Source organism: Helianthus annuus, chromosome 4 (assembly GCF_002127325.2).
Source record: "Helianthus annuus cultivar XRQ/B chromosome 4, HanXRQr2.0-SUNRISE, whole genome shotgun sequence".
NCBI classification, from domain to species: Eukaryota; Viridiplantae; Streptophyta; class Magnoliopsida; order Asterales; family Asteraceae; genus Helianthus; species Helianthus annuus.
In genome coordinates this window covers 179,908,613-179,980,701 of record NC_035436.2, presented here as the reverse complement: position 1 = coordinate 179,980,701, position 72,089 = coordinate 179,908,613, and the positions used below count along the sequence as shown (strand labels likewise).

At 37.4% G+C, this 72,089-nt stretch overlaps 4 protein-coding genes across 8 annotated transcripts; 1 reads left to right on the top strand and 3 right to left on the bottom strand.

Moving 5' to 3' along the window:
* The first annotated feature begins 25,961 nt into the window (after positions 1–25,961).
* LOC110937481 lies at positions 25,962–37,860 on the top strand. Of its 2 annotated transcripts, none has more exons than XM_022179908.2 (10): positions 25,962–26,228; positions 26,614–26,753; positions 27,407–27,541; positions 27,760–27,870; positions 33,660–33,929; positions 34,013–34,212; positions 35,691–35,928; positions 36,454–36,564; positions 36,644–36,835; positions 37,328–37,860. In XM_022179908.2, the coding sequence occupies exons 1-10, from the start codon at positions 26,057–26,059 to the stop codon at positions 37,670–37,672; spliced, it is 1,914 nt and encodes a 637-aa protein (XP_022035600.1). In that variant the 5' UTR covers positions 25,962–26,056; the 3' UTR covers positions 37,673–37,860. The 2 variants fall into 2 exon arrangements, with proteins under 2 accessions (XP_022035600.1, XP_022035599.1); XM_022179907.2 differs by having other exon boundaries at positions 25,971–26,228; positions 26,608–26,753.
* Positions 37,861–41,688: 3,828 nt separating this feature from the next.
* Positions 41,689–47,600, bottom strand: LOC110937479 (probable ADP-ribosylation factor GTPase-activating protein AGD11). Of its 4 annotated transcripts, none has more exons than XM_022179906.2 (10): positions 47,342–47,600; positions 47,176–47,272; positions 46,649–46,732; positions 45,953–46,037; positions 45,778–45,853; positions 44,732–44,895; positions 43,722–43,926; positions 42,937–43,053; positions 42,738–42,833; positions 41,689–42,163 (listed from the first exon to the last, which is right to left on the bottom strand). In XM_022179906.2, the coding sequence occupies exons 2-10, from the start codon at positions 47,216–47,218 to the stop codon at positions 42,062–42,064; spliced, it is 972 nt and encodes a 323-aa protein (XP_022035598.1). In that variant the 5' UTR covers positions 47,219–47,272; positions 47,342–47,600; the 3' UTR covers positions 41,689–42,061. The 4 variants fall into 4 exon arrangements, with proteins under 4 accessions (XP_022035598.1, XP_022035595.1, XP_022035596.1 ...); XM_022179903.2 differs by having other exon boundaries at positions 41,689–42,155; XM_022179904.2 differs by having other exon boundaries at positions 41,689–42,155; positions 47,176–47,258; positions 47,342–47,543.
* A 2,180-nt stretch (positions 47,601–49,780) lies between these two features.
* LOC110937478 (protein unc-13 homolog) lies at positions 49,781–59,410 on the bottom strand. The gene is made up of 26 exons (XM_022179901.2): positions 59,138–59,410; positions 58,870–59,045; positions 58,419–58,483; positions 57,435–57,780; positions 56,959–57,025; positions 56,607–56,754; positions 56,215–56,382; positions 55,965–56,075; positions 55,144–55,353; positions 54,868–54,969; positions 54,479–54,709; positions 54,195–54,269; positions 53,576–53,650; positions 53,231–53,416; positions 53,010–53,159; positions 52,817–52,909; positions 52,613–52,684; positions 52,364–52,481; positions 52,099–52,277; positions 51,766–51,847; positions 51,578–51,658; positions 51,395–51,501; positions 51,216–51,293; positions 51,031–51,126; positions 50,604–50,699; positions 49,781–50,157 (listed from the first exon to the last, which is right to left on the bottom strand). Exons 1-26 carry the CDS (start codon positions 59,143–59,145, stop codon positions 49,996–49,998), a joined length of 3,282 nt encoding a protein of 1,093 aa, XP_022035593.1. The 5' UTR covers positions 59,146–59,410; the 3' UTR covers positions 49,781–49,995.
* A 1,382-nt stretch (positions 59,411–60,792) lies between these two features.
* On the bottom strand, positions 60,793–64,861 carry LOC110937477 (gamma-soluble NSF attachment protein). The gene is made up of 9 exons (XM_022179900.2): positions 64,709–64,861; positions 63,506–63,573; positions 63,285–63,369; positions 63,046–63,204; positions 62,625–62,762; positions 62,366–62,444; positions 62,163–62,242; positions 61,398–61,527; positions 60,793–61,141 (listed from the first exon to the last, which is right to left on the bottom strand). Exons 1-9 carry the CDS (start codon positions 64,753–64,755, stop codon positions 61,040–61,042), a joined length of 888 nt encoding a protein of 295 aa, XP_022035592.1. The 5' UTR covers positions 64,756–64,861; the 3' UTR covers positions 60,793–61,039.
* Positions 64,862–72,089: the final 7,228 nt, after the last annotated feature.

Below are 72,089 nucleotides of genomic sequence, written 5' to 3'. Positions count from 1 at the left end.
AAAAACATTATAATGAGTAATTTTGTTAATTAAGTTGTGTAATAATATGCAACAATGTTTCCCCTAACTTGTAACAAGGTGAAATATGAAATAAAACATGATTTAACTAGGTAAAAAGTGTAATGTACAAGTATGTAACATGTTTGTAAGTGACAAGTATATGTCACATATTAGATGATTAACCGTTGTATAAATAAGCATATTATTAGGGGTTTTTAGGTATCAACAATATAAGGACAAGCATGGACATGCATCGTGAATAAGTATAAGTATGAATTACAAATAAGGATTCGATGTACAATGAATTCGAACGTATGAACATGTATGAATATGTAGATGGTGAATTTAAAGAAATACGAATTTTATTTATGATCCAAGTATCGGATTTTACAACGAAAAGACGACTACAATAATACAAGATTTCCAAAAATAGCATTACAAGGCGAGCTTTCTAATTATGGAAAGTATGAAAAAGCAGGGCGTTACAGTCTCCCCTCCTTTAGGAAATTTCGTCCCGAAATTTATTCAAGAGGAAGACCTTGGAGAAAAAGCATTATGGCTAAAAGAATCGAGACTTGGAAGTTTTGAAACGTTTAGAAAAGTACGAAATTTTGAAGAACGATAGGATAGGAATTTGTTTGACTAAAATGGGTTGAGGCGTTTAAGCATAGGTAAAACAGGTATGCGTGCGCATAGGCAAAGGAGTTTAAATAAGTTTGAATGTGAACGGGGTTCATATGAAAGAAAGGATAATGGAGAATAATAGGAGTATGGGGTGAACAATTGACACTAAATGAATGCAAGTATATGAATGATATAAGTATTAGATAGACGAAAGTAGCGTGTTAAAGATGAAGTCTCGGCATGGATAATCGGATATGATGCGTTTGTGAGTTGTTTAAAGCTTGTATTAGGTCCAAAAGGTCTGTAAAACACTGAATTTCTCATGGCACGTTTTACGAAAGTTTGGTAACATGGTGAAAACACTTATATATAGGAAGTACCAGCGGCGTATCCACCATGTTTTGACCATGTTACGTCCGTTTCGTCTTCGGTGTCATGTTACGTTCCGTGTATTACCATACGCAGTAGCACACTCTATGGTTCTCATACGCCTATCACTATAATCCCGTGTGCACCCGTGATTATTTTGATCGTCGCATGATCCGCATAGCTTGTACTAGTTGTGTATGAATCGGGGTATACATAAAAAAAATTTAGAATGTGTACGTACAAGAATGTAGTATATAAGCAAGTCCATGTTTAAGTATGTGTGGGACCCACGCAAGCGAATCCCTCGGGTTGCGCTCGCGTATAGGTACGAATGTATGAATCATGAGTAAGGATGAAAGTATGAGCATAAGTTTAAGTATGAATACGCATGTATGTATGAGCATTGATATTCGCTAATTTACACATATTTTAGTCCCCCGTTTTACCCCCATTTTATGCGTTTTCGGCCGTAAAACCGTCATTCGGATACTTAATTATCTACATTTTTGTTTACAGGCCTAAAACAGCATACCAGACAAGATGATAGCGAAAACGAGGACTTTCCGGACAAAACGACAAGGCTGCGAAGATTCTGTGAAGAAAACTGACCTGGGCGTTTGGCACGGTCATGCGGCCATATGCACGACCGTGCATATCCGATGACCCATGAAGACCAGCGGTGAACGAGGGTGCAACTCCGAGATAAAGGCCAAACCCGAAACGGCACGGTCGTTCCAGTGAAGAACGGTCGTGCGGTTCTGAGATCATACATAACATCGGAACTGAACGACCAAGGAACCAAGCGTGCAACTCAGACCTTGGTAAGGAACGCCCGTGCCAAATGTGGAACGCCCGTGCGTGACCGAAGACCAGTCAACGATCTGTGACGTCATGCAGCATGGTGGCCCACCACCAATAATGCTAAAAGTGCACGATCGTGCGATCGGGAGAACGGCCGTGCAACTTCGAAAAAGCATTTAAACAGAACAGAACCATTTTAGTAGTAACTCTGGACATTTTGGGAGCTCTGCAGGCGATTTTGAGGCTCCGAAGGCTGCTGCTTTCACTCGGATTCAAGCCACATTGCCCGGTTTTGCTCATTTACTATCCAGATTCTCATTCTTATGCTTGTTTATGGTTTGGTTTCTCAAATCTTTCCATTATTTTGTTATGTTTCAAGCATTTAGACTGATTACTATGTATTAATGTAAGCCTTTTGGGCAAAAACACAACAATCCCTTGCTTGATTATAACCATTAGTATGTTAATCTATGTTTGTAATGAAATTTGGAAGTGTTTTCTATGATTATCTTTGATGATTAGTTTGCAACCTTGTTATTGATATTGATTTCTTGATTATAAGTAATTGTGTTGGATGATTGGTGCTTGGTTAGGTAAGATAGTTGAAAAATGAAGCTTATTTAATCATGTATTAGTAAACTTTTAATTTGGTTAACTAGCTTAACTTGGTTAAAATGTGGGCACCATGATACTCTAACGGGTTAGTGGTTTAATAAAATGTAATTATTGTTAATCAAGAAAGCTTGCCCTCACGGAAGGACTCTAACGGGTTAGATGGTGTTGTTACGAATTCTTGCCATGATTTGTTAGCTTAGTTAGTAGTTTCGGCCAAAATTGCTATCTTGGTGAATTTATGTGCAAGATTTGTAAAATGAACTCGGTTGTGATTTAATCTAGTTTATGCTTGTCTCGGTGGTTGCATTGTGTTTATCGGTGTTGCTTTCCTTGATTAAGTGAGGTTAGAAAACTCCTAACGGATGACTAACTTATTTTTAGGAGATTTTTGTAGACATTAATCAATTGCACGTTAAAGAACAATTTTAGGTGGTTAAAGTGTGTTTATCGTTTTAACTTTCCGAATGATTGTCATGTTAGGATTCCCGAAAGGGATACTAATTGTCTCGAACTGGAAAATTGACCGAATGCTTCTAGTGCCAAAACTGACTTAGTTGACATGCTGTGGTTGTGTATTAAGCAAGGCTATTTATATATATTTTACTATGTTTTATAAGTTTTTATTTATGCTTACTTTAGTTTAATTAAAACCAATACCATTTATGTTTTTACCGGTAATTTAGTGACAAAGGTCTAGTATTATTTCTCCGCCCATTTCCGTGGATCGATACTTGGTTCTTACCGATACTTTACTACATATATGACGGGGTACACTTGCCTCTTTCGTGTGTGTTTTGATGTAAAAGTAATAATCACTTTTATAAATTTAAAACCAATTCGTGTGTAATTTCATTGCAAAAAATATGTATAGTCGCGCACGTACCAAGTTTTTGGCGCCGTTGCCGGGGAATGGCGAGTTTTAGGAACGACCCGAGTCATTGTGTTATCGGTGTATATACTTGTTAATATTTGTGTATATTTTCATGATTATTTATTTGTTGATTTATTTGTTAATATTTCTTGCTTTTAATTCAATTAATTTATTTTCGTGATTCTTTTGTACATTGTAAATTTTTATTCCATTTATTTGTTCAAATCCTGATTTATTTATTCATTTATTCGTTGGGTTTTCGGCTCTTAAAAATCATTTTTGTACTAGCCGATTCGATTATTTTCGTTGCTTTAATTTTTATAAAAATTTCGGCCCATTTTCGGATTTTTATAAATTTTACAGCCCATATTTATACATGTTCTGCTTCTATTTAAAAAAAAACAGCATTATTTTATTAATAAAATATTCATTGTGTCAGTTTTTCGTTTGCAGGTTGATGTCCTCAACTCCCGCGCCCGCTATTGCTGAGCCGACTGACGAACCAGCGCATAATCTTAGAAGAAGTAAGAGGCTGCGCGAAAGGTCGCTTGTCGTTGCACAACGCATAGCAAATGTAATCGACGAGCCGGTGATTATCTCTGAAGACGAAAGCTCAGGGGACGAGGAGAGAGTCGTCATGGCGGACGACGACCGACCGCTGAATGAAACAAACCAGCCCGGAAGGGCAGGCCTGGAGCCGAGTATCCTTCAGCCTACTATAGATACTCCTACATTTGAAATTAGACCTAGTATTATTAATATGGTATAAAATTCTGTACAGTTTGACGGACGTGAGCATGAGGATCCTGGGAGACATATCGCTGCTTTTCTCGCTGTCTGTTCGACATTTAGGATTATAGGTGTTTCGGAGGATGCGATTCGGTTGAGGTTGTTTCTGTTTTCGTTACGTGACAAAGCTAGAGCTTGGCTTATGTCACTTCCTGCCGGGTCCATCGGGATCTGGAATCAGTTGGCGGAGCAGTTTATGCAGAAATATTTTCCACCTGAGAAAACGAACAAACTACGGAACCGGATTGTTTCCTTTCGCCAGGACGAGGGCGAGTCGTTGCATGCAGCTTGGGAGAGATTCAAAGATTTGTTGATTGATGTGCCACATCATGGCTTCTCCAAGCGACAGCTGTTTTTGACGTTCTATCAGGGGCTCAGCTATAATACGCAAGAGCGATTAGACGTGAACGCGGGAGGCGATCTTGGAACTAAGACGCCGACTGAAGCGTATGATATTATAGAAAAAGCTGCGTTGAAATCCAGCTCGCGTCGGGAAGGAGATAGAGGTCGATCATCATCATCTCGCTCAGGAGTTCATGCTGTAGACGACTACACGGCCATTATTGCACAACTCTCGGCTCTTACATCGAGATTCGACAAGTCCCAGATGATTGCGCATGCTGGCTCGGGGTGTGACCAGTGCGGAGTGTCACACGAGCCTGGGGCATGTTTTCAGGGAGTCGTATATGAGGGCCACGAAGAAGTAGATTTTGTGAGTAATCAAGTGAGGCCGCAGAACAACCCGTACAGCAACACCTATAATCCCGGTTGGAGAAATCACCCAAATTTTGGGTGGCGAGCGAACGTAGGAAATCAGAACCCATTGGGGTTCACTTAGCGTGCTCCAGCGCCTCAGCAGGGTCAGCAGTACCAGCAGTACAACCAACCCTACCAGCAGCGTCCGTATTCGTACCAGAATCAGGGCACTGGGAGTAGCTCCCAGCAGCAGGCCCCTCAGTCTAGTTCCAAGCTGGAGGATATGATGGCTCAGCTTCTCTCTAGCTCTGAAAAACGATACCAACAAAGCGAAGATCGTTTTCTGGCTAACGAGGGAGAAATGAGGAGTCAGAAGGCCTCGATTCAGAATATCGAGAATCAGGTTGGTCAGCTGGCACAGATGATGTCCAAAAGACCCCCAGGCGGTCTTCCGGGTAATACAGAACCAAACCCGGGTGGACACAGGGATGTGAATGCTGTCATGACCAGGAGTGGAAAAACTACCGGACCCGCCATATCGGACTCAGTACCGATCACTGAAGCGGTCCCGACTGACACACCGGACGAGGTGCAAGCCAGGCTACGCCCAGCAAGTATAGCACAAGTCCAGGAGCCGGTCAAAGATTACACTCCTCCAGTACCTTATCCAGGCAGGCTGAAGAAGCAGAAGAATGAAGAACAATACGGTAAGTTCCTAGAGTTGTTTAAGCAACTACACATCAATATACCGTTTGTTGAAGTCTTGGCCCAGATGCCAAAGTATGCGAAATTCCTTAAGGATATCCTCTCGAATAAACAGAAGCTCGAGGATATATCATGTGTGGTGATGAATGAGACTTGTTCCGCCGTTCTGCAAAACCGTCTGCCCACGAAAATGGGAGATCCTGGTAGTTTCACGCTCCCGTGTTTGATTGGAAACATGTCTGTTAGCCATGCATTGGCTGACTTGGGAGCGAGTATTAACCTTATGCCGTATAAGGTTTTTACTAAACTGGATCTGGGTGAGCCGTCACCCACTAGGATGAGCATTCGGTTGGCAGATCGCTCAATAAAGTATCCGCGCGGATTTGTGGAAAACATGCTTGTAAAAATCGATAAATTTGTTTTCACCGTGGACTTTGTTATCCTTGACATGGATGAAGATTCAAGGGTACCTTTGATACTTGGACGTCCTTTCCTCAATACAGCGAGGACGATTGTTGATGTGGCAGCTGGCCAAATCACGCTCCAAGTAAATGATGAGCATGTGACATTCGATATCAAAAGATCGATGCAGCATCCGCAATGTCACGATGACAAGCTTTATTACGTCGACATTGTCGATGCATGTGTGTGCTCTCATTTTCAAGGTACTATTGACGAGATTGATTCGGAGACACGTCTGTCGTGTGGGGACCTGATTGGCATTACGCAGGAGGGCCACGATTTCGAGCAGCCAGTCTATCAGATTGGTGACGATGGTTCCCAGAGTCCGGAGAAATTTCTTGAAATCGACCATGTGAAAAAGGGGGAAGCAGAGCCTTCGGTTGAAGATCCGACGCCTTTGGAGTTGAAAGAACTCCCGCCACATCTCGAGTACGCATTTCTGGACGAGGAGCGTCGCCTACCGGTCATAATTTCAGCATCATTGGAAAAGGATGAGAAAAATCGGCTTCTTGAGGTTCTGAGACTTCATAAGAGAGCCATTGCATGGAAAATCATGGATATCAAGGGCATCAATCCTTCTTTTTGTACTCACAAGATTCTGATGCAAGACGAGTACAAACCATGTGCACAGCATCAGAGACGTTTAAATCCAAATATGCAGGACGTGGTGAAGAAGGAGGTGATTAAATTGTTGGATGCCGGCATGATTTATCCTATTTCTGACTCTGTGTGGGTGAGTCCGGTGCAGGTTGTACCTAAGAAAGGTGGTATGACTGTAGTCTCGAATGATAGGAATGAACTAATTCCTACCCGTACCGTCACTGGGTGGCGAGTTTGCATTGACTACCGCAAGCTCAATGATGCTACTCGCAAGGATCACTTCCCGCTTCCATTCATCGACCAGATGTTGGAACGTCTGTCGGGGAAGTTGTATTATTGTTTCCTTGACGGATTCTCTGGGTACTTTCAGATTCCTATCGCTCCTGAGGATCAGGAGAAGACTACCTTTACATGCCCCTTCGGCACATTCGCCTACCGGCGGATGCCTTTTGGGTTGTGTAATGCACCAGCGACCTTCCAGAGATGCATGGTTGCAATTTTCCATGACATGATCGAGGATTCCATGGAGGTTTTCATGGATGATTTTTCGGTATTTGGGGATTCCTTCGATCACTGCTTGGAAAATTTGAGAAAGATGTTGAAGAGGTGTGAGGAGACGAATCTGGTCCTGAACTGGGAGAAATGCCACTTCATGGTGAAGGAGGGCATAGTTCTGGGACACAAGATTTCGCATGCTGGTATGGAGGTCGATCCAGCCAAAGTGGATATCATTTCACGACTTCCGCCTCCCACCTCTGTTAGAGAGATACGGAGCTTTCTCGGTCATGCCGGGTTCTATCGGCGATTCATTAAAGATTTTTCAAAAATCGCCAGACCCATGACCCGTCTGTTGGAGAAAGACGCTCCGTTCATATTCGGAGATGATTGCTTGAGAGCCTTTGACCTTCTCAAGCAAAAGTTGATTGAGGCCCCTATTTTAGTTGCACCGGACTGGAGTTTGTCGTTTGAGATTATGTGTGACGCGAGTGATTACGCCATAGGGGCCGTTCTTGGTCAAAAGAGAGAAAAGCACTTTCACCCGATCTATTATGTGAGCAAAACTCTCCACGACGCTCAAGAGCATTATACCACGACTGAAAAAGAGCTCTTGGCGGTCGTTGTCGCATTTGACAAATTTAGATCGTACTTGGTTCTTTCGAAAACCGTTGTATATACTGATCACGCGGCCATCCGATATCTCTTCAGCAAACAGGACGCCAAACCACGTCTGATCAGGTGGATCTTGTTGCTGCATGAGTTTGATATTGAGATTCAAGATAAAAAGGGTGCGTTGAATGTAGCGGCTGACCATCTATCTCGGTTAGAGCATGGAGACATCGTGGACGCGCGTTGGGATTCCATAAATGACAACTTCCCACACGAGTCTTTGATGAGTGTTGAGATATGCGATGAGTCGCCATGGTTCGCTGACCTTGCGAACTACCTTGCTTGCGGGATTCTGATTAAAGGGTTGACTCACCAGCAAAAGAGGAAATTCTTTTCGGATGTCAAGCACTACATTTGGGATGACCCTTACTTGTTTCGGGTTGGTGCTGATCAGGTGATTAGGAGATGTGTTTCAGGGAAGGAGGCGACCGATATCCTGCGCCACTGTCACGAGGGACCTACCGGAGGCCACCATGGAGCCAACTTTACCGCCAAGAAAGTGTTGGACTCCGGGTTTTATTGGCCTACTATATTTCGTGATGCGCAAAGTTGGGTTAGAGCGTGCGATGCTTGCCAGAGAGCGACAAATATATCGGCACGTGATGAAATGCCTCAGACCTGGATTCAGGTTTGTGAAGTCTTTGATATCTGGGGGATAGACTTCATGGGACCATTTCCCCCCTCACGAGGTAATAAGTACATCCTGGTCGCGGTTGACTATGTATCGAAGTGGGCGGAGGCACAGGCCTTGCCCACCAATGATGCCAGGGTGGTCGTGAGATTTTTGAAAAGCTTATTTGCCCGGTTCGGTGCTCCGAAAGCGCTTATAAGTGACAGAAGGACGCATTTTTGCAATACTCAGCTCGAGAGAGCCTTGTCCCGTTACGGTGTGCATCACCGTCTATCCACGCCCTATCATCCACAGACAAGCGGGCAGGTGGAAGTCACGAACCGGGGGCTGAAAAGAATCCTTGAGCGGTCAGTAGGTGCAAACCGCAAGGATTGGTCAGATAAGCTTGATGAAGCGTTGTGGGCCTTCCGTACGGCTTACAAGACGCCTATTGGGACTACTCCCTTTAGGCTTGTTTACGTAAAGGCATGCCATTTACCGGTTGAGCTGGAACATAAAGCGATGTGGGCGCTAAAGACCGTAAATCTGGACCTAAAAGCCGGAGGTGAAGCCCGGTTCCTCCAGATTCACGAGTTAGAAGAGTTGCGACAGCGCGCTTATGAGAACTCCGTGTTGTACAAGGAGCGCACGAAGAGATTGCATGATAAACGCTTGAAGGACCACAAAGAATTCCAAGCGGGCGATCTTGTCCTTCTTTACAACTCGCGGTTGCGCTTATTTCCCGGAAAGCTTCATTCACGTTGGACAGGCCAATACACGGTTAAAGAGATATCTCCGTATGGGACTGTTGCAATAGAGAACGCGGACGGCGTTATTTTCAAAGTAAATGGGCATCGCTTGAAGTTATACGTTGCCGGGCCGACAGAGTCGGTGATGGAGGTCATTGAGCTCCAAACCCCGCACACATCATAAGTGTGGGGAGGAGAGAGTCTACGCTGCTGACTCGTGGATCAAAAATGCAGCAAGAGCGTATTTTACGCTTTAGGGGTAGTTTAGTCATTTAGGATTTATTTTCTAGTTTTAGCTTGGAGTCTTGCTATCGACTCGTCGACAAAAATTTAGCATGAGTCTACGCTACTGACTCGCCGACAAAAATGTAGCAGGAGCGTCTTTGGCGCTATAGGGGCAAAATTGTCCATTTTTATGTTTTTATAGTTTTAGCGTAATTTAGGTTAGTTAGGTAGTTTCCGTTAGTTTGTACAGTTTCTATTCGTGCCGGGCGAAGGTTCTATGTTGCAATATTGTTAGAACAGTTGGTGTGTCGAAAAAATGGCGAAAAACGGCCAAAACAGTTGCTGGAAATAGCTTCTGCAGAAAATTCTGATCTGCAGCTGATGCACGCCCGTGCCAGGATCCGCACGACCGTGCGTTTTCGAGGTTCCGGCACGGTGGGTCGCACCCTCGGTGCATCACCGAGGAAAATGAGAGTCGTCGGATTCGCACGACCGTGCCAAACGGCGAACGACCGTGCGGCAGGCTGAGGGCATTTTTGTCATTTTGAACATTATATATACCTTCATCTGCTGCAAAACCCCTCATTCGCGAACCCTAGCAACTGCAGCCGTTCCAGAGCGGTTTTTACACGAAATCGCATGATTTTTCGCACGATCTCGCACCCAACTTCGCACGGTACGTCTCTAGTGTTAGATTTCTTGTTTTCTTGCTTTCTAGGTAGATTTCCTCCGATTCAACAAGGGATTTATTAGGGTTCTCTTCATAAACAAATCGAAACCCTAACCCTTGTTGAATCGAAGTATCGTGAACACCCGATTGTGATTCCGACCCCTGTTAGCCCAATACTTGTTGAAATTTGCGAAAAAATCAGGCTGTTATTAGATCAGGGGTTCGAAATACTGCAGAATCGGCGTTGCACGGTCGTTCGTGTATGGAACGGTCGTGCCTTTCCGGGTGTTCACTGCTTCTGATGTTGGTTCGGAGTTGCACGGTCGTTCCGATGTTCGCACGCCGTGCGTTTCCGAGTTTGCTGGGCAGGTGGTGCATATCGTCGGTGATGCACGACCGTGCATATCGCCGCCCGCCCGTGCCGGATGCCCAGATCAGTTGGACAGAAGCTTCATAACTTGCTGCTCGGCTGTTTTCAATTCCATTTTCTCCTGTTTCTATCTTTCTAACAATGTTCCCCATTACAAATGAATCATCCCTTCCTACAGTTTGACCCCAACAACGAGCGTGAAGCTTTATGCATTCCAAAAAGAGATGAATTATGGGCCCGTAGGGGGCAATTCGGAGTCCCTAGATGGCTGGATTGGGAAGTAATGCAAGAACTAAATCAGTATGACCGTTTGGAAAACATGATGAGTCGTCCACTTATAAATCTGGTCGGTTGCAACCGACCCATTTACTTGGAGCTTACCATAGAGTTCTTTGCATCATATGCTTACGAAAAGCCAGTTGCTGCTCGACGACCCAAATTCCGCCACAAGGAGCGGATAGCTTTCAGATTGTGTGGAAGATGGCACAGGTGGTCGGTTGGTCGTTTGGGAAGGAGACTTGGGATTTACACTAGGGAAGACATGGATGATCCCGAGGTCTTCACAGATCAATTCACCTTCCCGTCTGATGCAGCAAGGGATGAGTTTTGGGCTGCAAATGCTGTTGGGGACCCATACAACCCAAGGATGTCAAAGGCCTCACGACTTAAAGACCCTCTGGTGCGAGTGATGCACCATGTGTTTAGCCACACCATATGCGGGCGCATGGACAGTCTTGGTAACTGTCCAACACCTGATTTGATTTTTTTGTATGCATTGGTGGAGAAGGCGCCCATCAACTTAGCGACGCGAATGGCTGAATACTTTGTGAAGTGCTCAGGGAGGACTCCTAGCAGTCAAATACATGGCGGTCAGTATGTGACCGAAATTGCGTATAACGAACACCTTATGACTGATGAGGTACTTCAGGGTCTCATTCTGATCACCGAGGGGGTCCATATTGACATCAGATCACTGAAGGCAATGGGTTTGATTGTAGAGACTGATCAGGGGGATAGGTTGAGGGGGCTGAATAACGAGGTCTGGGACCCGTTACCCCCACTCCCAGCAGAAGAAGAGGAAGAAGATGTAGAGATGCAGGAGCAGCACCAGCCACACACACCGCCACACCAGACACCGCCACACCAGCCGCAGCACCATGAGTTCTACCAGCACCAGGACTGGCCTGAGTTTTATCAGCAGTTCCAGCAGATGCGTGTCACGCAGGAACAGCATGGTGCGTACATCGATCAGATTAGGACCAGCCAGGACCAGATCCGGGCTAGTCAGGATCAGCTCAGGGCCACGCAGGATCAGTTGAGGCAGAGCCAGGAGAGCTTATACCAGGGGGTGAGTGCCGGGTTTTCGTACTTATTCGGGGAGATGCACCATGCATATCCCGACTACTTCCAGCACCCTCCACAGTTCCCACCGTGGAACCCACCTGGTTATGGTGGTGCGGGCCCATCCTTCACGAGAGACGATGACGGCGATGATGAGTAGGAGTTGTTGGTGATTTTCGTTGGTGGTTTTTATGGTTATTATTAGTACTTGTTATTTCGTGTGTTCTTTTTGCATACTATTTCGAACACCCTCGGATTGTACTGTATTTTAAAACTCTTTACTTTATGTTGTGTCTTTGTTTGGACTAGTAGTATTTATGTACATTATGGTTTATTTGTGTTTATTCTGTTACTGTTCTGTTATGCTGTACCATATGACATATTTGCAGATTGTGGCTATCAAGTCTTTGACCGGAGCATATGACAGACGCAGCTTTGGAAGCCTCGATTCATCAGATATCATCTTGAGGGGAGTATTATTATCCTTTTTCTCTATATTTTGGGTTTCGCATTGGGGACAATGCGAAGTTCAAGTGTGGGGAGGGGGTTAACTTTGTTAACTTTGTTTGTCCTCACATAATAAAAAAAAAAATCAGCAAATCAGAAAAATCATTCAAAAATACCTGTATTTTGTATATATTTTAGTAAATAAACCGGTTGATTGTGTTTTAGAAAGCATCGGACTTGATAAAACTCGACAAGCAAAATATTTTTGAAAAAGGAAACCGGAAAGCGTGACAAACAAAGAAAGACTTACATGATAGTTTTCACACTTTTACCCATTCCATCCGTTACGTGAGCATATTTGAGCCTATTGTTATATATTTGTTCATTTCGGATATAGGAGTGAGCCGGATGTTATGTGTAATATAGAACTTGTCACTAGTATGCTTGTTAAAACCATGAACTTGTGAATTTGTGTAAAAGTGATAGAGGCACTTAGATTACCCCTTTGTTGTAAGCCTTGTTCTTTGTGTTGTGCTTCCCGTTCACCTTATATTACCCTTTAGGATTAACCATGTCGAGCCTTCCCGTTCACCTTTGTTTACCCACATTATCGCCCACTTAGCCAAATTTAGCCTTTGTATGTTTTAAACCCTTTTTAGTGTTGAAACTCGGACAAAATAATCGTTTAACTAGCATTTGTTTCGGTTTATTGTATAGTTATTTATATATAAAAAAAACCCAGAAAATAAAACACCCTAAAATAGGGTGAAGTTGATAGAAATCGAGCAATTTTGAATGCTTAAATGTTAAAATTTCGTTGATAAGCTCGATTGCGCTTTAGTCGCCTTTTTAAGGCGTTTGTATGTATAGTTGTATTATGTTCTTGCTAGTTAAACGCTAAAACCGAGTTTTAACCATTTTCGCCACTTTAAATGTCTACTTCCATACCCTTCGCCCAAGCCTAACGTTACAACCCGTAAAGACCTCTTGATTTACACTTATTTGCATGTTAGCTGGTGGAGACGAGATCTTATGACAAGCTTATGATATTGCATGTTTCATTGACTAGGCGTTGAGTGTTTACACATACACATTTTATGTATGTTTCATAAATAAAACCGAGTGTGTGAACATTGTGAGTCGTGTGAAGATTAGCATGTGAGTCAATTAAATGTGAAGTCACGGCTTTTTGGTTGTCGCTTTTTAATTGCATATGCTTGTGGGGTTTGAGTCTTTTGATGACGTCTTTCGACAAACCGGCTAACCGTTTATGGTAGTTTTCAATAAAATAGTGTGTAAATTATCGTTCTTGTTTATTTCCGTCTTTTATTGCTTTTTAGTTCAGCTTGCTTGAGGACAAGCAAGGTTCAAGTGTGGGGAGATTTGATATTCGCTAATTTACACATATTTTAGTCCCCCGTTTTACCCCCATTTTATGCGTTTTCGGCCGTAAAACCGTCATTCGGATACTTAATTATCTACATTTTTGTTTACAGGCCTAAAACAGCATACCAAACAAGATGATAGCGAAAACGAGGACTTTCCGGACAAAACGACAAGGCTGCGAAGATTCTGTGAAGAAAACTGACATGGGCGTTTGGCACGGTCATGCGGCCATATGCACGACCGTGCATATCCGATGACCCATGAAGACCAGCGGTGAACGAGGGTGCAACTCCGAGATAAAGGCCAAACCCGAAACGGCACGGTCGTTCCAGTGAAGAACGGTCGTGCGGTTCTGAGATCATACATAACATCGGAACTGAACGACCAAGGAACCAAGCGTGCAACTCAGACCTCGGTAAGGAACGCCCGTGCCAAATGTGGAACGCCCGTGCGTGACCGAAGACCAGTCAACGATCTGTGACGTCATGCAGCATTGTGGCCCACCACCAATAATGCTAAAAGTGCACGGTCGTGCGATCGGGAGAACGGCCGTGCAACTTCGAAAAAGCATTTAAACAGAACAGAACCATTTTAGTAGTAACTCTGGACATTTTGGGAGCTCTGCAGGCGATTTTGAGGCTCCGAAGGCTGCTGCTTTCACTCGGATTCAAGCCACATTGCCCGGTTTTGCTCATTTACTATCCAGATTCTCATTCTTATGCTTGTTTATGTTTTGGTTTCTCAAATCTTTCCATTATTTTGTTATGTTTCAAGCATTTAGACTGATTACTATGTATTAAAGTAAGCCTTTTGGGCAAAAACACAACAATCCCTTGCTTGATTATAACCATTAGTATGTTAATCTATGTTTGTAATGAAATTTGGAAGTGTTTTCTATGATTATCTTTGATGATTAGTTTGCAACCTTGTTATTGATATTGATTTCTTGATTATAAGTAATTGTGTTGGATGATTGGTGCTTGGTTAGGTAAGATAGTTGAAAAATGAAGCTTATTTAATCATGTATTAGTAAACTTTTAATTTGGTTAACTAGCTTAACTTGGTTAAAATGTGGGCACCATGATACTCTAACGGGTTAGTGGTTTAATAAAATGTAATTATTGTTAATCAAGAAAGCTTGCCCTCACGGAAGGACTCTAACGGGTTAGATGGTGTTGTTACGAATTCTTGCCATGATTTGTTAGCTTAGTTAGTAGTTTCGGCCAAAATTGCTATCTTGGTGAATTTATGTGCAAGATTTGTAAAATGAACTCGGTTGTGATTTAATCTAGTTTATGCTTGTCTCGGTGGTTGCATTGTGTTTATCGGTGTTGCTTTCCTTGATTAAGTGAGGTTAGAAAACTCCTAACGGATGACTAACTTATTTTTAGGAGATTTTTGTAGACATTAATCAATTGCACGTTAAAGAACAATTTTAGGTGGTTAAAGTGTGTTTATCGTTTTAACTTTCCGAATGATTGTCATGTTAGGATTCCCGAAAGGGATACTAATTGTCTCGAACTGGAAAATTGACCGAATGCTTCTAGTGCCAAAACTGACTTAGTTGACATGCTGTGGTTGTGTATAAAGCAAGGCTATTTATATATATTTTACTATGTTTTATAAGTTTTTATTTATGCTTACTTTAGTTTGATTAAAACCAATACCATTTATGTTTTTACCGGTAATTTAGTGACAAAGGTCTAGTATTATTTCTCCGCCCATTTCCGTGGATCGATACTTGGTTCTTACCGATACTTTACTACATATATGACGGGGTACACTTGCCTCTTTCGTGTGTGTTTTGATGTAAAAGTAATAATCACTTTTATAAATTTAAAACCAATTCGTGTGTAATTTCATTGCAAAAAAATATGTATAGTCGCGCACGTACCAAGCATAAACATAAAACGTGTAAGTAGTATGTGTACAAGTAGAAGCGTAAAACGTATAAGTAGTATGCGTATAAGTACAAGCATAAGACATATGAACATAGGTGTAGGTATGAAAAATAAATATGGCGTAAATAGTGTTTGTTGGGACACCACGGATCTAAGTGTATAAAACATTCAAAAGGTCGAGTATGTAAATACGAATGATATAAAGGATGTTATCGCGAGGTATCGACCAAAATGTGTACGATGATATGCATGTATAGTTGTTTAAATGAAACATTGAGTTTATCGAATCAAAATTAGGTTGACCTTGGTTGAAAGGGTAGAATATAGTTGTGTATGTAAGAGGATATAAAGTACTAATTGGTTAAGCATAATGTATTTTTGTAATGATTGAAATGCTACTTTTGTTAAAAAAAAAAATTTCATGTAAGTCAAAGATTGTCGGTTCCCATGAAGACTTCTTGCCCGCGTGTTTTGTAAATTGGTGTAGGAAAAAGGTTTTCGTTAAAAAGTAAGTTCGTTTCATCAAATAAGAAATTATGAATTTAGGAGGTCCTTGTGAAAACTAGGATCTTTAGAAGGGAAATTTAGCAAAAGGACTTAGAAATAAAAATAAAATAACAATTGATTTGTTGGTGTTAGAAAGGGTATTTGGTAAAACAATCATATAACTTCTATAAGATCTTATAAGTATTCGGGAAAGGTGGGTTGGATTTTGATTAAAAGTAGAAGGTGGGCGTGTTTTAGTGATTAAGTCGAATATGAAGTTCATGGGCAAGAGTTTCATTGAACCGATTAAATTGATAGGTAGCATTTCGTAAGGTTTTGAAGCTCGAGCAATAAAACGTTTTAAGACATGATTATGAATTTCGCGTATATGAGTTGAGTGAAAATAGATTGTAGAATAAAAAGTACGTTTGATAAAACAATGTATTTCGAAATCTGTATGAGTGGGTATTTTTAAATAACATTAAACAATTTGGGTATAAAGTATGATCGAGTTTGCATAATAAGATGTTTCGAAAGAGAAGTTTTGGTAACGGTCATCTAAGTTAGGGAATCACCCCTAACTCGTTGGTGAGGTCGTTTTAAGGAAAAGGGAGTGGAGCTAATCGTCAAGGTAAGGAAGTCACTCCCATCTCGATGATATTTCTCCACTTGTCGTTACAAGGAAAACGAATTTAAATTATATGAAATCATGCATATGTATAAATGTATGGAAAAGGTTCAATATGTTGTGTGTGTGAAAAGAGAAATCGAAAGTAAGCTCGAGTTTGAAAGATTGCATCGTATAAATAAATAATAGAAACACATGTTTGGCCAAAGTTTGGAGTGTTCCAAACGGAACTTTGACTAACCAAAGTGGTCGAAAAGTCTTTTGAATTTGAGGAGCATGCTTTGGCCTAATAGGTAAAATACTCTCGCCGACAAGTCGGTTAACGGTATTTACCCTTCCGGTTACTACATGTCCCAAATCAATCGAAATTTCGAGACTTGGCGGGATTTATGAAAAAAATCAAGGAGTGGAACTAGTCGCCAAGGTGCGGGTTTCACCCCTAACTGGACGGTTTCGTATCCTAAGTGTGGTTGGTACTCGTCGGGTCAAAATTTAATTTCAACACTTTGACGAGGGTCCACTAGAATTTGAAATTTGAACTTCTCCATCAAGGTGAGGATTTCACTCCTAACTTGATGGTGAATTTCGTGTAAAAAGAAAAGGAAAGTGGATGGATTGAGAGTTGTTCACCAAATTATGGGTTTCACGCCTATTTTGGTGAACTCGTCTCGTTTGTGTAATATGTGTGTTGTCGGATTTAGAATAATCGAGTAAAACGCGTGAGGAAAAGTGTATATTAAAGATTAAACAAACAAGTATAACATGTCAAGAACATCACAATAAAAGTGAAATGATGAAACGAATATTAACGCATAAAAAGTATGTCAAGAACACACATAAAGGATAAAATGAAGAAACAAGTATTAACACATAATAAAATCAAGTATAGCATGTTAAGTGTTAACCCACAAGTGAAACATATGCTTACAAGATCAAAAGAGAATAAATAAAAGCAAATAAGATAGCATGCTAGTAATTTCAAGTAAAACATACGAATAAAGCTCTAGAACTATAGACTAGGTTAAAGCATTCCTACTTTTCCTAATTCCCTATAGTTATGGCTCTGATACCAATCTGTCACACCCCAACCAATGGCGGAAACATCGGGATGAGACGAAGTGTGAAGATTGCTAGAGTCATCATAACGCTATTTGTGACAATATTTAATAGACCGATTTCATTTCATAATACTTTTGTCAACATTACAAAGAAATCAAATAACATCAAGTTCAAAGGAAATACAATACAACATAATCAACATTGATACAACGATTAAACCTAGACGTCTATATGTGTATCTAGGCATCAACGCTACTTCATTTCATAGCATCATCGTCCTCAACCTGTAACATGTTTAAAATAAAGTTCAATGCAAAAGCAAAGGCGAGTATACAAGTTTGATACGTACATAGCAAAAGATAAGTTTGAACAATTCCTCATAGCAAGCATGTGATTCAAGATAAACATTTAAACATGGCATGTGTCTAACATATCAAACCAAGAAAACGCAATATGCTCATGACATAACCGATGATAAAGGGCGGGTCGTTAATCCTATAGCGCTACATATGTCACGGTTTGGCTCGTACGAAGTTAATGATAAGTTCAACACATAAGAATCACCCAAGTTTAAAGTATCAAGCCATCACGTATACAAGCATGTTATAGGAATGTTCATGTGTTTAAGCAAAATGTTCATGTGTAAGTTTGTTGATAGATAAAACATGTTACACCCCAAAAGTGATAAAAGTAAAAGGGGAATACGAGTATACTCACAAAGTTTGCATATGTTTTCCGATTATCAAATGTGACAAAGTTGCCGAGGTTGGAAGGTTGAATGCGTAAGGGTTTAAGTTCAAGCATGTTTAGAGTCGAGATTTGGAATGAAAGTGACATGAAAATATTATATCAAAATATTCATCTTCACACATAACACTTGTATGACACTTGGTAACCTCATGGGTTATAATGATTTTATGAGTTGAACACCCATAAGAATCATAACAAGGTTTAGGTCCTTAGATGATAACCTACTACTTTGACAAATGAATATGATTTCAACATCAAAGATTCGAGTGTACATAGATAGTATGTAGGTCGTATATTATACACATATTATTAAGTCCAAATGTTCAAGTATTCAAGTAAGAGGTAGAAGATTACATCTTCATTTAGGTACCTCAAGTTGAGTCATGGGTGTCATGGATGGGGTAGGAAGACAAGGCTTCCATTTAGGTACCCCTTTGATGTTCACCACTACACTTGATGTAAAAACAACCAAGGAGGGTCATGAACTAAGGTCTTTACATGTATGTAAAGTAAACTAACTAATAGAAATCATCAAATCATGTGAGGATTGTATGTTTGGACAACCCAAGTTGTTCCATAATCACTCATGTATCAAAGACTATGTTTGACATGATTTGTGGGTTGAAACCCTAGACAAAACACCAAGTTTATGAGGTTTAATCCTCTGATTTCAAATGTCTCAACCTTGTTTTTAAGCTTAACCAACCATGGGATAAGTTGTAAGCATTAGGACACAGGCATGAGATGTGTTAGACACAAGTTGCATAGGTTTAAACAAGTTTTGAAGAACATAAAAATCAAACAGAAAGTTTATGGACTATTTCGGGGCATTTCCAGGTCTGATTTCTCCAAGGAGAAGTCTAGGAATCGAACCCCATGATTATCGAAGCAAGTAGGAAAAAGAATCAAGTGAATCGGATAAGAATTGAGTGAGTTATGCTCATTTTCGTGAAGGGGTGTCAATCTGCTCGAACCTTTGCTTTCAGCTACGGTTTGGAGGATGTTTTGAGAGTTTTTAGTGTTGAAAAAGTGGTAGGGAGGCTGGTTATAAGTGGTATTTATAGGGGGAAGGATTAGGGTTTCAATGGGTTGGGCTTTGGAAGTGTTTAGAAGGGGTTACACCTTGAAACTAGCCCACAAAACCCAACTATATGGGGCTGAATTTTGCTGAATTGGGGCTGCCATATTTCTTTATTTTTTTTTATTTTTTAAAAACATTATAATGAGTAATTTTGTTAATTAAGTTGTGTAATAATATGCAACAATGTTTCCCCTAACTTGTAACAAGGTGAAATATGAAATAAAACATGATTTAACTAGGTAAAAAGTGTAATGTACAAGTATGTAACATGTTTGTAAGTGACAAGTATATGTCACATATTAGATGATTAACCGTTGTATAAATAAGCATATTATTAGGGATTTTTAGGTATCAACAATATAAGGACAAGCATGGACATGCATCGTGAATAAGTATAAGTATGAATTACAAATAAGGATTCGATGTACAATGAATTCGAACGTATGAACATGTATGAATATGTAGATGGTGAATTTAAAGAAATACGAATTTTATTTATGATCCAAGTCTCGGATTTTACAACGAAAAGACGACTACAATAATACAAGATTTCCAAAAATAGCATTACAAGATGAGCTTTCTAATTATGGAAAGTATGAAAAAGCAGGGCATTACACTTGAGATTTGGACTAAAATGACAAAACTGCCCAAACCACAGAGATCAAAATGACAGTTTACTCAAAAACAAATTTAAACAAACACTGCTATGATAAGAAATGAAAATAAGAAAAAAGAACCAACTTATAGTTTTTTTTTTAATATTTACAAATCAAACAATAATTTTATTATTATCAAGTAATATACTCCAAGTTTAAGAGCAAATTACCAAGAAAGCTAATGTAAATATCTATAAATTATAATAAATCATAATAAGCAACTTCGTGTTAAATAGCAGGGGATGTTAAAATATGTTAATAATCGTAACACGGGAACCAATTATAAGTATAGTAGCATCTACATTTATGTGTAATTTACCAAATCAATAGATTTAAAAGAATAATATTCTCTATACAGTTCGTGTAACACACACGATCTTAAACTAGTAAGGCAAAATACCAAAAAAGCCAACGTAAAATATAAAATTTAACAGCAATGGATATGTGTTTTTTATACAATCGAACAATTTATTATGCATGTCGGTAATCAATTTAACACGTTTGATCAATTTAATTAACATTAAAAGATATTTTACATTTATAAATATAAATAACTGTTATACCTAAGATAATATGATTTAGGATTGTTAAAAAAAACTCGTGGCTCGCTTGAAAAACTTGCTTGAAATCGACTTGTACATAAATGAGAGTGGTTCGATTTATAAATGAGCCAAAGTAAGCTTGCTCATTAGCTCATTTATGCTAAGCCTAATTTCTAATGTTAGTTATAACCCAGTTCCATTTATAAATAATCTCATAGATGTAACATAATGAACGATCTCACTACAAACCACCATAATATTAATTTTTTACTTGAATTAAATTACATTTTATATATTAACTTTTAATTCAAGTAAGTTGGCCCGAAATTTTACGAGCGCTTTTGAGTTCAAATTACATTTTATATATTAACCTTTTAATTTAAGTAAATTGGCCCGAAATTTTACGAGCCAACCTCAAGCTCAAATTTAAACTATTTAAAAAAAGAATGAGTCAAGCCAGATTAATCATTAAACTTTGAGCTCGAATCTGTGCCAAATCCTTCTCGGCTTGGGTTGCTCGTAAGCAACCCTAGTATGAGCAACTTTAAAATAGATTCGTGTTGATAACATGTTGTGAAACTAGAATAATAACAAAGTGTAAGAATAATGTAAAAGAATGGGGGAATTTGATTAATTCCTTGATCAAAACAACATAATCAATACGCGCGTCTCCAACACTCATTAGGATAATAAAATAAACTTCGAATTAAGGATATCTTTAATATGCTAAAATCTACCTATATATCGTTATAAAGATGTTGATAACCACAATCACTTATATTTATAACAATATATGATGTTCATGTATTATTGATTATAATGGTGCGTGATTATATATACAACACACATATATATATATATATTGTGGCATGTAAGTATATACGTATACAACTCTTGCCTAATAAACACATGACACACCCTTACGACATCATCACCTTTGCACGAAAGAAACTTTGCACACAAACCAACCTCTCTCTATAATGATGCTGAATGTATTAATTATGAATATGAATTCATTAAAAAACACAATATATCCAATAATTAATATATGTAATTACCAGTATAATAACACTAGATTATAGTCCTGTATACTACACAGGTTAAATAATAAAAATTAGAGTAAATTGTAATTTTACCCCCTGGGGTTTAGGGTGATTGGCACCCTTACCCCCCCCCCTAACGAAATAATTGCAATTTTACCCCCCAACGTTTGTTGTTATGTCGCAACCTTACCCCCCGGCTTCAAATTAGTGGACCAGTCAACAAAACCATGGGTGGGTCAAAGGGTAAATATGTAAATTCAAGTTAATAGTACCTTATATATTATAATAACCCCTTAACTCAACATTATATCTCAAACTTACCCCCTAAGTTTCACCTCCACTCCTCCATTCCCTCTTCTTCACTTCCGTCTTCTCCAGCGATCCTCCCCACCGACGACCACCATTCCGTGTTCTTCATCACCTACCGGCGACCTCCACTCCGTCTTCTTCACCACTCCTTCTTCTTCACCACACGAGCAGAGAATGAGCGAACAGAATGCAATGATGCGTCCACCTCCACCGGCAGAGCCAGGGCCGACGACCACACCACCGGCCACCGTCGATCCAGCTGTGGTCCAACGATCCCTTTTCTCGCAGTTTTCAGGTAAAATCAAACAAGTACTTTGATTATGGGGTAAAATCAGTTCAGAACTAGTAATGTCAGGTCAGAACTAGTAATGGATGTTTCTGTGTTTGCAGTGGACATGAGGATTCATGTTTCACTACGATCGATTGTGGTCTCATTGGTTGTCAAGATGTGAGGCCGCCCTTTCCTGCATTTCCAGTTTCCCCCTCAGCAGGAAATAGTTGTGTAGTTTACTTAAACTCTAATCTTCTAGGATCTTTTGGGTTAATATGTAGTGTAGTTGAACTCTAATTATATATTAGGATCTTTTGGTATGTGGGTTATATTTGCATCTATGATTGTACATGTTATATTTGGTTATATCAAGATTGACTGTTAATGTGGGTTATATTTGCATCTAAGATTGACTGTTAAAAGCTTGTACAAGTTATATTTGCATCTATGATTAGTGGGTTAATGTGTCTGTTAATGTGTTTGTTAATGTGTCTGTTAAGTTGCTGCTGTTAACTTGCATTACAGGTTACTGGAATTGTGTGTTTGTTCTTGAACATGTGTGTTTGGTTACTCTGGTAAATGCAAACGAACTAATGCTTCTGATACAGAGTAGTGCTTCTGATACAGAGTAGCCAAATACTGGAATTGTGTGTAATATGAGATTAAGCTGTGTAACATGCTTCTGATACAGAGTAGCCAAACAGTTTTGAGTAACATGCCATTGAATTCCTTTAGTTAAGCTGTGTGTTTGGCTGTGGCTGTGGTTTTAAATTGTGGCTGAAGGTTCTTCATGGTTGAGGCCTTGAGGGTATATATACACAAAACTCCAATCAATTCATGTTTGGTTCAAAGTAAGAATTCTGTTACAACTTTTAAATGAATTTGAATTGAATCAATATGTGAGTTATCCCAAGTCAACAGATCAGTCAACATATTTGATGCCAGGGGGTTTATATGGCTGGTGGAATCGAATATGGGTGGTGGCGGGAAAGGTTTTGGAAGTTGCAGGGGGTAATGTTACTTCGTAACACAAAGTATAGGGGGTAATAAGAAAGGGCATTTTAGTAATTTACCCCAAGTCAACAGATCAGTCAACATATTTGATGCCAGGGGGTAAACTTGCGACATAACAGCAAACGTTGGGGGGTAAAATAAAAGGGTAAAATAGTCGTTTCACCCCCAAGTCAACAGACCAGTCAACAAATTTGAAGCCGGGGGGGTAAGGTTGCGACATAACAGCAAACGTTGGGGGGTAAAATTGCAATTATTTCGTTAGGGGGGTAAGGGTACCAATTACCCTAAACTCCAGGGGGTAAAATTGCAGTTTACTCTAAAAATTATTTATATGTAGAGCACAATAAGATAAGTAGGTGTATCTGATAATCATCACACAATCTTGCAATCTCTTGCTCATAGTAATCAATACTCAAACCGTTTCTAAAGTGCTTAACAACTCTCGTTGTAGTAATCTATTCTTTAGAAAGATCCTTAATTATTTTTACATCATTAGTCAATGAAGTAATGAAATAATTTTCATCAAATATATCATAACATTTACTGCATATTTGCATTAAGTAAAAAGTTTTAAGTATGCAAAAACCAAGAACTAAACACAAATCATATTTGAACAAATGTAGTTTAAAAATCATCTGTTTCGCAAATAATATAAAACGATTCACGACTGTATGAACAATTTATTTTGCAAATCAAATCTGAATTAAAATACATCTCACGCATTTGTTATCAATCTTTATAATATGTGACATTCTTTGGAGTCGTTTATTAAAAGCAGGATTTAATAATTTTCATTTCAAACCAAGTATATATTTATATTTTGTTCAATATCATTCTTAGAGATTAGTAACTTTAGCATCAATAATTTATTAACTAAAACCATACTTACATCAATATATAGAATATAACATTTTCTTATGCTTTCAATTAGACCCGAAAAAATGCAAATTAATCGAATTTACAATTTTCACGCACATAAATAACCCATATCCATATTTATAGGGCAACCATGGTACATAGTCTAAACTCACTAGGGGAACATGCTTTACTTGTCAATTTTAGACAAAAGTGAACAAAAATTTCTGAGTTTATCTAATGGTGTTATTGAGCCTTTAATACCTAGGTACCATGCATGTTTAATATTTAATTAGGTTTTAGTAGAGTGTTTATTTTTTTTGAACGGCAAGGAACGATGTGCCAACAATCGTGACACCGGGCGCTGTGACCAAGGTTGATTGCTCGACCGCCGCCAGCCTCTTGGCTCTCCCAGATGCGCGGAAACCCGACCTCCACCCGCCCGAATGCATGACAGTGAAATAATCGGTAAAACCTCGCCTCCCATCCAAGACGAACCGACGCCACCCATATTCGCTCTTCACTTGGATGCCGCAGAAATAATGGGGAGAGTGGCAGTGGCGGATCCAGGGGTGTTTTGGGGGTTCCCGGGAACCTCCTCGGTTTGGAAAAAAATGAAAAAAATAGTGGAAATTTTATATGATTTACAAAAAAATGGTGAGAATTAGTGAAAATCTAGCAAAAGGAACCCGGTGAAAAAAATCCTGGATCCGCCACTGGAGAGTGGGAGTTAAACCTGGGTCTGAAGGAACACAAGTCTTTCCCCAACCACTCCGACACTACCTCATTGGCAGTAGAGTGTTTGATGATAGTGGTATGGAGGTGGGAACATGTGAAGATCAGAGGATCAAATTCCGACATCCGATTTACTTGGAGACACGTGATTTACTTCCTTAATATTTCTCTTTAATATGGACGTTTAAATTACACCGGGCCACCTTGGTCCAAAATCGAGTGGGTAATTTACAACCCTTTTCTGGCTTAATTCATTTAATTTTGCTATTTTGAGTCCAATATAAAAACTAAGCCCAAGTTTTCACCCAATTAAAATAGCCTAATGACCCAAAATTTTCACCCAATCAAAATAGCCTAATTGCTCAAGTAATTTACCCAATCAAAATAGCCTAATTGCTCAAGTAATTTAGGCCCGCTTTGTTAATGCTTGTTCAGTTCTAACTTTTTTTTTTTTTTTTTTTTTTTTTTACTTTTTTACGGAAGAGCAATTAAATTTTAGAAACAATTTAATTTTTCTTAATATTTTAATTTTCCTTAATATTATTAGAAACAATTTTATATACACACTTTCTTTTTAACATCCAACAAACCCGGACCACGGGTACATCCATTGGCAAAAGGTCACCCATGCCCACGATCGGAGACAATACTAGTGACTTGGTCCGTCACCAATTCCAGAGAAAGCTCACCGCCCGAAGGCCCACTGTGGTAAAATCTCTTACTCCGCATGACATTTTGTCATGAACAATACTCTATCCGACGACCTCCCTTAAAGAAAGTCACTGAGGTACCACTAGAGCATTGCCCTTTGGTTCATATACGCACTTAAAGCCTCTTCTATCGAAACATATGTTTGAAACAAACATTTTGAATCGAAAATCAATGTAGGAACCAATTATAAAGAAACTCTAAAGCCATAGTACGAATCGGTTAGAAAGAAACCATAAAGCCAAATATCCCTCTTGATATAATCTAGTCTAGTCACCTAAGAAACTATACAGCCAAAAATCTCAATCACTTTATTTTGTTGTTTTAAAAGTACCATAGTTAACAACGGTTAGACCCAAAATTCAACACGCTAAATGACATTAGGCAAAAGTTGAGGGGCTAAAAATAGTATCCTAGCCTAAATTAACACACACCACACCAATTTCACTGTGTGCTTCTTTCTTCTTCTTCTTCTTCTGGTTTATCAGTTGTATATCTGAACAGGAAGAGTGAAACCAATAATGGAGGGTTTTACTCTTCCATGTGCTTCCACCTCTCTTCCTACTTCACTTCCGCTTCTCCAATATCCTCTTAAATTCTCACCTTCTTTCAGAAATTCTAAATGTTTCAGTCGACACATCAACACTTGTATGAAACTTCATCCAATTCGCATATCTTCTCTGCGTGCTACTGGTAACTTCTTTCTTCCTGTTACTCTTTTCAACTTACGAGGTTTAATTGATTGGATTATTGAGGTTTCGTTTTTAGATATTTAGGGATTTCATACAAGTAAGTAGTATGATTAGTGATTTTGGTATGACGGATGAATCAATCCATTTAGGAATTAGGTTTATGAGGCTTGGAGACTAGGAAGGATAAACACAAAGCAGTTAAAAGATGATGAACCATTCATTTACTTGTTCTTATATCAAAATCAAAGAAAGAAGAGCATTATGGAAGGAAACCCTATATGCTCTGTAGATCAAATCAATTCATAGCCACTGTAGATCAAATTACTTTGTCATAATGCTAAATGAGTATTTGTTTGAATCAAAAGTATTGAAATGAATAGTTTCAGCTACTCAAGAGACTGTTGTTGAAGCTAGTGAGATCGAGTCCCAATATGTTGAGATTGGGTACATATCTAGTGTTCATGGACTACAAGGGGAGGTTCGAGTGAAGCCTAACACGGATTTTCCAGAATTGAGGTTTTCAGAGGTATGGGTCGGTCTGAAATTTACTTCTATTTCCCTCCCATGTTCCATAACTAGAATCATTTTTATTTTGTTCTTTTTATGTGATTCATACTTATTTACTTTCGAATTCAAACTCCATATTGTAAGTTAGTATGATTATCAAAATTAATCCTATTATGTAGTAGTAAGTCAAGTCATTTCTTTGGTTTTGGTTTAGCTATCAAATGCTTCTACAACCCCTACAAAGTTCAGTGTTATGATGTTAGTAATTGGATTGTTTAGTGAGTCACCGTATTTGGCTTTTGGTTGCAAACAAACTTTAGTTTTTGCAAAAGAGCCAAAAAAAAAAAAAAAAGGAACGCACCAATATATGCAAGAATGAGCTATTCTGCATAAACACCATCGTAATTGGTACTCTTTGTCTAAAAATGACTTAAACTTACAGAATGTGTGTGTGTGTGTGTGTGTGTTTTTCATAAGAATAATGGAACAAAAAGCCAAGTACAGTGGCTCAAATGTCAATTACTTAATTTGAAATTAAAACTTTACTTGTTACACACCCAAACATTTTAAAAGTGGACTCTATTTTTGGGATAAAGGTAGTATTAGCTCTTACTTGGAATCTATCTTTCTGTGTTTTTTTATGTTTCTTAGTAGATTTTATGTTGTATATAGCCGGGAAAAAGATGGTTGAAGCAACAAATGTTGGGTAGAGAAATAATTAAAGAAGTTGAATTGTTGGAGGGAAGAGGACACCATGGACAGAAGAGTTGGATAGTTAAATTTAACAATGTTGACAAAGTAGAGCAGGTATGCTTACTATCTGTTTTTTTTTCTTCTAATAAAAATGTAAAGTTAAGATCTCATCATAAGTGAGTAGATCAATGAATTATGTTACGAAACTTGAGGAAAAAAGTATGCAAAGTTAAACTTACTAGAGTCATGATAATTAAAGTAATGTTGGCATCTCATTGTTTATTGATCATAACCATTATATATTTTCTTTTTTAATTTCTGCAATTTTGTAGGCTCAACAGCTTGTTGGGTCAACTATACTTGTATTAGATGAAGATAGACCAGAGTTGGAGGAAGGTGATTTCTATGCCCGTGATCTTGCTGGCATGAGGGTTATGCTTAAGGTAATTGTTCAATTATTTAAATTGGGTTAACCTCATATAGAATGATTTCTAAGTTTTTTATAGTGTATTTATGTATCTCATGCATAAGAGGACATGTTAAGTGTTTACTGTTATAGAGTATTTAGTTTGGTTTATTAGTTTATTGGCCCTATTGGCCCGGTATAAGTTTCTCTAAGATTTGCTTCTTGTATATATTGAGGGTTTCCCCTCCGTTAAATTTCGTTCTAATATTTCCCGTTCACTTTCAAATCAAGGAAAAAAAGTGTCATTTTTTCTTTGCTCTCAAAATTTATGTCAAGTACTTCGTTTGTCTCATAAATATTTCAGCGAAACGGATAATAGTTAAGAAATTTGTTTAGCTATTTGTCAAATGTGTAAATTCTTTTCAGTAAAGACAATGAGAAAACCTTGTGAATCTGTATCAATACCAATAGTATCGATCTAATTTTAGTGGTGATGACAAGCACATAGGCAGTTTTAACTTAAAACTAAGCATGTCTGGAAATATTGGAACTATTACGAGATGGAAGTGCAATTTTTAATAATGATGTGCTCTTACCGGTTCTTCAAAGCCATAAAGCATCTCATTAAGTTAATTCTACATCTTACAGTAATATGATTACTTAATTTTTATTTTTATATAAGTATCTATATTTGATAATTTTCACTAAGTGGCGATTGTGTCCTCTGAGCGGCGATAAGAGTTCTTGGAGACGTCGTATTAGGGTTATGGGCTTTTTGGGGAGTGTATAGTAAAAGTTTATGAAAACTGAATGAATATTATTGATTTACAAACCCCCTTATATAGGGATGATACAATCGTATAATAAGGAAACGAGATATACAAAATATATACAATTCAATATATTCCTAAAATAGTGGCTAATATTCTTTCTGGAATATTCATCGGCTAAGACTCCCCCGCAGTTTGAACGTGGTAGGGACCAACGCTTCTCAAACTGGATCGAAACGACTGGAATAACTGCTTGGAGAGTCCCTTTGTGAAGATATCACCATATTGTAAGGCAGACGGAACATGTAGAACTCTAATGTGACCGATGCGAACCTTTTCCTGTACAAAGTGAATATCAATCTCTACATGTTTGGTACGTTGATGCTGCACTGGATTATCAAAGAGATACACAGCTAAAACATTATCACAATAGACAATAGAGGCCCGACGCAAAGGGGTATGAAGCTCAAGTAATAAATTACGTAACCAAGTGGCTTCGACAACTGCATTGGCAACCCCGCGATATTCAGCTTCAGCACTTGAACGCGAAATAGTGGGTTGCCGTTTCGAGGACCACGACAGTAAATTATCCCCCCAAAAAACACAATAACCACTCGTAGATCATCTAGAATCCGGGCACCCCCCCAATCGGCATCTGAGTAGGCAACCAAGTCATGAGACTGAGATCGAACAATGCGAATCCCGTAGTCAAGAGTACCCTGGACATACCGTAGGACCCGCTTCATGAAGGCAAAGTGAGGCTCGCGCGGATCATGCATAAACAAACAAACCTGCTGAACTGCATAGGAGATATCTGGACGAGTAACAGTTAGGTACTGTAAAGCTCCCGCTAGGCTGCGATATAGTGTCGGATCTGAAACAGGCGGTCCATCAGACGCACTAAGTTTAGATGAGAGATCCACAGGTGTAGTGCAGGGTTTACAAGCCGACATATTTGCACGAGCAAGAATCTTTTTGGCATACTGTTGCTGCGATAGGAACATGCCTGCGGAAAACTGATCAACTTTAATGCCAAGAAAGTGATGAAGTCGTCCTAAATCAGTCATGGCGAATTCCCGAGACAATGCACTGATGATATCATGAAGTAGTTTGTCATTAGAAGCTGTCAGCACAATGTCATCGACATAAAGTAGCAAATAAGCAACATTAGCTGAATCCCGCTTAAAAATAAACAAAGATTGATCACAATTACTGCTGATAAACCCCTTCGATTTGATGAAAGTGGCAAAGCGGGTATACCAAGCCCGTGGAGCCTGTTTAAGACCATACAACGACTTTTTAAGACGACATACAAATTGAGGGTACCGTTTGTCAACAAAACCCGGAGGTTGATGCATGTAAACCGTCTCATTAAGATGCCCGTGTAGAAAAGCATTTTTGCCAAGACCTGGTGACTGCCAAAGATAAAACAGTCCTCATAGAAGCCGGTTTAACCACTGGACTGAACGTGTCTGCACAATCAATTCCCACTGTCCGGGAGTTCCCGTTGACCACCAAACGGGCTTTATAGCGTTCCAGAGACCCGTCAGACCGGAATTTATGGCGGAAAAGCCACATGCAGCGTATGACAGGGCGGTCCGTGGGTCGTGGCACTAACTCCCATGTATCATTATCCTGTAGGGCAGAAAATTCAGTTTTCATAGCACTTAACCAATTAGTGTCAGCAAAGGCCTTGGCATAGGTCTTGGGAATAGGGGAGAGGGTGGTGGGAGTGAAGTGAATTGAGGTTGTAGAGGAACGGGCTTTGGAACGTGTAGTCATAGGGTGAAGATTTGTGACAGGTGGGGCCGAGGGGTTTTGGGCCGAAGGTGGGGCTGTGGTAATAGGAGGTGGGGCTGTGGCAGTGGATGCCGTAGGTGGGGGGATGATAGGAGGTGGTGGTTTCGGGCGTCGACTATAGGTAATTGGAAAGGGAGTGACGGTGGACCGGTGGGGAGGTGCGGGTGTTTGAATGGGTGGTGATGGAATAAAGGAGAAGCCAGGAGGAGGTGAGTCGTCTAAAAAATTGTAGGTAGTGGGTGTTTGTGGCAAGGTATAAGGAAAGGTCAATTCGTCGAAGGTTACATGACGGGAGATATGAACTTTACCGGTGGTTGGGTCGAAGCACCGGTAACCCGGGGGGTAGCCGAGAAAGATGCAACGAATTGCACGAGGGTGAAGCTTGTGTGGTGAAGTGGCGGAGGTGTTGGGGTAGCAAGCACACCCGAATACGCGTAAATGATCGTAGTCGGGATGCCGAAGGTATAGGGCAAACGTGGGTGTATAAAAGTTTAAGCGTTTAGTGGGTAAGATGTTATGTAAATAGGAGGCGGTGTGTAGAGCTTCGACCTAAAAAACAGGGGGTAGGTGTGCGTGAATGAGGAGGGCACGTATGATGTCATTTAGACGAGGGATCATACGTTCGGCCCGTCCATTTTGTGAGGATGTTTGAGGGCACGAGAACCGAAATAGCAAGCCATGATGATTGGCAAAGCTTTTGAAAGCATGATTATCAAATTCGCCTCCAAGATCGCATTGAAAAGTTTTGATTTTTCTTTGAAATTGTGTTTCAATGAGTGTATGAAATTTAGTAAAGGTGGGAAAGGCCTCAGATTTAAATTTAAGTGGGTATACCCAAATAAAGTGAGAAAAATTATCAACAAGCACCATATAATATTTGTAACCTGTTTTGCTTGTGACGGGTGATGTCCAAAGGTCACAATGCACAATATCAAATGGGGCAAACGTAAAAGAATTTGATGCGGAAAAAGGTAAACGTTTACTATTCTAAAGTTGACAAGAGTTGCAAACATGAGACAAAGTGACTTTATTACATGAAAAATGAAAATTACGACGTAATAAATCTAAAATTTGATTCCCGGGGTGACCGAGACGCTCGTGCCAAGGGAGGGATGGTGTGGTGATGAAGCAGGCTTGTGGAGGTAATTCAGGCGGAGTGAAAGGATAGAGGTCCCCGATACTGTTGTGTCTTGAAAGAGTCCGTTTAGTGAAAAGATCCTTCAAAGAAAACCAAACGGGTCAAATTCGATAGACACATTATTATCACGAGTAAAACGTCGTACAGAAATAAGGTTTTTAATCATGTGTGGGCTGTATAGAATATTTGGCAAAATATAGGTTCGGTTGGGTAGGGTGTGGAAGCCAGTGCCCGTGCTACTAATTGGTATACAAGTGCCATTACCAACCATAATTGAGCTGCGTACAGGACAAGATGTGGGAATTACAATTTTACCTGGGTCGCGTGCCGAATGCGATCCTGCCCCAGTATCCATGATATCATTATTCCATGATGCATTCGGGTTCATCTGCAAATTGTTAAAAGCTGCACTTAACTCAGAGGGGGACAATGCATCATACCCATATTGGTTTGGCCCGAACTGGGGAGACGAGTAATGGCCCGAACCAGCAAAGTGGGCCTGGGACTGCTGAGGAGGGTTGGGCCGCCAATTGTTTTGTGTTGGGTAAGGGCATGGAGGTTTTGGGTATGGAGAATTATAGGCTGAAGGGTTGCCAGCAGTCCAAAAAGAGCGGCCGTATCCTAATGAACCACCTCTGTTTCCGTAACGACCGCTGCCCCTAGAGTTGTTTCTGCCGCGTCCGCGTCCCCGGTTCTGATTGCTGCTGTTCGGATTACTGCTGTTCGGTTCAGGTGTGTGGTCAGGGACAGTAGTAGTGAGAGCCGGCTGTGAAGATGATGTATTGCTGATCGGCGCTACCAAGACTGAAGTGGTAGCTCCTTTTTGTGCTTCAATACGAATAGCATCATCTTTGAGAAAGGAGATGGCAAGGTCCCAATCAGCATCTTTGTTGTTGATAAATGAAGCAGTAGTGTTGTACTCGGGAGGGAGACCACGAACGAGCTGTAAGACCAGCCGAGAGTCAGACACAGGTTCGTTGACATCGGCTAGTTGGGAGGCAAGACTTTGAAGTTGTTGACAATAGTCATCTAAAGAAGCACAGGCACCAAGGGTCATGTTGCAGAATTGAGTTTCGAGAGCAGCAGCCCGTGCCTTCTTATTACTGAGGTATATCTTTTCCAGCTTGGCCCAAGCATCATGTGCCGAGGCATTATTATCAATGATGCGTTTGAGGATGTCATCCGATACAGTGCTGAAGATCCACTGCATTACAAGGGCATCAAGTTCCTTCCATAGATCATAATTCGGAGCTGTTTTTGCAGGGGCTGGGCTGCCATCAATGTGGTCTGCAACTTTGTAGGCGGTGACGTGAAGGTTAAACAGCTTAACCCAGTTAGAATAGGTTACATTCGTGCCATCTAAGGTGCGGATTTTAGCGTTAATATTAGTAACCGAATAGGCGGGGTGCAGAGTGTTTGGTTTGGTGGCAGCAGAGGCTTCAGGTTTGTCGTTCATGGCTGTGAAAAGTAATCGCCTGTGGAAGTGTGAATGAGCAGGGCCTTGTTAATAGGGAACAGGACCTTGTTGATACGGAAGCAGGGCCTTGTTGATAGAGGAGCAGGGTCTTGTTGAGATCGAAAACAGAAGAGACAGTCGGCAATTTTAGGGTTTAGGTAATCCAAGAGCGTAATGCTCTGATACCATAAAAGTTTATGAAAACTGAATGAATATTATTGATTTACAAACCCCCTTATATAGGGATGATACAATCGTATAATAAGGAAACGGATATACAAAATATATACAATTCAATATATTCCTAAAATAGTGGCTAATATTCTTTCTGGAATATTCATCAGCTAAGATATAGATCTGTCTTGGATTTGTATTGGGGCCTTAGCCTTTCTTATACTTTTTGTTTGCCTTAGCGGGGTTAGTGCTTCCTTTTCCTGTCTCTTTGCTCTTTTATATGTAGCTACTGTAGTTTACTCATCACTGTATGTTAGCGGTAGACGGTAGTTTACAACTTCCATTATTAGTATTTTTGTATGGTTGTTTTCTCTAATTCTCTTACCTGCATTTTATGTTATATGGATTACTATCCCCTTTCTGCTATGAGTGGGATTATACTAGGTACGTTTGTTTGTTATAGAAGTATCTGATAATTTTCATTTCAGGAAACTGGCGAAGCTGTGGGAACCGTTGTGAATGTTTTTGATGCTGGAGGAAATGATCTCTTACAAGTTAAACTTGATTCATCTTTAGAGACGATAGACAAAAATGGAAACCTGAAATCAGAAGCACCCCTTGTTTGGATCCCATTTGTTGAAGCGATCGTTCCTCATGTTGATTTAAATAACAGAGAAATGATAATTACACCTCCTAAAGGGCTCCTTGAGTTGAATGTACGCTCTGATGAGAGGTCAAAGAAAGAACGTCGACAACTTGTGAGTCAAACTTATGATCTGCACTTTTCTTTCTTTTGGTTTTCAAATGTGTTTTACAATTTTTAAAATTGCAAATGTTTCAGGAATGGAAAGAGAGGAAAAAGTTTCAAAAACAGCTTATAGCAGCAAAAAAGAAACTGATTGAAATGGATCAGAAGCATGTTTTCGACGGGCTTAGATATGGTGAGAAAGATCAAAGGAGCCTGCTAGCAGATCAAATTGTAGACGTTAACTCGCAACTGCTTCAAGTAGCATTACAGACTATTGAGAAACCTTCTGACAGGTGGAGAATTATTATATAATATAATCGCATCTTATTATATAAAGAGTAAATTACGTTTTTGGACCCTGTGGTTATGTCAGTTTTACTATATTAGCCCAAAATAAGAATTTTTAACGTATCTGCCCCCATGGTCCCTATATCTAACCATTTTGGCCCCTAATTCTAACCAAACCCTAACTCTGGTTAACTTCTTGGTCACATGGGTTGCACATGATGGGTAAAATTGTAATTTCCCCTCCCCTTTTATGACTTTATAAATAAAACCCAAATCTTGAACAAATCATCATCATCTGCATCTCTTTCTTGAACCAATCTTTGACCCACCCATCACGGACAAACAAAAGCCATAGGAAAAGATTTATGATTCTTCATGAGAACAAACTACATAAATCGGTTACAAATCACGTTTGTTGAGTATCTCCGTGAATCAGATCTCGTTCATAACAAATCCGTAAATTCAGTTAGGGTTTCAAGATCTACCACCGGCAACCACCACCACCACCATGAGAGTGCCACCACAACCATCATCTCCGTCCACATTACCGGCAAAAGATGCCGAATCAATCTTTCGTACAAAACCTATCTCCGAGATCCGAAACATCGAATCCGCAACCCGAAAACAGATCCAGGATAAGAGCGAAGAGCTCCGGTAGCTCATCGGCAATCGCTACCGTGATCTCATCGATTCCCCCAATTCAATCGTCAACATGATTAGTCATCCCCCCTCCATTGTAGCAGATCTGAATGTGTTATATCAAAGATTTGGGATGTGATGTCAAGGTTTTGGTGGAGATTTGGGCGGAGATCTAGATCTAGTGATGGAGGGATTTTTTGTTCTTGGAGTGTTAGTTATAATTGTAAGTTGTGTAAGTTGTTCTTGATGAGGCTAGTGATTATGGTCCAGATTTGTCGTTTAAATACTTCAAAAGTTGCTGAATCGGTAGCTTTCAATTGCAGTTCTGGGTTTGAAGATCTGAAAGTGGGTTTGAAGATGAAAGTGGGTTTGAAGATCTGGGTTTGAAGTTCTGGGTTTAAAAGTGGTTTGAAGATCTAATGTGCAGATGATAATTACTGTTTCTTTTATTTTTTATAAAGTCAGTAAAAGTAAAGGGGATGGGAAATTACAATTTTACCCATCATGTGCAACCCATGTGACCAAGAAATTAACCAGAGTTGGGGTTTGGTTAGAATTAGGGGCCAAAATGGTTAGATATAGGGACCATGGGGGCATATACGTTAAAAATTCTTATTTTGGGCTAATATAGTAAAACTGACATAACCACAGGGGCCAAAAACGTAATTTACTCTTATATAAAATTATCAGGCACAAGAAACCAATAAATTTTGCTTGAAATGACAGCTGTCACACACTATTTTCAGCTAAATGAAGTATTTAACGTGTTTTATGGCATAAAATTCATGGAGAATTATTATATAATATAATCACTCCTTTATTTTCTCTGTCCCTTTGATGCCAGATGGCAGTTTTCCAAGTTCTTAGCAGCTTATGACACGCAAAAAACGAGAGATGTTTTTAAGGTTTCAAACGGCTGTCTCGTTAGTGAAGATGTGAAGCCCACAAGTTCCAAGATAGCAGAGAGGCGTAGTGCTCTGATATCCAGTGGCAAAGTTGCAAATATTTTGGTTGTTGAGGGTGATACGCTTAAAACTTCCAACTCTGAAGGGATGGATAGTCTCATCCAAAGATTAGATGAGGTAATAAACAAACATAACTATTGAAGTCTGCTACTTTAAGCCTATCTTAAGTTGGACTTTGAGAGTTGACTTTTGAAGTCATACACACTTTTTTTTTCCATCTTGAGAACTGACATCAATTCGTTACAAATTTTAGCAGTCGAAACGCTAGAATTTATAACAGATACCCAAGAAAAATGTTCCGGCTTTATGCTTCTGGGTAGCCACATCAGTTTTGATTAAACACCCGTTGACCCTGGAAGTCAAATGTTCTTTTTTTACTTCATTTTGAAATTGCAAGTGAGCGAGCACACAAAATAGATTTATTGCACATGCGTTTACACTTTAGGTTCTTTTCGCTTTGGTTTGTGATAGTGTATAAGAATCCACAAAAATCATGTACGTGGAAACTAACTGTTTTGACTTTAAAAGGTCAAACTTGTATATGTATTTTTGGAACAAGGGTATATTTCCTTATAATCTTTTGTAAAAAGCATATACCGTATTACCGTGCAGTATCTGATGACTAAAGTTTGATGTTTGCAGATGGAAAACCGTCAAACGACACCTTTGATTCTTATCTGCCCTGATAACACAATCGAAACGTTTCAAAACTTGATGGCAAACAATGACTACTTCGGCTTTGACCCTGAAAAGGTTTCATAATTCTTCTCTATTTATTTCTAATTATATGGTACGTGTTTTTAAAGGCTAAAATTATCAAAGTGTTTTACAGGTTTGGATTTTGGAAGAAGAAAAAATACCAGTTGTAAATTCTTCACCTGGAGAAAATAAAAAACACAAAATCTTGATGAAATCACCATGGGAAATACTCCAAACACCAGTTGGATCTGGTGGCGTAATTAGCTTACTTTCATCCAACAATGTTTTAGAGTCTCTTGCTGCAATGGGCGTTGAGTATATCGAGGTAACACATATTTCGTATGAACGTATACACGCACAAAGACCGTGTTTCTTGATCCTCAAGCTTTCACAGTTTTCTTCACTTTCACACCCCTTTTCTTATTCTCATTCACATTAATAGATTATCATAATTCTATAATATAACATTGGATGAAGGTTCTTATGAATAGTAAATTGATTGGACAATACGTTGATATTAATCACATTTATACCATTTAAACCTTAATCTCTTTTGTGATCAGTTTTGATTTATTAAATTTGTATTCTTTATATTTATTATATTTGTGTAATTATAAATCTCATAAGTTACTTTAGTTTCTATATTTATATCTGGATATTATTAGGAAACTTTTTATATTTAGTTATATGAATGTATTTTTTATTTATTTGTTTACTTTTTTTTGTTTTTTAATCCAAAAATATTCTAGGCTTGGGTTTTTTCTTTCGATTGCTGTAGCGAGTGACGGTACCTTAAATAAATTCCATTGATTTGCAGATTTCTAGTGTTGATCAGAGACATGTAGGTGGGGAGAATCTGCTTAGTTTGGTGGATTCAAGTGAAGCGCATGTTGGAATAAAAACGTTCAATGGCATTGATGGCGCTGATAACGATTTCTACCTGGTTTTTTCCATTAATTTTTTGACACAGTTGACTAAGCGGGTCAACAAGTTGACTTTCGATGCTGTCTTAAGGTCAAACCAGCATGTGGAGATGGTTGACAAGGAGTGGGTTGACATAACACCCTCATCACATAACTCGTATGAGTTTCGTTCTTCAATTTATACTTGTTTAGAAGGTTGTTCTCTTGACAAGGTTTGTGTAATGGAGATTGTGGATTAGATAGACAATAGACGTGATATAGAACAGTTTGTTGAATTAAGTTGACAGTTAGGTTATAAGTTAAAGCTCAACACTTGACAGTATGTGTTTCGAAACCGTTGTGACTTCTAAGTCTATAGAAGAAAAAACAATGTATCGAACCTCGCTGTTTTTAATAACAAAGTACATGAACTTCGCTGTTTTGAACATGTTTCTAAGAAACCTCGCTGATTTATTCAGCCAACTACATAACTTCGCAGTTTGTTTGTGCATGCTTAAAGAACTTCGTTGTTTATATGTACAAGGCTCAGTAGCCTCGCTGTTTGTATGTACAAAGCTATGAAGCCTCGCTGTTTATTACGACAATCTTAAGGAGCGTCGCTGTTTATTACAAATACCTTAAAGAAGCTCGCTGTTTTTTTGTGCCATCTTGATTCTTTTTTGAAGCTGCAAGCTTCACGTGATTCCTTTTTAGTTTTTGTCATGCAGCCTTATTTCCATCAGCCATGCAGCATTGAAAATATAAAAAAAAAGATGTGTGTCTGTATTGAATGACAAAGTTTGAAATAGGGAAATAGTGTTTTGCAGAGAATAGTCTCTTCAAAGGTAATTGAATTTTGTAGTGCATTCATTTAACCATATGTATGATACGCAGATTATTGTAATAGTATTGTATAGAGCCATCTAATCACACCTTACATTTTTTGTACAATTGAGAATAGTAGTTTGCAGAATACTGTGGTTACTCACACCTTACATTTCTAGTCGTATCAAATTATCAATGGAATCTACGTACCTATCTTGCTACATATATGTACATAGAATATGGTTTACTGATACAACAAAAACCGTATTAAAAAAACTTTCATACAAACCATCCAGACCAAAACCTCACCCTAGTTTAAGCACACACAAGAAATTCTCAAACTTAAAAATGAGTTATCAATTGAATCCTGGTCCTCTCAGTAACGAGGTTTTGTTTTTACACAAGGAACACCGTGCGTTAGAGGTTTATAATCACCCGGAAAATTTCCGGTCACCCATAAACATCAAGCGTTCTGATCGTTCGTTTTGGAAGTTGGTGAGGCAAAATCCTATAGGCCACGTGCGGAAGGTTATATACGTGAAGCAGGATTTGGTGGGGTGCGGGATAGTGGGTACCGTTATATAGACCACTCGTTAATAACGGCGTTGGTTGAGCGGTGGAAAAACGTCATAAACCGCCCAACCAGTTGAGCAGCTAAATCTTCAGGAAGACTCAATAGCTGCAGTAGAAGCATCCACAACAGCAGTTGAGTCATTCTAATGATACACCTTACGTGAGAAGGTGGTAGAAGAGAGGTATCGTTCTCCTCCCCCACAAAGTCTTCTCACTATGTATACATAATTTAAAACTGAGAAAAACATCATGTTGAAAGAAGTCCCGAATAATCTTTCGGTGCACGTAAACTGCTTCATACTCTCTCAATTTACATATACAAAATTTCCATGTTGCTGGGTAATTTAAACATCAAAATGATTGTCTTCATACTCACAGAAGGTATTTCACTATTTAGAGATACAAGTTTCTGTTTCTTATAAGCAAAACACAACGACCAAATTAATATAGCAAAACACAGCGAAGTTCTTTTAACCTTTATGTCCAAAACAGCGAAGTTCATGAAGATTGCTGTTAAAAACAGCGAAGTTATTTAACCATGTGGTTAAAATCAGCGAAGTTCTTGAAGATTGCTCTTAAAAACAGCGAAGTTATTTAACCAGGTGGTTAAAATCAGCGAAGTTCTTGTAGCTTGTTATTAAAAACAGCGAAGTTTATCAGCAGGGGCAGATCTAAGTGGGTTCCAGGGTTGCCCGAGATACCCCTCAACTTTCATGACCAAGTGCAATTTTCTTTTTTATCTCGGTTTTATTTATCATGGATACCTCTAAGCATGTAATAGGATACCCCTAAATGTATCTAAATGTATGTGAGGATGAAATGAAATTCTCCGGGCGACGGAAATATAAATTTCAGGTAGAAGAAAACTTGCAGCAGCAATCAAAAGATGGAGAAGAAGATGAACTTAATTTAATATATAATCATTTATTTAATTTACTGTAAGCATTGGAAACATGAATATGAAAAAGGGTACAAGTCTGAAAAAGTAAAAACTAACATAGGGAATAGTCAAACTTCTTTTGATATATAATCATTTATTTAATTTACTTTTTAATTTACTGTAAGCATTTTATGTTTGTTTAATTTTTTATTACTTTGTTTATTTATCGTATTAGATTTTTACTTAATTAATAAGTTTTCACTTCTTTTTGTTAAAAGATATTTTTATAACCAACTAAATATTATTTATAAAACATCTAAGTAACATTTAAAGTTTTGTCAAACAAATATTTGATAATGTTTCTTGTGTGTGGTATGCTCATTTATTAAAATATAATAATTAAGATATGCTTTAGAATGTAAAAATCAAATTATATTTGGATCTTATAATTAAATTGTTTTCATTCTTCCCGGGATGACCTTTGGTAAAACAAAAATTTTAGGGCCCATTTTTACTAGCCGTATACGGACTCTAGATGCCCTCGAATTCTCAAGGCGCACGTAGATAAAAAAATAGGATACCCCTGAATTTTCCTTCTAGATCCGTCACTGAGTTTATGTACTTGGCTGTTCAAAACAACGAGGTTATGAAGATGGTCCTTAAAAACAACGAGCTTTCTAACACTCTGCTGAATAAAATAGCGAAGTTCAGAACTTGACATAAAAGTGAAGCTTTTGGCAGAATTCTTATAGAATCTCGCTGAATGAATTGGCAAGGTACCTAAGAATGCTTGTTTTCTTGGTTGGGACCTAAAGGTAATCTTTGGGGGCTCAAACCCCCGATTTATGCAAAAAAAACTCAAGATATCGTTTAGGCTTCAAAATTTACATATTCAAAACCTAGCATCTTGTTGACATCCTCATCAAAATATAAAGTTGTTTCATATTTTATTTAAATCAATGTTATTTATGTGTGTGTATATATTGATACACCCTGCTTGCGGTGTGCGCATATGATGTATATATATGTGGGCCCTTAGGGAGGTAAAAGTGAAATTGCACTAATTTTAATGTTATTTTATTAATTTCGTGAAAATAACGTTAAAAGCGGCGGACGGTTAATCATGCATCCCGTGGTGGCGCTAATCGGCTTTTATCCCGATTGCTTGTGGTGGCGCTAATCGGCTTTTATCCCGATTGCTTGTGGTGGCGCTAATCGGCTTTTATCCTGATTGTTGAGTGTTATGTGTCTTATGTCGGGGTGCAAACGAGCCGAGCCGAGCCCGAGCTTGACCAGGCTCGAGCTCGATTAACTTATGAGAGCTCGGGCTCGAGCTCGGCTCGATTCGAGCTTTGTTTTCAAAGCTCGAGCTCGGCTCGTTTGTATTTTCTCAAGCTCGAGCTCGGCTCGTTTATTATCTATTAATTAGTATATTAAATAAAAATAATATAGATAATAGACTTTTTAGGCTCGCGAGCTCGATAAGTGAAGCTCGAGCTCGGGCTCGATAAATAAACGAGCTTTGTTTTGAGGCTCAAGCTCGGCTCGATAAGGCTCGGCTCGTTTCGAGCTTTTTCTCGAGCCGATCTTGAGTAGCTCGCGAGCCGCTCGGCTCATTTGCACCCCTATGTCCAAAGTTTGATGCAAAACTACTAATGAGTTGGGGGGTCACATTAGAAACATCTCTATTCTAACAGGGTAGAGGTAAGGCTATCTACATCTTACCATCTTTAGACCCTACATTAGCCTTGCTAGTAGTGGGATTTACCGAGTATGATGATGTATATACATACGTATTGAAATTATTATTTATAGCAGTTTTGAAACCGCTCTCCAGGGCTGGTTTGATGACCATTCCAGTTATGAACATAGTTTGGAACATGTTTTTTTGGATAGTCAGGTTTCAAAATGAGCTTTTGTAATGCATTTGATTCACAGTTGACCTTTTTCTATTAGTTTGGTTTCAAAATGAGCTTTTATAATGCATTTGATTCACAGTTTGACCTTTTTTTATAAGTTTCTCATATAATTGACACAAATCGGTTTACACAGTTCATAAAAATGGCCGGAAAAGTCTTACATGCACATGTAGATTTAACACACAAGAAACAATAATCACACTCAACAGCCACTCCCTTCACAGTAACAACTGCATATCATAAACTGCTTCCATGCTATTGGGTTAGAGCCACACATTCAATCTCTATCTGCAGTTCACCGCTCTCAACGTTTTGCAGCTTTAGCGCAATGTCTTGCTTTGCCTTCCCGTCTGTCACTGTGATGGTACCGTTATTGACATGGGTATTTTTGTCTTTTCCTTCATCCATGTTTTCAAGTTGCTTTGATGGCCCGTTGGCATTACCATTGTTCTCTAACGCTTTGGCAACAGAAACCAAGGGTCGGATATCAATCTCAGCCTCACCCATAAAATCATCCGTTGAAAACTTATCCTTGTCAAAAACGTTCTGCATAACTTAAATAAACTTCTTAGCTAATCTAATCAATATTTTAATATCAGCTTTTGTAATTGCTTTTATTGTTTATGATTTAATAAAAGAGTAAAATGACATTTTCGTCCATGAGGTTTGGCTAGTTTTGTGACTTTCATCCAAAGGTTTGTTTTCCCGCATCTAGATCCTAAAGGTTTGAAATCTTGCCATTTTCGTTCAGCTCGTTAACTCCATCCATTTTTCTCCGTTAAATCAGGGGATTTTCGTCTTTTTTTGTTAACTGAAAGGGCAAACCGAATCACCCTTTAAGTTATCAATAAAGACGAAAATACTCCTGACTTAACAGAGAAAAATGGATGGAGTTAACAAGCCGGATGAAAATGGCAAGATTTTAAACCTTTTGGATCCAGATGCGAAAAAATAAAACTTTCGACGAAAGTCACAAAACTTGCCAAAGGGATGAAAATGGCATTTTACTCTTTAATAAAAAGTCAAAAGAATGTTGGTAGGTCCACCCGCCCGGCCCGTCTATCTCTTTAAAGTTTAACCTTGTTGACCAGCATTATCAAATACAAACTAAACAATATTTTGACTTACCACTTTCAAAGGTGGAACATCGTGAGGAATCGATAACATTAACTTTTCATTCCAGACGGGATTGAGGCTGCTCCTTATAACTCGTGTCTTCATTGACTGCAGCCAAAAGACAAGATCTTGTCACTTTTACACCAACATCAATTAATATTTACAAGTCAGAAAGCAAATAATAATATTTTAATTAGTGTTTTAGGCTTACTTGGGTTCCTAATGAGATCATAACATAAGGATCACTACTCCTCACATCTCTGATAACAAGGTTTGTGCCGCTGACCACATTGACTTTTATCATACCAACAAATTCCACCATACCTGCCTATAAAGTATAACCAATATGTTGGGCATCAGACAAATAAGTTCAACATAAAATATAACACTACATAATAAAATATCTGGTGATCAGACTTGTTGATTTTTACAAGCCACAACAGCGAAAATTACGCTTTTGATCAAGATTTTGAAGTCAAATTGGATCAAAACACTAACCAACACTCAGCAATCGAACAAGAACAGAACAATATGCAAAAAAGTCGGCCCACTTCTTTATTGCTATGTGAATCAAGATTAACCCAACAGTTTTTATTTTGAAATCAGAGGTGTTATTAAATTACTAGAGATGACAACCTATTTATTGATGAATGGGTCAACAGTCAAATGGGTAAAAGTTAAAAGAGTCAAATGGGTCAACTGGGTAAAAGTTATATTCTTATTGATGGGTCAATTTGGGTTTATATTTGATAACAGATAAAAAAACTTTAGCTAACAAGAAAACAAGTCGAACAAGTGGAATGCATAAGAAAGTGAAATTCTAATGCCTATTATTTCATTGGTAAAATCAAATTGTTATTAAAGTAATAAACTCTTGTAATCATATTTGAAACACTGATTATTTATCACAAAATCAAAACTTTAGGACAAAGGTGTTGCGGGTCAATGACAAGCCCATATGGCGGCCTCTATATTTAAGATAATCAAGGTAATTACCATTGAATTACTTTTCTTTTCGGCATCTTTTCTTTTTCTGGTGTTGAGAAATGCTTGACCAAAATTATGTAAACGCATACTGTTTAAATATTTCTTTTCCACTACAGGATTCACTCCTGTTGAACTGCAGTTGATGGCTGCTGGAGTGAAGGGGCAAGACAGGTGCTCGTCAGGGTTTGAAAATTGTTGCATTACATACTTTCTCCTGAGTATTATTAATAAATTTCAGAAATAAACACAAAATGTATTACAAGTTTTATTATCATAATTGTAGTTAGATGTGGCAAATTTGACCCATTTTCTTATGAGTTATGAATGGGTCAATTTGAGTAATCTTTTAAAACAGGTCAAATGGGTCAAAATTTGAGTAATCTATTATAGCTAGGATTATTATTGTATCAATATCGTTTTTGTCTCCATATTTAACACATTAACTATTTTTTTGAAAAGAGTAAAATGCCATTTTCGTCCCTGAGGTTTGGCCAGTTATGCTACTTTTGTCCAAAGGTTTGTGTTTCCGCATCTTGATCCAAAATGTTTGAAATCTTGCCATTTTCATCCGGCTCGTTAACTTCATTCATTTTTCTCCGTTAAGGCAGGGGTATTTTCGTCTTTTGTTAACTTAAAGGGCAATTCGGTCTTATTCACTTTGTGTACAAGCATTTAACATATGTACAAGCATTCAAACTTTGTGTACAAGCATTTAACATATGTACAAGCATTCAAAAAGACGAAAATACCCCTGCCTTGAGAAAAATGGATGGAGTTAATTAGCCGGATGAAAATGACAAGATTTAAAACCTTTTGGATCCAGATGTGGAAAAACAAACCTTTGTACGAAAGTCGCAAAACTGGCCAAACCTCAGGGATGAAAATAGCATTTTACGCTTTTGAGAAAAGGGCAAAAAAGTGTTCAAGGTCAACCCGACCTGCGCTAAAAATTACTCATTTTGACCCGTTATCCAACCTGCCCGTTTTGCCACCTTAACACTTTCTAGTTCTTCCTTTACTTGATAAAATCTGTACGCTCGTCTATGGAAGCATCCGGTAGCGGTTTCCTAAAGTTGTTTGGAATGCTGTCCTCATATTTCAAATTTATCGCGGTATTTCCACCAAGTTGTATCACATTATCAACATCTTCCTCTGTCCATTCATCCAGATTCACTGATAATATCTGTGCCAAAAAGTTGAGAAGGTTACTAATATAAGAGGTGGAAGCTTAGACCCATTAATTTATGAATTTGAGTTTTTTTTTTCCAACGGGTAAAATAAAACATCAGCTTACAACGAGTTATTTTTTGTCCAACGGGTAAAATAAAATGCCATTTTCGTCCCTGAGGATTGGCCAGTTTTGGGTCTTTCGTCCAAAGGTTTGTTTTTCCGCATCTAGATACAAAAGGTTTGAAATCTTGCCATTTTCATCCGGCTCGTTAACTACATCCATTTTTCCCCATTAAGTCAAGGGGGTATTTCCGTCTTTTTTGTTAACTTAAAAGGGTTTTGAATACTTGTACATTATGCTAAATGCTTGTGCATAAAGTGAAAAAGACTGAATTTCCCCTTTAAGTTAACAAAAAGACAAAAAATACCCGACTTAACAGAGAAAAATGGATCGAATTAACGAGCCGGATGAAAATGGCAAGACTTCAAACCTTTTGGACCCAGATGCGGAAATACAAACCTTTGGACGAAAGTCGCAAATCTGGCCAAACCTCATGACGAAAATGGCATTTTACTCCACTTTTTTTATTTAAAAAACTAGATTATTACTAAAACAAGATATAGTGTGTTTAAACTTTTGAACAAAAAGTGTTCAATCATTTAACACACTCTGATATAACACCACCTTATTAGTATATCTGCAAAATATTAGTGGATGATGTTAAAAGTATTTCTGTAATATCAACCGACGATATTATATGTATTCTAACTTAGGTTAGAATATTTGTCACTAAATCCCAACTTTACTAAGAATCAGCCGCGTGTTGCAAACTTCATCTAATTGTGTGTATTTATGAATCAATATTGTAAATGAGGCCATTAGTGTTAACTACACCTTTGATATGTGCACTCCAAGGCTTCTATGTACTCCAGAACACTTGATGCAAACAAATACTCCAAGATTTGCAGATCTAGTCACACACAGAAGGTGAAAATCTTATTAATTCAAGCAAAATACAAAAATAAATTATGCAAACGGGTGCGTAATTAGGAAATATGAATGCACTTACACCCATTTTGGATCAGGTGATCCACAATCTGCACATAAATCATTACCAGATACAGATAAAAAGTTTGCAAGCTTCCGTTTTGCACCTGATGAGAAACATCGCGTTGCAACCAAACTCAGTAATTTTGTTACATCCAGTAAGTAGAGTTCGTCCTAAAGCAGAAGATATGCCATTTACATAAAAAAGTATAGATAGGATTTGTATGGACCTGATTAATAATTTACATAAGGTCACATGTTTGAGGGCATGTTGGGTAGCCGCTCAAAACAAGTCTCTGTCGAAATGTTTTGGTTCGGGTTGGGCCGACCCACGAAATATTTTCTTGTCCATTTTAGTTAATGATTGATGCGTTAGTTATGATTACAAAAAAAAAAATATATATATATATATATATATATATTGTTTTGGTAATAATCTAAATATTTGAATAAGATGATTTAGGAGGTTATACAAATTCAAAATAGATTTTGTGCATAACCTGGCTAACAAATTGTGGTATGTTACCGTTAGGCTTCTATGTAAACGTATGGTTGCATATATTTTGGCCTAGCGTTACTAAGGGTACCCCACATACCAAAGGTTGTGAGTTCAAGTCCAGTCCGGGACATAGGTGGATAGGGGTGCATTTGTGTGCAAGTCTTTTCCGTCCATATAAAATATGATACTAACAAAAAAAAGAAAAAAAACTGAGCCTACCTGCAGATGGTGTCTCTTCATCATCTAACTCATCACTATAGTTTTCTTCATCATCTAAATTTAAGAGGTCAGAAAGAGAAGCTCCTGCAATAATAAATGTATTATTCAACGATCAAAACACGTAGATGGCCATTCATAACGTTTTTCTTTAATGTATTTCAGTTCTATCAACAGTTCGATAGTCCGCAATGACAAGATCAATATACCTGATATAGTAACTTTTAAACCAATCAAAGTTTTAAGACAAATCCTAGAACTGTAATTAAATATACACAACTAATGCATCCATGCAAAAATCTCAGTATGTCAAAACAACTTAACAAACAAACAAGCATTACATCACTTACAAAAAGATAAACAAGAATTAAAAAAAAAAACACTAAAACCCTAATTGATCAAGTGATTACCTGGTAAATCAAACTATTTGTTTATTTTCTAACACAAACTAACTTTTCATAACCCTAGAATTAATCACACACTTAACATAAATTGCAAAACAAGAAGAAGATATTAAAAGTAAATAATACCTGATAAATGATCTGCATCCGGTCTTTGTTTCCTCACAGACATTCTTCCTCAGCAATGGAAATAGAGAAAAAGATGTGTAAACCTATGCATTTCTATCTGCATTATGCATGGATGATATGAATCAAACAATTGTGTAAATCAAAATCAAACTGCAGGTGAAATTACCGTTCCGGATGACTGCATTTAACAACAGAAACGGAATGAAGAAAACGATCAGCGAATGAATATATGAGAATGAGAAATCCTGAAGAAATCTTTGAGAGTTTTGTTTAGATTTATGCTACTTGTGAAACAAACAGTGTCGGTAAATATATTTAGAAATTTGGGGATTGAGAAAACCTAATTATTAATATTATTAATTAATGTTATCTTGGGTTTTTGGAAAGAAGATTTTTTGGGAGTTGAGGGTTGCATGTCGACGAAGATTTCGTGGTCAATCGGCCGTTGCCTGTCTTTATCATCACGAACTTACGGACAGGACCTTCAACATTTCTCTATATTTCAAACACACCCCTTTGGTTTTTAACAAGACTTCAAGGTATGGTTGAAGCCCCTTGGGCAACAAAGCCCCCTTTAACAACCAAGTTATGGGATAAACCCCTTTTTCATCAATACTTATAACTCACACACACATCTCGTGAATGCTTGCTATCACACTGCCGAGGGGTCAATAGCGCCCCCTATAGCGCCTACGGTATAGGAGTGGGGGCACTATTATTGTTTTTGAGCTGAGGTGGTATGGGCTTAGTGCCCCGTACCGCACAACATAAGAGGAAAGTGACAAATAATTTTCTGTTTGACCAATTTAGCTAGAACAGTTTATATTTTTTTTGTCATCATTTTGCCAAATGTTGACATTTTTTCTTTGATCAAATAAGTTGTTAGTTATATTTTTATTTTATCTTGAAGATCATCAACGTCGACATTCGTCTTGTACTTTTGTGTGTTGTGATGCGTATTCAGGATTCTCATTTTTTTTTTTTAAATTTCAAGATTGTAATATTTTCGTGATTAAAACTTAGTTGTGATTTTTTTTTGCAACAATTTGAGACATAGTATCTTTACATCTTGTTCACATCCAAATTAAGTCTCACAGGTCACAATCAACATTTTACAATTATGAAATTACATATCAAACACTAAAAATCTGATGGCCCACGCATGTGTAACCAATTTAATACAACATCAAATTTTGACATAGATACATCGTACATGGAATTTATAGAGACATCTACAATCTCAACAACTGAATAATTGTTATTAACCAGAAATAATAGAACAAACTTTCGACATATGCAACCACTAATCGGTCTTATATGCTCTCTCAAGGTAGATATTCACAATAATAAAACTTGAACCGAAGAGTATCAAACCAATCAAACCATAAGCCTTGAACATCAACACTAAGACGTTATCCCAACACTCTAATTTGTATAAAATGCAAGCAAATCTCATTTTTTCAAGAAACGCTTGTAGACTAAATACTAGGGTTATCTCATTATTGTATAACTTTATTATTGTGACCTAAAATATTATTTTAAATTTAGGTAACATTATAATTGTACGTGGATGACCTACGGATGTCTATAATGTAACAGCCTGGCGTAATCGCATCATGATATTATCCGCTATGGCCGGGACGAACCACCATGGTCTCACGGATTTAAAACGCGTCATGATGGTGAAGGTATCAAACCCCTTATAAGGAAGCCTTCATTCCCCGACGTCCTCGCTGGCACACCAGTCTGGTCCCTGGCTCTGATACCATCTGTAACAGCCCAGCGTGACCGCATCATGATATTGTCCGCTATGGCCGGACGAACCACCATAGCCTCACGGATTTAAAATGCGTCATAATGGTGAAGGTATCAAGCCCCATATAAGGAAGCTTTTATTCCCCTTCACAACCAACATGGGATGTTACGCATAAACAACATGAAACTATAGTGTTTTCCACCACAAATCATTTCAAGTTTGCACGCCATGACTTTTTTTTATCAGGATTAGTTTTTAGAGTTAAGTTCTCGTACAAACAGCCTTATCGTACAAAACGTACGAAAGGCGTGAAAAAGCAAAAAAAAAAAAACCGCAGTGGCATTTTCGTAATTATTTGCTTGTATGGTAATTATCAAAATTACCCTACAAATGATCTTGTAGGATAATTTTGTAAAATGTTCTTGTAGGGTAATTTTGATCTTGTAAGTAATTTTGTAGAGTATCATAATTACTCTACAAATGATCTTGTAAGATAATTTTGATCTTGTAGGGTAATTTTATAGAGTATCATAATTACTCTACAAGCGTATCAAAATTACCCTACCAGAACATTTTACAAGATTACCCTACAAGATCAAAATTATCCTACAAGAACATTTTACAAAATTACCCTACAAGATCATTTGTAGGGTAATTTTGATAATTACTCTACAAGTAAATAATTACGAAAATACCACCGCGTTTTTTTTCTTTTTCACCCTATTCGTATGTTTTGTATGATGAGGGTAATTGTATTTGATCTTTTGTCTAGTTACAAGACGCATATTGATCCAGCCTGTTTCAACAAGTCTGACCCAACTCGGCCTCATCCCAGCCTGTTTCAACATATACTAAAATACTAGCAGCTTTGACCCGAACTCGTAGATACAAAACATCAATCATCTTCCAAGTTTACAATACAAATGTTTTTGAAATAGATCAAAAGCCAAGTTTTTTGGTTGTATAATTACTCCATGAGCTATTTGTTTTCCTCTAACCAAAAATCATAAAAAACAACATAATAAACAGATGATGATGAAAGCACTCCACAGGTATTGAAACCCCTAAGTAGCAGATTTAGGGATCTTGTATTGTTTCTTTAGGAATTGAGATGCCTCAGAATCACACCTGTGACACAATATTCTCAAAAGTGTTTTCGTATCAGCACCCAACTTGCTTCGGTCCGAAGCACTTGCAGATTTTAGGTCGTCTATAAGCTCCCGTGTCTGCATTTGGTCAACCATTAGTGCATAAACATGTGCATGTTGGCTTAAAATAATGTGGTTTCACCAATTGACCTGTTACTCAACACACGTGACCCGCCCATTTTCCACCCCAACCATATTTATATATATGGCCTGTGAAGCTTTTAGATATCCCCTCAAAACTAGGTATAATATCATGTTTACCAAAAAAATCACAGTATTAAATATACCTGTTTTTAAATTTATGATATATATACCCTTCCCTTAAAACTTGCACAATAGTATACAAGTTTGGGGTCTAGGGAGAAAGAGACGGTTATAATGGTCATATTACATATTATATTTACTGAAATAGGTAAATATAAAAGGTATATCTGATATCCATTTTTTGGTTGGGTAAATACAATATTACGTGATTTAGGGGCATATATGGAATGGCCCCTTTTATAAATTTTCGAAAAACTAACCTCATAACCCTGCAGCTTTATAACTTGTCGAACACGTGCAACTTGATTTTCAACAACTCCACGAGGAAGTCCATCTCCACCAGATATGAAAAATTCCTGACAAAAATCAAGCAAAAGAATGTCTGTAATCAGAAAAAATATGTTTGGATGCATTCATTCTAATTATATAAATTACGATGTCAATATAATAATCATATGATTTATGTCGACATTTAAATATTTATATCATGTTGCACATACTCCAGTGCAATGATGTTGGTGGTTTTACGGGATGATGGGCACCATATCTAAACAAAAACATTATAAATGACATTCTTCAGGTGTTTCATACACACACACACACGCACATACACACGCATACATACTGCAACAGTCCCAGAACTATGTATTATAAGAAATAATTGTTTCTTTAGGTTTTTTAACATACCTTTAGAACCTCCAAATCTTCTTCCAATGATTTAGCATCAGAAGGAATGAACAACCGTGATGGACCTCCATCTAATAACACTCTAATTAGACCGTCCTGCAAAACAACAACAAAAATTCTTATACGAAAAGTAAAAAAATAAAAAACAGTTAAGCATTTGAAGAAAGAAGAAATAAGAATCAGACCAGTGATGCTTGAAGGAGACTTGTTACAATTCGATCTCGAAGTGGTTCCACAATGACATCACATAGTTGATTTAATTCCTGTAGTGGTTGATCAAATATTACTTGTATCTCACATTATTAAAAAAACAAAATTCACATTTGAGTTTTATTGAAAAATCAAAAAAGTTGTACAAACATACCGCATCAAGTGGCTCAATGAGTGTTTCCAATCTGGATTCAGAAACACTAGGTCTATATAGGTTTTCAATGAATGGTTCTCTTAGATCCCAAAATATTATCTTAGTTCCTGTAGAACATTATGAAAATTAAAATCAGATCTCAAATCTATTTTAACCATTATGAAGTTAAAAAATATGCCTCACCGGTGAACTCACAAATCCGGTCAATGGCTGCATTAATGTCTTTCCTACTTCCATCAAAGCTTTCTTTTTTTGAGGTCTCATCTGTAAGATGAATATTTCATTTAGATGCGATAAACATCATAATAAATGTTTCTTTCAGAATAAACGATAAGATTTTGAGACTATATGTAATGGTCTAGAAGATATACTATTGGATTTTCCATGTTTTGTCTTCTTTGTCCAGCGTTCCCATATGCTGTCTTCCAGCTTGTTAAGATGACTGATTCCGTACTACAAAAATAAATTAGTCAATTTTAATAACATGACAAAACTTAGCTAGTTATTAAAGGAGCTAAATTCGTCGCACAAATGCAATTCCATTAATTTCTTGAAATTACAAAAGATTTACTTAAATTATTCAGAAAACTAAATATAATATAAATTTCTTGTCGTCAGAAGAATAAGTTGAAATTCTAGTACATTCTCATAAAATTAAACAATAATATTGCCAAATTTTAAATATAAATAAAATAGCCACTCACATAAAGGGTGTTTAATTGCACACACAGTGTAGGTGTTGTCAAAATATTAATGTCTCTTGACTTTCTCATATCAGGCAGCCTTGGGTCATTTAACTCTTTCTTAACAAAAGCTTTGATTCCACTCTCTCTTCTGTATCTCGTTAAAATTGGCACAGGTGGAATAATATCTTCCTTGCTAGCTGCATGGTCATTCAAGTTCACTATTATTTATATATTCTATGTTGTACATAGCCAATATATTTGAAAAAAAACTTAATATACATACCCAGGCTATCAACAACATGTTTTGCATATACTTGAAATGCATTATCAATGCCTCGGAACAGGCTATTCATTTCTCCGGACCTCATTGGAATTTTGAGAGCGAAAAACTGATCAATAGTCTGAAAGAACATAGAAATACATGTTATTTACGTATTATAGTGAATAGATATGGAAATAGATGCTCAAACAAAATATAAAAAGGACCAAAAAAGAAGAAAAGTAAATTATGAATTATTAAATTACTAGGGACCTCTTCCACAATGCGATAAACTTCAACAATTGAACTTCCATGCCGTTGCTGCATTGAAACAGGTTCCCATCGCTGAAAATTTATTTAAAATCATTAGCCAAGTGACATATTATGACCTAAATATTTGAGATGCCAGCTGAAATCAAACTTTTGTGAACAAAATTCAGAAAGACGTACTGGACCAGAAATCATTTATTATGTTACCTCCTGTTGAATGGCTCGCTCAACCCAACCCATAATTCTACTTAGTTGCGCGTTGACCCACCGCAACACTAGGGTTCCAGATATTGTTTCGATCTGTTACAAGAAAAAGAACAGTTGAAAATAATATACTTATAATGCTATATTAATTCTGAGACAAGCACACTGGTACATACATAAATACGGAAAACTGTACCTTATACGGAGAAAGTTTTTTCAAGGACACTTCTGACTGTCCACTCGAAGATGCGATAAGTTCCATAACATATTCCTCAAAACTATCAGCAGCGGGAAATACCAAAACGACATCCTCTGTAAGTTGCTCAACGCTGTTAAGGAAGGGCTTCTGCATATTTAACAAATATGTGAGATACTGAAGAAAAAGATAAGCAACCAGTTGATGAGCGATGAGCTTACCAACTTGCTTCCATAAAGCTTGTGAAGAAGAGACGCTGAAACAACGACAGCTTGTGAATGCCATTGAGATAATACTGGAATAAATACAGTTGCGTCTTTTTTTAAAAGTTTCTTGGTTTCTTCTCCTAATAGTGCAAGTGGATGTTCGTCTGTTGCGTTGGACATGGTCTCAACATCCTGCAATGTCTGAAATAGAAAAAGAGGCAGTAGTTTAATATATTTGAACAATATATTTAAACTTTTTTTACAAAACTGACACATCCAGTCAACTGAAGTATAATAAGTGATAAAAAAAAAAAAAACTCCAGTTTCCAATTCACCATGTTCATATGGAATACCGCTTACCCTTAAAAATGCACTTTTGATGGATGATGAGACATAGGACTCAATCTTATCTCCATCTGTCACATGTTGCATTGCCTGAAAAACAAATGAAAACCGAAAGTGAACTTTAATTAGGTACAAGCAGTGAGTAAGAACAGCATGTCAGGCGAAGGAACTTGGTTGTTTTCTTTGCATTATGAGAAAAATGATTCCATTGTGTGTGTGCGCCTGTATAAACACATATATAGGGGAGGGTTATCTTGAGAACGTTAAATATTGCGAAAACCATGAGAACTTGGTCAAAATTCAAATTTTTTTACACTTATCATTATTATTCGTATACAATATTAGAAATTAAATTTACACGTTTAAAGAACATGTATTCGTAAATAAAAAATATTTACACGTGTAAGTTTGCCATTTACACATGTGTAAATTTGTTGTATTTACACATGTGTAAAAAATTTATTAAAGAGTAATTTATTTCAATGTTGTATTTTAATTATAATGAGGTTTGTATTAAAAAATTGATTGGTGTTTTCATTCGTTCTCACGGTTCTCGCAATATTTAGCGTTCTCAAGATAACCCCCCCTACACACACACACACACAGAGTTAAGGTAGAATGGCCTGTTACTCACCGATCCAGGTTCTTCCTGAAGAAGTCTCCTTGCTACCATTGAAAGCGATACTACATTCTCCATCATTGCCAATGCCTATAAGGTATGGGAGAAAGATCTGAGTCGGCATCAAAATTTAATGCTAATATAGTCAAAAGCATCAAGTCAGGCTAGCGGGTTTTTTTTGCTTGATGTCAAGCTAAAATTGGATGTTATACAGCAACAAACACAGACATCCAAACAATGGTATCAATTAGACATTATTCAGCCTGAATTTCTGAAAACAAAATGATAGAAAAATAAACCTCAGAAAAGTTCAAGTGGTAATCTGCAAGTTGCTTGTCAGCCCATTTCTGAATAGGCATTAAAAAGGACTGTAAAAAGGTTAGCTCCTGAGAGCCCTCTTCAGTCTCAACTTTGCAATACAAGCTTTTTAAGTGCATTCTCTCTTGTGGGCCCCGTTCTTCCTTCAAGGGTACTTTATTTAACTGTTCAATGGCAAGCCTAAGAAGTGCATGCTCCCTAGTCATAACAAACTGCATAACAACAGCTCATTCGTGATAAGCACTTCATGTAATTCCAATAACAAGGAGATACGAGTCGGTAGAAAAACAACTGTATGTAGTTGTTATCAAGAGTGATATACATGCATCAATTCAAACAAGCTTGCCTACGTATAAAGAGTTTTTGATACCTGACGGAAGAGCACCCATGCGTAGCAGGTGTGGTGAATGGTTTCCGTAATTCCCAAAATACGCCATGTTGACTTTAAAAGCTCAAGTATTTCTTCAACTTCCTGCATGCAAAGCATAGAAAATTATCTGATTTTATGGATCGTCATCATATACTACCATAAAATCTGCTGACTTTTCTAATTTAAAGGTGGTTAGGCTTCCAAAGATGTTGGATTTTGTATGACACTAATAGAATATAAACATAATACCAAATGTTTAACGTTAAATATGCGAACCTCTGTTAGTTTTCCTTCATCGAGAACATCAAAAATGCTAAGAAGGAGTTTTTCATATAATCTGACATTTAAATGATAGCCGTCTGCCCAGTGACAAACTTCACCCGTTAAGTCACCGCGAGCTGGCCTCTCTGCAAGTGGTATAGCAATGTCCCTCAGAGATCTCAAACATTCTATGCGTTGAAGTTCACCCACAGATGGTGCAAATGACTGAGATAGGACAATTTTAAAATAATCAACAAGCATAGAATAGTATAATGGCATGTAAGCCTTAAACAGCGTTGGCTTTATGTTGCTTCATAATGCAACTTTTTTTTTGTTCCCAGAACTACATCGTTTCCACAAGTGACTGTACACAATATATTTGGCTCTATCAGCTATACGTTCAAGAACTTTAAGCCCATATATTGGAATAAACATAATAGAACCTCCTTCAACTCATAGCCGAATAGGGGTTTTAGCATAACTGCATAAGATATCAACAGATTTGCACTTTGGTACTATTTTAGTCATTGTATTTTGTTTTTGCTCTATTGGGTCATTGAAAGATGGGTTTTTGTCTTGTATGGGACATTAAAAGGATATTTAGTGATGCCCAAATAGGACAAAAACTCAGCAAGTCCGCATAACGAACCAAACGGAACAAGATGCCATTTTAATTACTTAAATGTGCAAAAAGGAGTACAGTGACTAAAACGGGACACACGTGAAAGTACCTTGATATATTATGAACAAAAAAACAAAAAGATAAGAACTATTATAGATAATTTCAAAAGGTTTTAACCCTTAAACCATCAAGTCATCAACAAGAAAATACTGACCTCAGATTCTTCAATTCTTGCCAAAAGAACCCTCATTTCACTTGCTTTGCGCCCAGATTCCCCGAATCCCACAACTGGGTGATTCACAAGCCCTTCCTCGAGCATATTCAACTGAACTAACACAATAATGGAAACATGTTACACGAATATCAAGTAAAGTCTTAGGTCTACTTATACCACAATAAGATAAAGCAATGAAACGATATGCGCAATTGACGAAAGAGAATTCAAGGAGAGAGAAGGGACTTGCTTGTCTTTTTTGCCACCTAATATAAGCTTTCTTGTCAGAAAATTCAGTTCGAGAAATACAAGATAATAACTCCAAAGGAATCAAAAGAGCATCCATTCTTTTTCCCACTTTGCCAGCCATTGCATTCAGTAGCCCTTGTCTTGTTCTGATGTCCATTGCCTCAGAAATCTGTGGTTACAACAATCATCATTATTATTATACAAATGTCTAAGCACAAACCATACTACTTCATATACTTGTTTGTACTGAATGTCCTTTTTTTATAAATATGTAAGAGAGCCATTTTTACTTGATAAGTGTGCATATATTTTTTCCTATTTGGAGGCATAGCATAGTCAACTCAAGCAAATTATAGTTATAAAAGATCTGGCACGCCTTCGTTCACACTGTACCTCCATCTGGACGCGCATTGTCTCCAGCAAGCCAGTCAAACCAGTTGACTGTTGGGTTGTAACCTGTTCACTCTTACTCCGTCCAAGCTTCTTCAACAGTCTGGATTTCTTTTCTTTTTTCTTTTCCTTTGATGGCACTATAAGGCCCCTGTTTGAACAACAATTTCATTACAGTCAAAAGATACTGGCAGCACTAGGGTTGTAAAAGAACCAAGCACAGCAAAATGACCACGAATACAACATTAAAATTGTGTGTGTGTGTATATAGATAGGTAGATATATGCATATACAAACAGATTTACACATATATATAAAGTTCAAGCCAAGAAAGATTAAGGAAAAAAATGAATACCCTGAAGCCCCAGCAGCAGCCAACAGAATTTCATAAGCCGTTTCACGGAGGTCATCATCGTTTACACCTGAATAAAAGACCAAACTTAAATTATACTATGAAATAGAAACTTCAGATAATGATTAAACCTCTGGTATTCCATTCCATTCCATTTCAAATTATACTGTGAAAAAAATCCAATTTCAATGGACTTATTATATGTATTTATACAGAGTAATCTTTGGAGCTCTTAGCACATTTCAATTCCATAAATCTCCTTCTGAACCGACTTAAAAATCATATGTCCCAAAAATTTACTCAAAGAAAACCATTTGAAGCTGACACTAATTTTGCGTGTTGTCAGTGCAGCTTTAACATAATTGATCAAAAACACAATAACAGTGTTGTGACTCTACACCATGAAAACAAAATTCACATTAACTGAACATAAAAAAGAATCTTTTTATCTGACAAAGCTTCTCCACATCTGTGTTTACCTGTTGCGAATGAAGGCAAACCCACAACCAGATCAGCAGTATCATTTAATGTTCTCCGTGAATACCTACGACTAGCAAGTTCCTCTAAATCATCTTCATCCTCAAAATCATCAATGTCATCAACGGTTAAATTACGATCTTGCCCTGAGTTAATGGATTGTGATTTTGATATCATAGCAGGTGCAGGTTCATCCTCTTCATTTGCATCAAATGGATTTGATGAGGTTATGTCTGGCATAATGGGTGATGGTACCACAAAAGGAACAGCTGGTGGAGCCCTCCTTGGAGGCGACCCTGATGATTCAGGATTGGTAGCCAAAAAAAACTCACCTTCAGATTCTGCATTCTTCATTGTGATGAAAAAAAAAGGAAATAATAATTATATAATAAACCACAAGAAAGATGATGCAGGTTCAGCATTAATAGTAACAAGTGCCGCAGTAATGTATCACTTTCATTCCAACAACATTGCAACAATTACCAAATTGGAATGCCCTCCATTTATAGCAACCTTTGTTGTTGAAAAATTACAAGCCACTTTGTGAAATGGATAATGGTCCACGTATTTACACCGATTAAAATTTAGGAGGCATCATGATGTATATCCATCAAAAGATTATGTATTGCAAGGTTGATTTGAATGTCGTATAATAATTAAAAGCTTCAAACTATATGCATGTAGGGTCAATTATTGTTTCTACCCAGGGCACAAAGACTATATACTTTTGGCCAGCATCATTAAAAAAAGAGCAATATGTGGCAGGTCGCCTACAAAATGTTTCAATCTAAATAGATAGAGTTTCTGTCTGTCTCGGTTCACCAAAAAGAGATGAAAATCTAAATTATATATTATATAGTGACATGAAATACTCAATTACCACATTTCCATAGCCACTCCTGACAACACTACTTTCACCATCACATATAAGTAACACAAAATATCTCATATAGTTTCGACATTCAATACTAGCTAGTTCAACTTACCATATGAGGCAATCCAGTACTATCATGATAATCTCTAATAGCTTCCGAAAGTTCAAGCTCGTCACCTGCATTACAATTCAACTTCAGCACCTAGTAAAAACATCGATCTTAAGTTAACCAAAATGAAACCAAACAGCCAAACCCTAAATATCACATCTGTTTCAAATAGCTGTATTTTGTTTTCATATCATACCTAATTCTTCTCACCCCCCATACACTCATACACATAGTCATAATACATTTTGCTGCAAACTAACATCTACTGGATATCAGATATTAGGCATCTAGGGTTTGCATTTGTATAGTACTAATCAATTCGCTATTTTATCATCTTACAACATAATCCTAATTCCTAACCCTAGTGCTTAACATAACCTCATTCAAAAGTAACAAGTCTTAACAAATTCAAGGTCAAAATGCAGCTGTACAAAACAATAACAAAACCACTAACCTTTCTTCACGGAATTGAGAACATAATCAACACTAACTTGATCTAGATCCACATCATCCAATGAAACAGCACCAGGTGGCATTACAACTTTCTTAATCAAACTACCAGACAACAAGTAATTAAGAAGTATCCGCCTATCTCTTCGGTACCTCTGCAAAAGTTCCACTTCGTTTTCCCTGTCACAAACAAATCCATACATATCAGTACATCTAGAAACGTTATTAAACTAACATTATTGTTGTTGAATTGGATTTAGAACTACACATACTCTTCCATGACGGATTCAAAAGCTGGATAACCGCTTCAATTGTGTAGAAGATGATTTTGAATGAGATGAATGAAGAAGTTGAAATTGAGGATGCGAGATCTGCGGCAGTTGAAAGTTGAATGCGAGAAGTGTGAATCTGGATGCAGGGAGACGTATTCGAAGTGTTTGGATCTCTCGGTTACTTGCGATGACTGATGATGAGTAGATTGGACCGAGCAAGTGTGTGTGTTTTTGTGTGTGAGAGAAGAAGGTATTTGTGAACAGTGACATTACGCATGAAGATATTAACAGTGCTTTTTTTATATATATAAAAAAGGTAAAAGTAACACGAAAACTTATAAATTTCAAGAAAAAAAAGGTGTTACAAGTTGTTGTAGGCTGTAGATCAAATTGTGTATAGCGCTTAGTTTTTTTTTTTTAACGACAAATTTGGATTACTGACGAACCAATGGAGTATTAATCGTGTCATCGGTGGAATCATCCAATTATATTCATCCCCACTAGGCATAATATCTATATACCAATTCAGGAGAAAACCAAATAAATATGGCAAAAATCCCTTGTAGGAATCGATCCAAATGGTAGACAAAAAAATAAATTAAAAGTAATTGTGTAATAAGGGTAGGTAGGACATAGTCGGTAACCCCAATCCAATTGGGTACCAAATTCAAGTAAGGAATTCCTTGACTAGTCACCGAAGAAAGCTCGTGTGTGTTTGTGAGGGAAGATGGTGCAAGCTTCGGAAACCCAGCCGCCAATGGACGTGGGTTTCACGGGTTCAATTCAGACCAGACGAGGTGTACACTTCTAATTGGATGTTGAGAGGGTACTAACGGGTTACACCCCGGCCACCCTAAGATTTTTCCAAAAAAATCAATGTACACTGGCTGTAGTGAAAACTTAAATTTAACAATAAATGAAATCGAAACTAGAAACCATAAAGATGAATATCGGTACGGTAACGATACTTGATATAAATTATAAAGAGAAAATAAAATTATTTTGAATATAACTTCGTTTTCAATAAAATTTATTTTAATAGCGGACAATATGATTTGTTTATGATTTAATTAAAAGACATTTGTAACATAAAATTTTCCTTTTTATGAGTATATACTTTCGTTTGGAGTTTTCGATTATGAAAAAAATTAGGTTGGCGTCAACGCAATCTATTTCAGATTAAATTAATATTAGTTGAAAAAAGGCTAAACAATTTAAACCCATCTAATATCAAATGAACACTTGTTATACTTAAATACTCCTCTTACTCCTATTAAACTTTACACTAGTTATACTTAAATACTCCTCCTGCTCACGTTTGAATCTAGACATCACATCCCCTTTAGAAGATAAGTGTCTCTACCTAGTGAGTTACCTCCTCTCCAAGGGGGTATAGTTTGTATTATTAAATGAACAGCTACCTCCAATATATTTAGCCTATCCCTTGTATTATTAAATGAACACTTGGACTTAGCTCAACCTACTCCTACCATTCTCAACACGTACTAAAGTGACGTGTTTAAAAGTCGTTTTGACCTTTTACACACGTCCACACCCATACATCGCCACTCAAGGCCTGGGACCATAAAACCGAACTCTTCGACTTTAACCCTAACGAAGTCTTGACAATTTTTAAACAAAGAAGAAAGAACAAGTGAGCTACCAAGAAGTTATTACAAAGAGTTACCAATCTGTTATATCAAAGAGTACAACTTTCAAGTCCATTGAGCCTTTCAAATGCATAATATGTAGAATAACAATATAACGCATCATGCAAATAATAATATGCCACATAATCAATCAAATATATAGTTCCACCATTTTCACACACACACACACACATATTTTGTTATGTATATACATATATGGATATATATGCATATATATGTATTATGTTTATGACTATGTTAGGTCATCTTCATCAAGGGCCTCTCCATTCTCCAGTGAATTAACTTCCATTGCAACCAGCTCACCAGTAGGCAGCTTCCTTGCAAGTCTGATGATCTGCAACATTGTTATATCAAGTAAACTTGACATTTCTACATTTCTAATACCATACTCAAAAATCCTACCAATTTCAATTTAATAAATTCCAACACGTATACCAAAACAATTTGTTACAACTACGATCCCATGTAACTTGCAACGTCACTATTTGGGCGTATTTGTAATCTTGGATTACCAACTAACTCATTATCAATTAAATGCCTAAAACCACATAAAATGTTTAAAAAAAAGTTAACACCGGTTAAGGGTTTACCATATGATCGAGATTGGATACAGTACTGGATTTAGCTACACGTTTGATTTCTTCAACATCAGCCTCTCTGTATGCAGAAAGAAGCTTACTGGCACAATGACTCTGGTCACTACTCAGAAACGTATCAATCCTGCAAAACAGAAGCCAAAATTTACCTAATTTTCAATACAACAAGGGTTCGGTTTCGAGCATGAAATTTACTAACATAATTAATGCATCATTTAAAATTCCTACTGTGAGGGTGTTTGGGAATGTTTAAGAGCAGTCAATAAGCACATACTCACATAGCATTAATAAGGAAGTTGTTTCAAAGCATCACATCAAAAAACTATAAGAGAAAACTGAGGCATCAACCTTGATTACGAATTTACTATTGTCTCATCCCCATTGATACTCGATTCCTACAACACTAATCCCATTATACATGACAAAAAGTGTAACTATTTCCCATTAATTATACAATATTTGTTTGTTTGAAGTTGTATCAGGTAATTGTCATAGAAGAAAAATCTGCATCTTAACTCTATTATTATCAGGAAACTTAAAATTTTTCCTACCACATAGGATTATATTTTGTATCCAATATTGATTAAAAGTTAGAACTATTCGGCATCTCTTATTCTGAAACCAAACTTGTTTCAGTCCTACTTTTGGAACCCTAGATACTCGTAAAATTTCTTTATGAAAGGGACAAAAACTATAGTTTTACCAAGTTAGTGAGTTACAACTTACAAAACCATGGAGTAAAAAAAAAAGTCAACTTACTGACAACAGTCGTTATAGCACTGTTCTGCTTGCTTGAAATCATGAGCAGAAAGGTATACAATAATTGCACTAAGATAAGCCTGCATTAAAAAAAACATGATTTATTATTACTTGCAAAGCAGACATGGAAAAAAAATTAACTACAAAAGAGTAGAAAAACAGAGCCCAAAAGCATGAAACTTAAGAAAGAAAAACTAATGCACCTTGCATTGGCTATGGAGAGCATTGCATTTATTAGCTGCTACAGCCCATCTCAAAAGAAAACTTGCAGCATCCGTGTACCTTGAAGCAAAATAACAACATTTGGTATGAAACACGAAATCTAAAAAGAAAGCTTCGTAATGCAAAGTCTAAGATTGCCACCAGATTTATCAACAATCAGTCAATCACATAATTAAATGACACTGATATTTAATTTAAACATTAGTAAAATAAACATTAGTAAGAGAAAAAGATCCATACTTTTCAAGTTTTATGTAAACATTAGTAATGGCGCGATATAAATCAAATGCCATATTTTCCTTGCCATCCTCCTCAAGTAGTGAGCAAGCATCAGTATACATTGCAATGGCATCCTCAGGCTTAGCATCTTCCAGAGCACTGTAAAATAAAATTGTTATATAATATAATATAATATCACATCTTATGCTGCAAGATATTCAAAACGAATTCAAGTGTGATATAAAGCGTTTTATTTACAGTTAGCAGGGAAAATCACATTTGATTTACAGTATACATTCATAAATTCTTTGACCCAGAAAAGGATTGTTACAATTGACTAAACTAAATAATATCACATCTTATGCTGCAAGATGTTCAAAACGAGTTCAAGTGTGATATAAAGTGTTTTATTTACAGTTAGCAGGGGAAGATAAATGCCTACCGGGCACCTTTTGCAAGCGCATCAGACGCAGGTTGTGACCTGCCGCATTCATTGTAAAGCTCAGACGCCCTTCTGTAAAAGTCAGCAACTTCACTCCAGATGCCTAATTCAACAGCTAACGCAGCAGCAGACTCCATATGCTTAGCAGCATCCCATGGTTTGACTTTTTGTCAAGTCTAAACAGTTGTAAAGACAAATGATTTTCTAACAGGAAGACATGATCAGTTTAAAAAGGATATGAGGCGAGCATTTCTTGTCCTTTTGAAGCTTTCTCAAATGCTACTTTTGCTTTCTCATGTTTTTTGGCAAACCTAAAAGCAGTAGCTGCCAAGAGTAATACATGATTTCATCCTCGTTAGACTAACAAGTAACAACCTCTTAAACTTATAGCTGCTTTTATCCAAAACGTAAGCTGCAACAATTTATAAAGGCTAAATGTTAATCCTACAAAATTATTTACCTGCCTGCTCATAATATTGAGTTGCATTCTTCCAGTCCGCGCTCCATCGTGTTAAAGTGAGTTTTGTTCTGTTGCAGTGTGAGAGAAAGAAATTAAAACAGGCAAGTAGGCAACTATAAACAAGAAGATAATATAACTAAGAAGCACTTTTTTTCTTATGTAATATTCAGTAGAAAGTACAAATAAAGCCTATAATGCAATCAGAAATCCTGCATTAAGATACTGACTTACTGACTTCAAATACTTATTACCTACAGTGTAAATCACATACAATCTACAGCATCATACAAAACTAATATCAATTCAGAGGTCATGAAGAAAAGCAAATGTATGTGTATTCTGCCATGTAACAGACCTTAGCATCTATTATTCCTGATTAAAAAATACCTTGTCCCACGATTAATCGAAAAGGTTGTTGCAAATTTTAAATTTAGATCTGTATATAAACAATACCCTTATGACTAACCTTGTTTACAAATTGAACTATCTTTCACCTAGACTTCTATCTGTATCTATGGAAGCAGTTCATATATCATTTTCTAGAAGCTTGTTCAGAATAAGGTACTCCATAATCCATATTTCACTAGGACTGCCGTCTTCCACTATATATGCAAATCAATGTAACTACTTAACAAATGCCTTCATTTTTAACAACCTTGAACCATCTCAACACGTCAAAATTAACGTGAACCTTTTGATCCAAAACGAATCAACATTTATCAGGTGATCCAATAGAAGCATGATGTACCGTAAATCATGTAACACCTGACCGTCATATCCAACACGATGAGAAAAGGTTTCTATTCTCACCTAGCTTAAATAAATTTGTGAAAACAGAAACATATCACTTATTCTCTATCTGACCAAATATCTTTTAAAGTATAACCTAATAAACTGAAATAATGCGTATGAGCCAAATAACATTAGGTTTTAACTCCAAAATTCCAGTGCTAGAACTTATCTAGTGATCTGCATCTACAAATATAACCTAATTCAAGCTGCTGCTGGTACAGATTAACATGTAACGTCCTCGTGTTCATATCATTCTAGTCAAATCGTCACAGAAAACGAACGAATAAACCCTAACTGGTTGAGATTATATGTTAATTCATTAAACCTACTTAAATCATTGCAAATTCAATCACAAACAACATGAGTATGAAATAAACAGATCGTAAGGGATTGTGAAGAGTGTAAACTGACAGTTTATCGGCTTTGGCGATGAGCTTTTCGGGATCGGCAGCAGCCATGGATGATCTCCTTTACTGTCTTCTGAAATTTCGGATCTTCTGTGTTCTCGTGTAAGCTTGGTCCGGTCCAAATAAAGCCCATTATAACGGCCGGTTTGGCTGTTTTTCTTTTTCTGAACCGGTTTTTATGGGAATAAGATCAAACTAGTAACAGGCGCGGGTATATTGCAAAACGTCGAGTAGATTAGTCCATGTAACACCACGTAAAAACGTGTCTAATTATGTAAAGACACGTGTCCTAAACTCTAAATATGGGTGAAAGATTTAGTTTGAAGAACTAAAGTTGACAAACGGTGAAAATATGTATGCGAAGGGACTAAAAGTGTCAACATGCCAAACTTGTGCCTCTGAATGACCATACTCGGAGAATATATTCTTAAACGAGTGATTAATTGGATATAAGAAGCCGTTTGTGAAAATAATCGGAAGATTATAAAAGTACAGGGGTTAAACGTGTCAACATGTTAATTCTTACCTCTGAGTGACCTTTTAACGAACCCGAGGCTTCGAAATATTCAAATATACTCTCAAGAATAAGTGGTATAAATTTCCTGAGGTTTCGAGATCGTTAAGCAAGTTTTCAAGACTTTGGGTGAAAAGTGTCAAAGTGATGAAACTTGTGTTTATGGTTATATTTAATGAAACCGGGCCTAACGAAGTTTGAGTATACTTCCTTGAGCCTCTACAAACTAACTACAAGGGCCTTATATGTCAAAAATGAGGTTGTATAAGGTTTTAAATGGCCAGGGATTGAATCTGCCAAGTTGTAAAATGTTTTAACCTGATCTACAGGTCGTCGCGGCCCGCGTAGACTCTTGCTAAGTCTTACGCGGCCCGCGTAGAAGTGCCCAACTCAGAAAAATCTTGCCAGCTGCAGGTTCATGTTCATAACCGACTTAATCTCTTCAAAATCAATACTAGGAGCTTGTTGTTGGTATTAGAATACCACTAGGACACTTGTAATCATCAGGGATCAATCCTGAACACCTGTGATGATCCTAGGATGTGTTCTTCAAGTATAAATAGGCACCATTTTGAAGATTTATGTGCTCATTTCATTCACAACAACTTCTATACTCACTTCTGGAGGTAGCTGGCCTTTGAAGAGGATTATCAAGTGTAGAAAAGATAGCTAGGACCTTATGTAAGTGCCTTAGTCCCTGCTTAGTCCATTTTATTAGCTTAAAAATCGAAATCGTAATTAAACTTTGACTTTCAGTTTAATCATAAATGGTCCAGCCATTGACTGAAATGAAAGTGGTTATGGAACCATATTAAGGTAGGTGATTAACCCTTAAAAGGGCACCTCCTAATAATTTCGTTTGACTAGTTAATTGTCGGGTCAAACTAGTTAGTCAAAAAGTCAAACTGGACAGAAGCTTTAAGAATGATTTAAATTAATAAAACAAAGGTTTTAAATTATATTTTAACATTCTAATGACTTGGTAATTAGTATTAGAACATATTTAATCAGGTCTAACCCGACAATTATCAGTCTAAGGTCAGTTTATAACCGAAAGTCGCAAAAGCTTGACTTTTGCTTTGACTTTCAGTTCTGGCCCATTTAAGCTTAATTCTCCCATGTTTTAAGCTTCCATTAGGACCACATTATATAGTAGTATAACCCTCTGGAGTCATATTGCTTGGTTCTTAGTAGTTTGAATTATATGCTCTTGTTTGTTAATATGCTTATAAATGTCGTAAATGCCCTTTTGACATATAAATGAGATTTTTAGAAATGTGAGAGGACAAAAAACCTTTGCTACTAATATATAAGCTTGTCCCGAAAATTTGACATCAGCTCTTGGTCTCAAACAGAAGTTATGCTCGATATCGTAATTAAGAGCTTTTTATTAATTAATTTACGATATCTTGCATAAGACGTGTTTAAACTTGGATTTTAAGCCAAAACTCATTACCTACTATTAAGATATTATTTTTAAGGATTTTTAAGATTTTTGGTCAGATTATAATCTGATTAAATCATAGAGTTCTTGTGTAATTCGGTAAATGACGATAATACCCTTTTCATACATAAAATGAGTTTAACAAATGATTTGGAGTAAACTGCCATTTTGGTCCCTGTGGTTTGGTCACTTTTGCCACTTTAGTCCAAAACTCAAACTTTTTGCATCTGGGTCCCTGTGGTTTCAGTTTTACTGCCATTTTGGTCCAAAAATGAAATCAGGTCGTATTTGTCTTATAAAATCCTGCTATTTTGTCATTTTCCGCAGGGGCAAAATGATCATTTCTTTTTTATAAATAAATATCATATTTTATAAGACAAATATGACCTGATTTGCCCTTGAGAAAAATAACAAAATTACAGGGTTTTATAAGACAAATATGATCTGATTTCATTTTTGGACCAAAATGGCAATAAAACTGAAACCACAGGGACCCAGATGCAAAAAGTTTGAGTTTTGGACTAAAGTGACAAAAGTAACCAAACCACAGGGATCAAAATGGCAGTTTACTCAATGATTTGAATGCCAAAATTTTTCCTACGTATTTCATACATTAAATAAATTATTTTGAGCATTAAAAACTGATCAAAATCTCAGATTTCCATAAAACACTTTAATTATCGTCAATTAGCGATTTTATGCTAATTAGGTGCATAGTATGGTTTTAAACCATATTTAACACCTAAGACTTGTTACCTACTGAATTTTTATACAAATTTTAATATTATTACAGTAGGTATAAGTCATGAACTCAGACTTCCAAAAATGTCCTTAAAAGCATATGTGAAATGACCAAAATGCCCTTTCGGGGCATAGTTTGGCCATAAATGGTAAACCTCACATATATGTAATATCTTACTGATGTAATGAGATAAAATAAATATTTTTACTGATTACAAAAGACCAGAACTTCAGTTTGTTATAAAATCTCTTTTATAATCATTAAAATGACCAAAATGCCCTTACGGGACTTAAAATGGTTTTAAATACTTTTTGGGCATATATGTTAGCATCCTACTGATGTATTAACATATTTTAAGCATAATAACATTTGAGACCTGTATATAATTCATTTGGTTACCCGTTACGCGTTTACGCGTTCGGATCGGTTTATGTGACTAGTTTACGTAAAATAGCCGAAACAGGATTAACCTTATCATTAAATTCTCATATTCCAGAATGTGTTTAGTTTACCCATATTATACAAGTATCCAAACTTGCCGGGTCTAAACCACATTCTCTTTCGGTCTCCGCTTAATCTAGCGTTTAGTACCGTAAAGTTTCTTTCTAGCTAGCCGGTCTAAGTCTTTGACTTAACTCAAGACCCGTTAGCATCCTAATAGGTTATTAAACCTTCTATACAGATTAAGTAGCATCCAGTAGAAGGTATCATCATAAAGCTTTAGGATTATACGGCTGAGTTACCTTTCACATTTAGCTCAGATAAATACTTTTAACTTATTTTCCCTTATACGGGCTTGGGATATGGTATTATAATAATACTACTTGGTCGGGTATGAAATCATTTAATCGGATTGTGATTAATAAAGTTACATAACCCATTTTAATCTGTCTTGTTTGATAACATGAACATTGGGGGTTAATACGACCGTGTCTTGGATATCCTCGGCTCATTTCATTTGAAAATGACCATGACCTATGCACGGGGTGTAGGCATACACCTGACAGATGCAAATGCTAAAAAAAATATAAACCTATATGTTGGGGATAACTCCTTTGTGGGTTCTATAAGTGGTGAGTCGGTTAATTATGACCGGCTTCCAAACCGGCCCCAATTGTAAGACAAACATGTAAATCTGTATACAAGATTATCTTTAAATAATTATCCCAAGTTATAAATGATTTGTGCCTTGTGCACTTAAATCAATTTTCATAAATGTTTTCAAAAGAGTCAGTTAATTGTATTTACCAGTGTAAACTGACGTATTTTCTAAAGACTGATTGACAGGTACCTCTCGTAAATAGGCTGGAGCTACTAGGTGTCATATAAGCGGATCTTGCAAATCCCTAGATACCTGAAGTATGTTATTTTTGTTTCTTGTATTTTATTATGATCCGCCTGTGGATCTTATTACAACCAAGCCTGTATATTCTTTCATTCGGACACTCAGACATTATGGTTTGTAATAGTTTATTCACCAAGCCTTCCGCTGTGCTATTATATTGTGTGTATTGACAATGATGATATCAACTACGTCACGATACTCCCCGCCGGGCCCACCGGTAATATGTGGAAATATCGGGGTGTGACAGGTTGGTATTAGAGCCAACGTTGAGTGAATTAAACACTAACCTTTTGTGTTTAATCTCAATGACACAATAAGCACATTCCTCGACTTCCGAGTCTAGACTTGAATTAGGAATAATCTCATCCTTAATAAGTATACATTGTTTCCCATATTTGTGTATTTCAGGAACATGTCGCCAAGTAAAGCTGTCGTTGGTGGAAGCTCTCCAAACCCGAAGTTTAAGCATGGTAAGCTTCGTACCACAGCTCGAATAAGCGTACGACCAGTATGGAAGAAGGATCTTTTTGGACCCATCCCCAAAATTAAACCAGCTGAAACCATTAACCACGTTCCAGATTCTTTACCTGAGACTTTTGAAACTTCAATTGAGAAGCCAACATCAGAGGAGCCCATACCAGCAGTCCCTGAGGCTCCCATTCCAAAGATGATACCTATGGACACAAATGATCCATATTTCTTACCTCCAAGTCTTGGAATCCCAAACTTGGATTACACCTGTCCTGACCCTATCCGTGATCCATATTATTTGTTAACTATAGAATCCTTGGATTCCACTGCTGCTAAGGTTCCTAATGTTGAAGATTTCGACTACCCACCAAAACCTTCAGCAACCATACCGCACACAGTGAACCAAGGAGGAGACTTTCAGGAATAAAATGAAGAAGAAACTCCTTTTTGTTGTATTTCTTTTCTCTAGTTGTCCCTATAAGGACATTTTATTTTATGTACTTTAGTCCCTGCGTGGACTTATTTCTGTTTTAGTAGCCCCTGCGTGGGCAATATGTTCATTTCAAGACCCGTTTAGGGCATCTTTGTATTAGTTTAATGGTTTAATGGAAACACCGCAGGACGTGTGACGTACCAGGATCCAAGCCACTAATCATATTTTACCAATAATATTTAAATAAAACATTCATTTCATTGCATAAGATAAATCCAAGTCATGAGTTAAAACCAGAGAAAAACATTCAGCGGAAACATAATGTAAATAGTAATTCAAATGTTTCAAAACATGTGTTTATAATCAATAAAGCAAGTATCCAAGAGTCTCGATCCATGACCACTCCAATGCTCCCAGATGCAAGTCCATGCCAATAATCAAACGACCTGCAAGCATGCAGACAAGTGTGTCAGACGACGCTGGTGAGTTCAAAGTTTTGTTTACGCGTTTAGTTACCAGATATGTGTATAAAACGGTTCAACGAATTGTTTTGATGTAGTTATTAACTCGATTACTGCAAATGGCTACAAGATGTATTTGCCCAACCCTAATGCCTCTATCATAGCATTGGTCAAGTGATCAAGGTAATTAGTTCACGCCCGTCCTCCCCGGTACGGTGTGAGGGTGCCTATCCTAATAGCGCTATCAACTAAATACCTCGTTGCCTCCCCGGCAACTATCGGTAGATGTAAGGGGTCTTATATGATAGAAACCGAGTATAAAAACAAACATCCCATTAACCTGACATTCCTCCCTGGAACGTTACCCGATATCCCTCCTCGGGATGCATGCTTGGAAAAGAGCAGTGAACTCACCTTTGTTTGCTCGGTTTATATTAATTACTTGTTCACACTCAGTTAATCGAAGCCTATGGTGTTCACGTACACGTAATCAGTTTGCATTCACAATGTACAAGTTTACATTTATAATCGTAGCATGCATTCAAGTATCAGTTTCTGAATAACACACAGCAGTTATATGACTCCAACAAGTCCACAGTTCGTATGTATGTTCCGTAATAACGCTTAACAGTTAAGTGTGCCAGATGTTAAAGCCTACTCACGCCACTTGATCATAGTTAACATTATTAACAGTGAGTATCATTAACAGTAAATATCATTATCAGTAGGCATCATCAACAATAGATATCATTAACAATAGACATCAGTAACAGTAGGCATGATTGTTTTATTACCATGATCATAAACATCCATCACAAAAGTCAACCTAGTTCCCCGTGTCCGTTGCCCTCTCAACGAAACCCTCCCATTGACGAAACATCAATGTTTCGTCATGATCCTCCATCGACGAAACCTCTATGTTTCGTCGTCATGCATGAGTTACGTCAGGAAAGAAGTTTCGTCATGATGTGAGTTTCCTTGACATGGGTTTCGTCAAGATATGAGTTTCAGCAGTTACCACATTCTTTATTGCACCAGGTTCAATCATCGTCTAATCATTACCCCTAATCATGATTACTAAGAACCCTAATTGCAATCTAACGTTTCTCAGTTATCAATAACATGTGACAGTAATAAGTGCCTTATCAATTCACATACACGCATGATCACGATCATTATAATAGTCATTAACTCACACCCGCTTATCATCTTAACTAACAGTAATCATGAGACATCACAAGATCGCTCAAGACCTCATCGAATTACCCTAACTACATAACACGGTTAATGAGCGATGAACATTATACACATAAGATCCAACATACACACACATAATCATTAAAATCACAAATCGACACACCGGATATAAACCCAATCAACAAAACACTCACCTCGATCCCGTAACTAGGGTAACTCGACCAAGAAGGTGATGCTTCGTGTAACACCTCGAAAATTTATGTCCAATCTGTCACACCCCAACCGATGGCGGAATCATCGGGGCATGGCACTGAGCGAAACAGATTGTCTAGAAGTTTCCACAACAACTATCATTACTATTCAGTTTAAATAATACGTCCCATACCGTATCCCAAATAGTAAAACAAATTATTACAGATAACAACTAGTCAAATGTTCTGTTCCGACAACTCAGATTCAAATATAAACATTGTTTAAATGCTTCTAGAGACTCGATCTGCAAGATCTACAGACAACTATGCTCTAGACGCTTATTCTAAGCTCGCCTTCCAAGCAGATAAGCATCCTAATTGCCTGTCACATACGTTAAAATAAAGTCAATACATAAAATGTAAAGGTGAGCATACACGTTTGATAATAGCATATAGAGTTTGAAATAGTTTACGCATAACCAGCACGTACACAGAGGAAAACAAAGCATGTTAATTATCGACATGGAACTATCGATACAATGACTGCGGGTTGACTACCCGAGGCAGTTCGCAATACATGATTACCA

What these genes read in the sequence shown, in the direction of transcription:
- LOC110937478 (XM_022179901.2), bottom strand. An exon ending in TCTCAATTCCGTGAAGAAAG is followed by an intron (nt 58,484 to 58,869) that starts GTTAGTGGTTTT and finishes ATTGTAATGCAG; the next exon opens with GTGACGAGCTTGAACTTTCG. An exon ending in AAAAACTTTCTCCGTATAAG is followed by an intron (nt 52,910 to 53,009) that starts GTACAGTTTTCC and finishes TTCTTGTAACAG; the next exon opens with ATCGAAACAATATCTGGAAC.
- LOC110937481 (XM_022179907.2), top strand. Translation starts at nt 26,057, where the DNA reads ATGGAGGGTTTTACTCTTCCATGTGCTTCCACCTCTCTTCCTACTTCA. An exon ending in ATTGAGAAACCTTCTGACAG is followed by an intron (nt 34,213 to 35,690) that starts GTGGAGAATTAT and finishes CTTTGATGCCAG; the next exon opens with ATGGCAGTTTTCCAAGTTCT. An exon ending in TGGGCGTTGAGTATATCGAG is followed by an intron (nt 36,836 to 37,327) that starts GTAACACATATT and finishes ATTGATTTGCAG; the next exon opens with ATTTCTAGTGTTGATCAGAG.
- LOC110937479 (XM_022179903.2), bottom strand. Translation starts at nt 47,218, where the DNA reads ATGTCTGTGAGGAAACAAAGACCGGATGCAGATCATTTATCAG. An exon ending in GAGCGTACAGATTTTATCAA is followed by an intron (nt 43,927 to 44,731) that starts GTAAAGGAAGAA and finishes AATAATACTCAG; the next exon opens with GAGAAAGTATGTAATGCAAC. An exon ending in TGATCTCATTAGGAACCCAA is followed by an intron (nt 42,834 to 42,936) that starts GTAAGCCTAAAA and finishes TTTTGGCTGCAG; the next exon opens with TCAATGAAGACACGAGTTAT.
- LOC110937477 (XM_022179900.2), bottom strand. Translation starts at nt 64,755, where the DNA reads ATGGCTGCTGCCGATCCCGAAAAGCTCATCGCCAAAGCCGATAAACT. An exon ending in TCAATATTATGAGCAGGCAG is followed by an intron (nt 63,370 to 63,505) that starts GTAAATAATTTT and finishes TACTCTTGGCAG; the next exon opens with CTACTGCTTTTAGGTTTGCC. An exon ending in GCGCTTGCAAAAGGTGCCCG is followed by an intron (nt 62,763 to 63,045) that starts GTAGGCATTTAT and finishes TTTATTTTACAG; the next exon opens with TGCTCTGGAAGATGCTAAGC.